The sequence below is a fragment of the Lactuca virosa genome, chromosome 5 (genome assembly GCF_052849685.1).
Source record: "Lactuca virosa cultivar CGN04683 chromosome 5, Lactuca_virosa_CGN04683_v6, whole genome shotgun sequence".
Classification (NCBI taxonomy): domain Eukaryota; kingdom Viridiplantae; phylum Streptophyta; class Magnoliopsida; order Asterales; family Asteraceae; genus Lactuca; species Lactuca virosa.
The window spans coordinates 325,636,938-325,709,026 of NC_136430.1; positions in this window are offsets into that span (position 1 = coordinate 325,636,938).

The following is a 72,089-nucleotide window of genomic DNA, read 5'->3' on the forward strand; positions in this document are numbered from 1 at the left end:
TGCCTAAGGAATCTGTTGGGTTTTTAATTCAAAAATCTAGTTTCACAAACGGTAAATACGGAAACGGAAGCTTTAAAATTGTTGAATAAACTAAAATTATTTTACCCATCAAGGATCATTTTGCAAGTCTTAGAAATATAAAAAAAACAACCATAGAGAGAAAAGTGTTACAACCTTTGAAGACTTTGATTCTCATTTAAGATTGGAAGTTGATGAAGTATGGCATGAAACTTCAAGGTAGAAGTTCTCTAGAGATATCCACCAACAATAAATCAACTTGATATGTAACATCCCATTTATTAAATAAATAAATGGATAAAAAATTAATAAACGAATAGTAGCCCTAAATCCGTAGTAAGTTATGAGTATTAGTCATAAGGAGCTAAATGACATAATTTCTGGCAATTGGGATCTTTATTGTAATATTTGGACTTGAATTGTAATAAATTATGGGAAGCAAGGGCTAAAGAGTAAATGGGGGATTTAGATGGTAATGATTAGAGAAGGAAGGTATGGATATTTCATAATTGAGATTTTAGGGATTAAAAGTGTAAAGCCGGATTGGTTTCGTAAAGATTTTCAGAAGGCAGGGGGGGTTTTTGGTAGATATTGGACTTAAATTGAAAGGATTTTGGAATGCTGAGAGCTGAATGGTAATATATGGATTGAAGTTGATAATATTTTGTAGAGGAGGGGCTATTTGGTTAAATCTGGATTTAAATTGAAAGGAAAAGAGAGGGAGGGGCTGAAAGCGTCAATATGGACAAATGTTTGAGACTGGATGGGTGTATATAACCCGTCACCTTTGTCCGTAACCCTAACCCTAAGAAATTCTTTCAGCTGCTGCTTGGAGTACACCAATCGCCACCACCCCTTTTCTCTCGTTTCCGACCAGCAAAGATCACCGACGACATCTACTACGACCGGAGATACCGAGACCGACGAGGGATAGCGAGCGGCCTTCGGATGTTGTCGGGTTCTCATCTTCAGCCGGCGCTATGATGCTTCTGTTGAAGACGAAGCCACAGTTGGCCATGTGGCTGTCGTTGTTGCTGTTCCGATCGTTCCTCTTTTTTCCCTTTCTTTCTACTGACGCATCACCGCTACTACTCTCATCGCCGACGAAGGTGAGAGTTCGAGCCGATACTTTGGTTGTGGGGAGACTGGTCGGACTTGCTGCTATTGGGTCTCGTTGTTGTCGTCGCTGCCATGCGGCTGTTTTGCCGTGAGCTGTTGCCAATCGCCATGACCTCCGTATGCCACCGTGAAGGACGACTGTGTTTAGATTTCGAGCTAAGGAGGGTGTGTGTGTGATTCTGCTACTAGTGTGCGTACCGTACGTGGGTTTGCTTGGCCGGACTTCACGAGAAAAGCCACCACCACCACCGTGAGGTGGTGGCTATCACCTCTAACCACCGCCTGCCGCCACAAGGGTGGCTGAGCGTGTGTGTGTGTGTGTTATATTGCGTGTGTGTTTCTTTCGGTTATTATGTTGTACAATGTATCGTTCTGGCCGGATTATTCAAGGAAACAACCCGTCACCACCACCGTGAGGTGGTGGCTGCCACCTCACGCCGCCATTCTGCCGCCACCAGCTGCTACCTTGGGTGGTTATGTGCATTTGTGTGTGTGATTGTTATTTGGGATGCTTGAACATATTTTAGTCTAAAATCATAACCACCACCACGAGGTGGTGGCTGCCGCCGTGAGTCGTCGTTGACTACCACTAGCCGAGGTGGTAGTGGGTGGTGCCCGACTTAATTAACATTAATTAAGCTAAAAACATAACCAATGGACTGATTGACACGCAATTGGGTTGGAAACCCTAATTTTGGATTTGTTAGTCTTGACATTGTCGGGACCTGCATTTTGGACCATTGGATTGGAATTATGAATTAAGCCCGATCACATTGAATGATTGACCTAGTAGAATGATGGACTTAATGGATTATGTCCTTGATGGGTTAAGTGTTTCTATTTAACACTAATCGTCATTTTATGTGAAAACCCTAATTGTGTTGGGTTTTGAGTTGGGCCTTTCTATTGGGCCTAGATGTTTGGATTCTTGATGGGCCAACTTATAACAAGTATATGGACTAAGGAATTTGTATCGGCTTTAGGGTAAGGCCCATGTGAAGGGTTTGGACCCAATTTGGAAAATTGGGCCATACGTTGGGCTTTGGTTTATTGTTTGACTTTTGGGCCTTTGGAGTGTGAGTTTGGGCTTTGGATTTGAATCAAGCTATGTTGGGGGTAAAGTAGCCTTTTTACACCAAGTATGGACTTATGGTTATGTATTGGAATCAAATTATTAATTGGGTGTTGATTTGATGTTGACAGTTCGGGAATCTGTCATCCAACAGCTAGAGTTTTGTCCGCGAGACTGAAACAGTGTGAGGTGAGTTACCTTCCCGGTAGAAATGGGTCTAAGGTAGCAAGGCATGGCCCACTAGTAGGAGTATGTAGTTAGATAATTGTCTTGGTGATAATTATCTGGTATGCCACTATCTGTTATGATTTATGTGCTAGTATGCTATGGTATTATGTGATAGTGGTAGGGGTGAAATGATGGGTTTTGAGCATCCTAACAACCTTAAGGTGCACATACAACGCTAAATGTTTTGGATCTATGTTTTCTCTAATTATACATGCAATTTGATTTTCCAAATTATTACCCTAACTCACATACAAAACATGGGTACTTGTATAACAAAACTAGTTAGATGACATACCTTTTCTTGTAGCTTGTTTCCTTGGACCTTTAAGATCCTAACACCCTAAATGTGATGCCTCAAATGCTTCACACACCACCACCAATAATGGAGGACTTGAGAGAGGACTACTTGCACTCAAAACCGGCTATGCTCTTCCAAAGATCACTAGTGGCCGATTTCATGTGCTAAGGGGCTCCTTTTGTATTGTGGCAAGGATTAGGGTTACATCCATGTAAACCCTAATATGCATGACCTTTCATCTTACCTAGGCTCCATGGGTTTAAACCTCCAGGGATTATCCATGGACTACCATGTTGGTTTAGCCCAACCTAAATAACCATAGGCCCACACTATAAGAATCATTGATTTACTAAATCAACCCCTTACATTTAATTTGTCTCTTTTGACCACTAAATAAATTCCAAATTAATTCTTGATCAATACTAATTAAATAATATGATTTCATATCAATATATTAGAACTTATAATATATTAATAAATCATAAATAACCTCTTCTCAAAACTCCATCCTTACAAATGTTCTGGTGACATGCAACCCAAATGGACCATGCTACTCTCGGGTCAAGTACATACCAATTATAATTATGGACTTAGACACCTTATCTAACAGTTTCCCACTTGGATAAGTCTAATAACTGTAGCTGCAAGTATGACCTAAAACACCGACTAGCAATCGTAGCTTTTAAAAGCCTCTGTCGAACTGTGACGCGCCATTTTAGATAAGTGATCATATAATCCCTTGTTCTCAAGATATCAGCCGGATAAATACATGGAACAACGTCATACTTATTGTCCAACAGTTGTTTCCCGATTTCCGATTTGTTTGACATAGAACTTAATCGAACACATCAATTTAGTTCTGACCGGGTCCGACACATGTGTCAAAACAAAATCATCGAGGGGCCCAAGATATCGCTTTTAATCCTCCAAGGACTAAAAAGAACAGAAAAACTTTGACTCATATGCTTGTACTAACTACTTGTTAAATTGTACACAACATCACGTTTTATAGCATCAAGTTACTAATGCGGTTTCGTGCTATCAATGTACAACCAACTCATAGTCAACAACTCATATCTCTTAGTTTGAAGACTTATATGATATTATCGTCTCACAATCACTCGAGATAAATTCCATGAAGTGATACAAGTGAGCGTGGGTTTAATCCAATTGTCAGACCTTATAAGCACTCATGAATGCTGTAGCAATCCTTTGCTATGTCTAATACAATTCTGACAATCTACAAGCCAAATTCATGACAGTCTTGCCTCAATACCTACTTCCAAAGTTTCATGACTGTGGATAGTTTGAATAATATAATTATTCTGGAATTCAAAACATGCAAAGTGAAACAATAAATGATTGACACCAGATAGTAACATTACTTATAAATAAAAAACACCTTTTATTTAATCATCAAATGTCAATTACATTTCAACTATTACACGTTTCAAAACTATCTAATCATTAAAACTAATATCGTCCTTCAGCCCGATGCACCTCGCATGCTGTAAGTGCTTAACCCTACTCAGTCCCTTCGTGAGGGGATCTGCTGGGTTCTCCTCTGACGATACCCTCTTTGCTACGAGGAGTCCTTCTTCTATTTGATGTCTTATGAAGTGATATTTTCTGTTGATGTGCCTGGATCTGCCATGATCCCTTGGTTCCTTGGCTAAGGCACCTGCACTCTCGCTATCACAGAAAATCTACATAGGATCCTTTATAGCTGGTACAACTCCAAGGTCTCCGATGAAGTTCTTAAAACATATTGCATCCTTCGCCACCTCGTTTGCTGCTATGTACTCTGATTCGCAAGTTGAATCAACTACTGTCTCCTGGTTGGAACTTGTCCAAGTTATTGCTCCTCCATTCACGGTAAATACCCAACCCGACTGAGAGCGGAAATTATCTTTTTCGGTCTGAAAGCTGGCGTCACTCTACCCCGTTACTCTCAAGTAATCACTCCCACCGAGGGTAAGGACCCAGTCCTTAGTCCTCCACAGCTACTTGAGAATGTTCTTTACCGCAGTCCAATGAGCTTTACCAGGATTCCCTTGATATCTGCTGACCATGCTCAAAGCAAAGGCCACATCAAGGAGAGTACAAGTCATAGCATCCATGACCGAGCCAACAGCGGAAGCATATGGTACTCGACTCATTTCAACTATCTCAGCCTCTTTACTCAGACTCTGAGTTTTACTCAGTTTGGCATTGCTCTGGATCGGTAAGTGACCTTTCTTGGAATCCATCATGCTGAATCTTTTCGACACTTTTTCCAAGTAGGTACTTTGACTAAGTCCAATTAGTCTCTTACTACTGTCTCTCAATATCCTTATCCCCAGAATATAGGCAGCTTCTCTGAGGTCCTTCATAGCGAAACACTTCCCAAGCCAGGACTTAACCTCCTACAAAGTTGGGATGTCATTTCATATGAGTAGTATGTCATCCACATACAACACCAGAAAGCTAACTATGCTCCCACTAGCCTTGACATATACACATGACTCATCCTCACTTCTCGAAAAGCCAAACTCTTTGACTTTTTCTCATCGAAACAAAGATTCCATCTGTGAGATGCTTGTTTCAATCCATAAATGGATTTCTCAAGCTTACACACTCTATTAGGGTACTTTTCATTGACAAAACCCTTTTGCTGACTCATGTAAACATCCTTAGCCAACTTTCCATTAAGGAAAGCGGTTTTGACATCCATTTGCCATATTTCATAATCATGAAATGGAACTATGGCTAGCATAACCCTAATAGACTTAATCTTTGCTACTGGCAAGAAGGTATCATCATAGTCAACTCTCGGAGCTTGAGTAAAGCCCTTCACAAACAGTCGCGCCCTATAAGTGTGTACCTTCCCATCCATTTCGGTCTTCTTTTTGAAGATCCATTTGCACCCGACTGTCTTACGACCCCATACATTGTCAACAAAGTTCCAAACTTGATTGTCATACATGGACTGAATCTCGCTGTCCATCGACTCTTTCCATTTAGCAGACTCGGGGCCTGCCATGGCTTCCTTGTAATTGTTAGGTTCATCCAAATTTACCAGTGTGCTATCACTGATAAATGTATCACCCTCAGATGTTATATGGAAACCATATAACACTGGTGGAATACTAACTCTATTGGAATGCCTCAGAGGTATGGACTCGTCAACTGGATCAACATGAGTTTCCTCCTCAGGTTAATTGCTAGTGTTTGAGGTTCCTTCACCGCTTGACTATTGAAGCTCTTCAAGGTTAATTTTTCTCCCACTGTCTCCTTAGCCTATGAGATCTCTCTCGCGAAAGACTCCTCTCCTCGCAACGAAGACAACATTGTCACTCGGTCTGTAGAAGAGATAACCAAAGGATTTCTATGGGTAGCCGATGAAAATACACCGCTCACTACGAGGTTCGAGCTTATCGTAAGTCTCACGCCTCACGAAAATCTCACAACCCCAAACCTTGATGTGTGCTAACTAGGGAACCTTCCTTGTCCACATCTCGTGAGGTGTTTTGGCAACCTTTTTAGTTGGGACTAGATTAAGGATGTGGGTGGCAGTCTCTAAGGCATACCCCCAGAATGAGATAGGTAACGAAGCTCGACTCATCATGGAACGAACCATGTCCAACAAGGTTCGATTGCGCCTCTCAGCCACACCATTAAGCTGTGGTGTCCTAGGTGGCGTCAACTGTGAAACAATTCCACATTCCTTAAGATAGTCTAGGAACTCGATACTAAGATACTCACCACCCCGATCGGACCGGCGCATCTTTATCTTCCTGCCCAGTTGATTCTCCACTTCTTGTTTAAACTATTTGAATTTTTCAAAGGTTTCTGACTTATGCTTGATTAAGTAGACATAGCCATATCTACTGTAATCATCAGTAAAAGTCACATAGAAGAGGTTAGTATCCCTTGTGGCGGTTCTGAAGGGCCCACACACATCGGTGTGTATGAGATCAAACAGACCTTCACCATTTCACAAGTACCAGTGAAGGGTGACTTGGTCATCTTTCCAAGTAAACAAGATTCGCAAGTGTCATCCGACCTTAAGTCGAATGACTCCAAGACTCCAGCCTTTTGGAGTTGGCCTATGCGCTTCTTGTTGACATGTCCAAGACGACAATGCCACAAGCATGACTTATCTAATTCATTGGAAGAATCAATGTGCAACACATTATTTCCTAAGTTGTCTACAACCATCACAGTTTCATATACACCATTACAAGGTAATGCTTTAAAATAAAAAAAACCATTATAAAAAGCATTAATAGAACCAGTTTCATTATCAAATGAAAAACTAAAACCTTGTTTGTACAAACCATGAAAGGAAATAAAATTTGTCGCCATTTCAGACGAGTAGAAACATAACCCACTACTCAGCAATAAAGAATAAACTCCAATCTTGGTGACATGTGAAACCTTCCTATTCCCTATGATCAAGTTCATCTTCCTGTGCTCCACATCCTTACGTCTTTTTAGTCTCTGCAAATCAAAACAAATGTGAATTCCACAACCTGTATCAAGGACCCAAGAACAAGAATGTGATGAGTTATTAGATAGAATAGTATAAATACCTGCATGGGTGGGTTTAAACTTCCACTCCGTCACATCCTGCAAGTATTTGGGGCAGCTTCGCTTCCAGTGCCCTTTATCATGACAATAGAAATACTTTGCTTCCTTAGGAATGGAAGAGGGAGCAGCAGAACCAGCCTTGGTCCCACTTGAAGAGGATCCATCAATAGACTTTCCCTTGCGACTCTTGGAGGGATCTTTCCTCTTCTTCCCCTTCCTTTGTCCAATTGCCAGAACAGGGGCGGTGGTAGGAGTAGTAACAACCGATTTACCTTTGAGACTACTTTCAACAATCCTCAACAGCCCTTGTAGTTTGCTAAGTGTGACCTCCTCCTTGTTCATATGATAGGTCATGCAGAACTGATCATAACATGAAGGTAAGGAGTGTAGAATAATATCTATAGCCATCTCCTTATCAAAGTTCAGATTCAACTTCAGCAAACGGTCTACAAACCTTTGCATTTTCTGCAAGTGGGCCGTGATGGGTTCACTATCCTTCATCTGGGTTTTTATCATGGAAGAGATGATTTCATACCTCTTTTGACGAGCACTCTGATGGTATCTTTCCATCAGGTCTTGGTGCATCTCAAAAGGGTAGAAGTCCTCATAGGACTTTTGGAGTTCAGTTGTTATGGTGGCCCACATGATACAAGACAGATTGGTGGCATCCTTCTCATGAGTCCTAAACTCAGCGATCTCCTCAGGAGTAGAAGAAGACTCATCGATTTCCTTAAATTCCTTGTCTAGGACATATTACTTGTCCTCATAACGAGTAACCATCCTGATGTTCCTAATCCAGTCATTAAAATTAGTGCCATCAAAGATGACTCTCCCACACAAGTTCATGAGAGAGAAGGAGCTAGTAGGGTTTGAGCCAGAAGCAGTGTTGGAAGACATCTGAAAAGAAAGAAAGACAAAGTTTAGATTAGATAAGAGTCCTTAATATAACACCCAAATGAAATATTAAGTCTAGGATCTAACACAATATTTTACAATTTGGAAGAGGGATGCCGTAATCCAACTTGCAAAATATTTGAAGGTAGGTAAATGACAATTTACCAATTTCCACCATGAAAAACGAAATAGATTATTAAGTTTTAATTGGATTAAAATTCTTAGATTCCTTTGAGATTCATTGAAAATTTTAATGGCATGTTCAAATATCGATTATGCCCTTCAGGTTTGTGATTGGGATACCGAGGATCACAAACAAGGTGTGAATAACCATGCAAATTAACTTGGTACACTTGATGTCATTTATCACCTAATCGATGTGCCGATTAACCACACACGCTCCACCGATCTATGACAAACATCAAGCTACCCTTTGCCATCCTTACTATTCAATATTAGTGTGCCGGTTAACCACACACGCTCTACTAACGACTTGGTAAGGTGCAAAGTTAAATTTCATGGATTAGCATCAAATTCACATTTTCCTAAAGTAACTAAGATTGGGAATTTAATAAAAGTTTAGTTACTTTGTAAATAACATTATACTTTTAACGAGGATTAGTGTCCTATCCTACCCGTTCGACTAACGACCCTCCACCGGTCAAGGAAGCGGTGGGTGAGAGTAGACACCCATTAAACTGCCATTTTATAGGTAGTAACCTTATACCCCCTTATAGACCGGCTTCGTGAATAAGGCCTACTAACGGTAAGACTGACTTGTGTTATACATATATATAATTATTAAACTTATAATATTATAATAGTATAAGGGTTGAATTTTAAACTTTTAAAATTCTAGGGTTTGGAATTAAAGTATTCTTAAGTGTGACTTTACAAATTCCAAAACTTGAGGGCAAGTTTTGACACTATTCAAAACTTTTCATTTCCATAACTTATGAGTTTAATGACTTTTAAAGAAAAGACTTTTGGTTTTCCATAACTTGAGGACAAGTTATGGAGTCCATTAAAACATTTAGATCATTATTTAAATTAACATAATAATCAAATAATACATACATGATCTAGTTAAACTCATAAGAACAAGATAATTCATATCATCAATCTTCAAGAAACTAGCCTAATCATATAAACAAATAAAAATCTTGAAATTATGACAATTATCTTTTAATTAGACAAGAATGATCATTACCATATCAAAAAACAGATTTCATGGTTCAAAAAACAGTTTGGGGTAATGATCCTAATCCAATTTGGCCAAAAAACTCGAAATTCTACACACAGGGGCATCACCACGTCGTGGTAACTATTGCCACGTTGTGATGGGCATGCAGAAACGAAATTGGTAGATTTTCCAGCTTTGAAAATAACACAATGCAACAATATAACAGAAAACAATCATAGGCTCTGATACCGCTGATGGGTTTTGAGCATCCTAACAACCTTAAGGTGCACATACAACCGTAAATGCTTTGGATCTATGTTTTCTCTAATTATACATGCAATTTGATTTTCCAAAGGATTACCCTAACTAGCAAACAATACATGGGTACTTGTATAACAAAACTAGTTAGATGGCATACCCTTTCTTGTAGCTTGTTTCCTTGGACCTTTAAGATCCTAGCACCCTAAATGTGATGCCTCCAATTCTTCACACACCACCACCAACAGTGGAGGACTTCAGAGAGGATTACTTGCACTCAAAATCGGCTCTGCTCTTCCAAAGATCGCTAGTGGCCGATTTCATGTGCTAAGGGGCTCCTTTTATACTGTGGCAAAGATTAGGGTTACATCCATGTAAACCCTAATGTGCATGACCTTTCATCTTACCTAGGCTCCATGGGTTTAAACGTACATGGACTATCCATGGACTACCATGTTGGTTTAGCCCAACCTAAATAATCATAGGCCCACACTATAAGAATCATTGATTTACTAAATCAAGCCCTTACATTTAATTAGTCTCTTTTGATCACTAAATTAATTCCAAATTAATTCTTGATCAATACTAATTAAATAATATGATTTCAAATTAATATATTAGAACTTATAATATATTAATAAATCATAAATAACCTCTTCTCAAAAGTCCATCCTTACAAATGTTCTGGTGACATGCAACCCAAATGGATCATGCTACTCTCAGGTCAAGTACATACCAATTATAGTTATGGACTTAGACACCTTATCCAACATGAAATAGACCACGTATCCGGTCAATAAGACCGAAGGGGTAGGTCAGGCACCTAGATATGCCTGGCAGTATGATTATGTATGCTATTATGTGGTAGTGGTAGGGGTGAAATAGTCCCCGTAACCGGTTTCAAGAGACCGAAGGGGTAGGCCAACACCCTGATATGCTAGGCGGTTACTGGTTGAAAGACACCGAAGGGGTAGGCTAGCACCCTGATATGTTAGCCAACATATTATTGTATGGTATGTGGTATGATTTGGGTACTCACTAATCTTCGTGCTTACGGTTTTCAGTTTTGGTTTCAGGTACTTATTCTTCAAAAGGAAAGGAGCCGGCATGATCGCATCGCATCACACTATGATTTTCTGCATATGAGATCTTTAGGAGTTGCACTCTGATAATATTTTATATGACATGTTTTGGTTAATTAACATACTTGTTTTGATATGGGTTGGTACTAATGATGTTTTAGACTACTGGTTTTTATAGTTACTTATTCAAAAATGAATTTTTTTGGCTTTAAATTTTGGGATGTTACAAGTTGGTATAGAGCCTTCGTTTGAGGGATTCGGACACACCTTCGGGGGTGTCTGAACTCAAATCGAGGGTTTGAAAGATTTTTACAAGAAAAATAAAATTTTCTAAAATTAAAAATAAGGGTTTTGAGTAAAGAACAAGGTGTGTGATGCGTGCAATCAGCCGAGCTCAAGTAAGTTTTCCCCAAGATACCCATACATGTTATATGATATGATTATGAGAACTGCATGCTAGATTAGGGCTAAGGATCTAGGAAGGATGCCTTATATGCCTGTTGGATGTGTATGAGAATTGCATGCTAGATAAGGGCTAAGGATCTAGGAATGATGCCTTGTATGCCTACTGTATGTGTTTATTGAACTACATGCTAGTACTGATTAGTCAGTGATATGATGGCCTGATTAGGATATGCTTGGTTTTGGGTACTCAATGCTCGAATGCTGCTTGCTTTGTGATTTTAGGAGTTTTAGTTATCTCTAATTAACTAGTAAACGAATACGTTAAGTTACATATTACGAGGACTAAATAATTTCAAAAGGTTAGGTCTAGCCCTATTTCGTAGCTCTTGTCTGAGTCCAACCGTTGTAGGGTAGGACCTCTCATTCGAAGAATTATCTGGTCTTAGTGATATGTGATGGTATTCGCGACCTAGTTAGGGAGAGGTAGCAGGAACTTCTTATGGAACTGATGGCGGAGAGTGTGTCGGAGATTACCCTAGGGTAAGCCTAGGATGAGATTAGTGGTTGGAGCGGCATTAGTGAAAGGGATTTGGTGGAGTCAAGGCAATTCTTGAGGAAAGTACGGATAGATGTGGAAGGTAGTATGTCCCCGTACTACTGAAAGCAGAGGATTCGTACTCGATTCAAGAAGGGCTGCGAAAAGACCAGGAAACTTATAGCGCGTGTGTAATCCCTCGATATTGGATGAGTATTCGAATGGTTGTTATGGTATGTTTCTAGCATGGTGATGCTACGTGGTAGACCAGATAGCGGTTCGCGTGCAGGCAAGGGATCAAGCTCAGACTCTAGACTCGGACAGCTCAATTATCAGATGAGGGAGTTTATTCCAGCTGAGGTTATGCGCAATATCATTGACTAGACTCCTGTGATCTTCGGTACGGTCAAGGAGGGCATTTTAGCGGTCCTTGATGAGAGGATGAGCGCATTTCGCTCTGAGGTGATGACTATGATAGGGACGCACACGATAACGTTTCGGGAGTTCCGAGCTTGTGGAGCTCCAGACTATCATGGGGTTGGGGACCCCATTCTCAGCAAGAGGTGGTTTGTGGATATGGCTAACGCGTTCATGACGAGTCTCTGCCCCAAGGAGGCGAAGGTCAGATATGCTTCCTGCCTGTTGAAGGACCAGGCACGTGATTGGTGGGAAGAGATTGGTAGTGAGTTGGGTGATGATGCGGTTGATGCTGTGTCATGGGATGATTTTTTTACTGGGTTTCTAGCAGAGTTTTCTCTGGCAATTGAGGTGCAACAGTTGGCGAGAAGGTTTCTGGGTCTCCGCCAGACTACTGAGATTGTGGCAGAGGTCACTTCTAAGTCTCGGGAGAGGTATTTGTCGGTACCACAGTATGCAACAGATGAGTAGATGAAGAAAGTGAGGAATCATGATATGTTGCGGATGATATCAGGGTGCGATACCGTAAATGATATGACTTCTAGATCCCGTAAGTGGGAGATAGATTTGGATCACATTGGTAAGAGAGGGTCAGATCCGGTGCAGACATTGGAGGGTCCCAGGAAGAGACCCAATATTTCTAACCATCGCATGAAATTCCAGCAGGGCTGGAACCTGTGCAGCACGTGAGGGAAACTGCACGAGGGAACTTGTCGTTACAGAGGTTTGAACTGCTACAAGTGTGTCAGGTTTCATCATGTTAGCAGGGATTGTCCTTAGCGGGCAATCCCGTTATGTTTCCTCTGCGATCAGGTGGGCCACAAGGAGTCCGACTGTCCGATGTTAAAGGGAGGAGCAGTGAGTGCGCCTGCTTTGGCTACTTTGAGGATCATGGATGGGCGAGAGGGGAGGGCAGGAGCCCAACATAAAGGAGTCGGGCTTTGCCGTGTCAGACAAAGGAGGTCAGGACTCCAGCAGGTGGCATTACGGGGATGTTATATGTTGCTTTCTTCATGTTTTATCAGTATGTATGTTATTCTCGAATCTTGCGTCGTTTGGGGTAAATGTATATTTGAGTTATTTCTCTACTTATTTTTGGGATTATATTTTCAAGAGATGTCATATGCCAATTGCATACCATGAATTATTAGGGGTTAGTAAAAGCTTGTTTCCCTCTTTGAGGATTGGGAGTGTTCAGTGTTATCCTGGGTTATGGTCGAAGTCGGCTTAGGGGTATTATGTGGAAGGTTTGTGGTTAGCTTCATCGAGCTAGTACTCCTGTATTGATGGGCTATAGTGGTTTCATCATCTGTTCGGGTATGATCAGTGGTGGCCTATGGGAGAACTTACGGGTTCTAGCACTACCGTTGCTAGGAGGGGGCGGTAGCAGAAAGATACTGGTATTAGTCGCATGGGTTGTTTGACCATTGGATGCTCCAAGGGAATTGTATTTCACATGGGTTGTGTTCGATTAGAGTTCAGTGGTTCTGCAAGGATTCGTCAGAAAGAGTAAAGGTTAAGGCTTCTAGTCGCCAGCATGGGAACTCAAGGAGTTGGTATAGTGTCATGAGAGGTGGATTGAGGTATCAGACTGAACCAAATTTCAGGAGTACTCTTCAAGATTTCAGAGGATGGGCGATGTTAGGGTTTGACTATTATTTGATCACTAGCATTGGTAAGCGCAGGTTGTCAACAGTTGGATTTTAGAGGGTAAGAAGGATTGGGAATCCTTCAATTCTCATGTTCCGTGAAGACTTAGTCGAATCTAAGTGGGGGAGAATCGATCATGTATTCAGGAGCAGAAATAGGTGTGAATCTAGGATGAGTTTCGCATCCCCTCTAGGGAGGAAGGCGGTCGAGTGGCTGTCTAGATTGAGGATTGAGTGATTTGAGAGTTCAGAAAACTTTCCAACATTTGGTTCGCGCCTTTTTCTTGGCAACGGAAAGCAGGCTTCGGGGACTCAGGTTGGGATTCCAATCATTTTTTAAGTTCGGTTGGGAGTGGTACAAGCGCGTGTTAGAATCTGGATGGTGTTCGGATAAATAGATTAGCCGTAAGGCAGTGGGCGGCGGATGTGGTAGCATGGAAGTGTTATAAGACTTCAATGAACCTGTGACTTGCTCACGGATTTCTTTAGACGGTTTAGGCCAATGTGGATTGTTTTCAAAATTGTGGGAGGGCCACAACATGTTTGGAATCACAGATTGATAGGTCATGAGAGACCGGGTATGAGGTAAGACTACAGTTGGTTCCGTAGCGTTCAGCTTAGCACCGGGTTTGGTGCTGATAGGGTTCGGGTAGCTATTGTCGGCCGAAGTTTTCTTTCGGAAGTCACGTAGGGTGACTGTGAGGATGTTCTCTGGCTCAGTAGCCGGGCAGGGACCCGATATTTCAGATGACTGGAAGACTAATTGAGACTAGGGAGATCTCGGTGGATTGTAGGAAGCATCCAGGAGGCAACAAGCTATTTCAGACAGTTCCAGTGTTTCGAAGTCAGTCTTAGGTCCAAAGTGGTATGAAGTTCCGAAGTCAGTCTGTGGTCAGAAATGAAGTTGGAGTCCGAAGTAGTGAAGAATGTTCAAAGTGAAGATGTTCCGAGATAATGAATCCCTCTGCATTTATTAGTATTGTTGTTTTGCTTGATGTAACAATGCATAGGACCTAGTTTATTTTGTCAAAATGGATAATCAGAGTGTCAGAAGTTACTATTTTATCCGGTCCTGTGTATGTAATTTGGTTTGTACGATGTAACCCTTTCACATATATAAGGTGTGTTTAATGACAAGAATAAATGACAGATTGTTGCTCCAAAGATATTTATATTTGAATTTACTTCATTTGCACCTTTCTCTCAAATCAAGTTCTTTCAAGCATTCTTGTTGTTCATTTATTGTCTTTCCTTTGATTATACTCATTACTCCATATTTAATACTTGAAGTACTTTGTTGATTCTAATATTCAGTCTCGACTGGTCTTACCAGAATTGAGTGGAACATTTAATAAGAATCAGACATTGATCTTAAGCATTAACTCTCAAGGTTGGAGTTTTTAAGCCTTGTCCATGCGTAATCAGATCCTTGTTCTCACAATTGGTATCAAAGCTTTAGTGGTTGTGCTTTGAATCCATAAGAACAGATTATAATTGATTCGAGATTACCTTGGTATTTCGATCATTTCTGTGTTCAGGATAAAAGTTCTTCTATATACCACTTTTGCTCAAGATATCTTAACTTCAATGGCTGCTTCTAATTCTCAACAAATGTATTCAATGCAAATAGCGAATACCGTGGGTTGCCCTACTCGTGCCTCACTGCTAGTTGTTGAAGAGTATGATCATTGGAAAGTCATAATGGAAAGATTTTTACTTGGAAAAGAAAAAGGTAAAGCTATCTGGAGATCCGTTAAAGAGGGTCCTCATGTTCCAGTTCGAACAATTGTTAGAGATGCTGCTACAACTCTCATGGGACACAATGAACATCGTCAAGCACCTCTCATTGTTGATGACATCGAAAAGCTACATGCAGATTAAGTTGCCTTTTCCGAAATGGTGTTTGGTGTTCCACCTTCTCTTTTGAGCACGTCAAACTGTGCAAATCTGCTAAAGAGATTTGGGACACTCTTCAAGACTTGTTCGAGGGATCAGTGAATATGAAGGATAATCGTCTAACCTCCGTTGTCAACGATTTCGATACATTCACTACAACTCCTGGTGAATCTGTTGGCTCGGCCTCCAACAGATACCGAATCGTCGTCAACAACATGACAAATCATGGGATAGTCCAAACCCCACTTGAATACCACCTCAAGTTCATTAACATCCTCGAAAAGGGCTGGGGAAACGTCAAATCATGTCTTCAGAGTAATGGATCTCTGAAAAAGCTGAAGCTCTACCAACTGTTCGATGAGCTTCAAGGTCATGAATCAAATGTTGCACAAACCTTACGAGAACTCATAGGAGGTCCTTTAGCCCTTGTTAGTTCTTATGATCCTCAGATTTCGAACCTCACTATCTCGGAACCCTTCACTGCTATTGTTCCATATATCCCTCCTGTTCAACCCTCACCTCCAACCATCCCTGCTCCCATTAACAGCCACTACCAACTGAATGTTGACCTTGAACTTGAAGAAATGGATTTCGAACTTTGCTTTCAACAAGAGTTTGCTTTGCTTTCCATGAGATACAATCGTCCTTTTAACAAGCCATATCACAGCCGTTTCCAGGCTCCTCACCAAAATAACACTCAATCATTCAAAAAACATTCAGAAAACCCACCAGCTTACAAACCTAACCTTCTCACACCAAATTACACCTTGGAATCTTCACAGACTCGGAAGTCAGACAAACCGAAGATTGTATGTCACAAATGTGGTCATGCAAATCACTTTCCCAAAAACTGCTTAGCTGAAGTTACACAAAAACCCAAAATCAAGGATTCTGGTTACTATGGACGTCGAGCTCAAGAAATGGTAGAAAGTGAAAAGGCCTTTGTTACAATTGTATCAAGAGATGTGGAAGGATATTGGTCTTCTGGAGATGATGATGATGTGAGTACTGAAAGGAACATGTGCTTTATGTCTAGACAAACAATTTCATGTGATGGAGGCTACTGGTTGTCTGGATCAGAAGGTGACTATGAAGATGCTGAACCAAACTACTGCTACATGGCTACCAACGATCCACCAGGTAGAAGCATCGTTCAACAGGTAAAACTTATGATTATTGATAATAACTTTGATTGGTCTCTTTGTGAACCGTGAAATTCCCATTTTCACGGCCAGAAAAGACCGATTTGTTTATGCTTTATTTTCAAATCAGGGTAACTTTTTAAGAAAAGTGTTGCAGAATTTGTTCCCAAAAAAAAAATGATAAATATGTTATCAAAGCATTTCCGATGAAATGTATTTTGTTCTTTTTAAAACTTTGGGATGTCATCGTCAATACAGAAACATAATCATAAACAGAACTTACATTCATTTACACTAGTGATCTACATCTCTTTAATCTCTCGGTGTAGTGTAGCTTTATATCGACACTTGTGATACAAATAAACTAAATGGGTCAGGTTTGGAAACCTAGTAAGTACATATGGTTTTCAACCCATAATAATAAAATTATTATGTTTTATCATCAAACAATTAACCCAATTACCCATCCCCATTATCTTCTTTATTTCGTAAGGATCTACCCTAAGAATCATCTATCACTCATTCCTAAGGATTTTCCTAAGGAATAGGCACGAAGTCCATCGTCGCCGGGGGGGGGGGGGGGTGAAACAAATTGGTGTGAGAAGTGCAAGAAGAAGCACTTCGGAAAATGTGATGGAGAAGTGACGTGCTATAAGTGTGGTAGGACCGATCACTATTCCAGAGATTGTACATTCGACAACAAGAAGTGCCAAGGACAAGGGCATTCCACATGATCCTCGACGAAGCAGAAAACAACCCGAGGAATCGAGGATGAGACTTCATATCCAAAGATCGAGTTATGTAGTAGCTGTGTGGATAATATCATATGATGTAGCCTATTAGAGGCATAGTCTAGGGTGAACTTGAACACCTATGTAATCGTTTCAAGGAATAATATAAAACCTTCCTTTTGTTATCTAGTGTGTCAAGTTGTTATGTGATTTTCTTGTATGGAGACTTGGGTGAACTGCGAGACAATACCTGGGACGAGTATGAGTAGGTGTGAATGGTAGTAGAGGCCTATACTACCGGAAGCACAGGACTCACACTTGGATCAGGGAAAGTCACAAGGTTACCAAGAAGCTAGTAATTGATTTCGTTTTATTCAAGTATGTCGTTACCATTGTTTCGGTAATGATTAAGAATATTATTGTTGTTTCGACCCTAGTGGTCATATCAAATTGAGTCCGACTAAGATGAGTATGTTACATGGTTCAGAGGACCAAGTCCGATGTAGCATCTGACTTAAGCTAGAAGATTGAAGTAAAAGACAATCAAAGCGATCGGTAGAGGTATTATGATAGTTGCTTGTAGCTAGAAATGCTACCATTTAAGATATGATTAGAACATGAAGGAAGGTACAGTCTGTTCTGGAATTTAACTCTAAAAGACCTGAGTCGAAACAATGCATCACACGATGAGAGGTCATTAGAACATGACCCATCGGTCTATAATGATAATCGAAGGAAGAAACTTATCTCAAGTTTGTTAAAGGAGGAGTCTACAGTAAAGATTAAGATCGTGACATGAAGATCATGATTGGAAGTCTAACATGAGATAGAGAGCGGGTCCAAGATCGAGCACCGCTTGCAGTCAGGAAGTCTTAAAGTTAAATACTCGTTCAAAGTTACGGTTACTACTTAGGATGAAGAGATAACGTATGGAGTCATTATACTACCCTTTTTCGTTGATGATTCCGGGACGTAATCATCCTAAGGGGGAGATAATTGTAACGCCCGTAGATCCGGGCTAGTCAATTTAGAGACAATGAGCATCAAAAATGAGTTTTTGATGGAAGATTATTTAAAAGGATTAATCTCAACCAAATTGTAGAATATGTCTCAAGGGTTCCGTACATATAAAGAACGCCGAAATCTGAGTTATAACGAAAAAGTTATGACCCGTCGAAGTTTCGCGACGGAACGGACGCGACACCAGGAAGCGTAAATAGTGAATTTACGATAGAGCGAGTTTTAGCCTTAGTGATCTAAACGAAAGTCGTAGAATATGTTAAACCGAGAGCGTCCATGAAAAGAATGCCCAAATCTAACTTCGTATGAGGAAGTTATGATTTTTCGAAGTTTCGGCTTAGGAGTGTACAACCCGGAATTCGAATATTAGATCGAGCGGTATTTAGCCGACACAACCTAAACGAGAATCGAAGATCTCGTTAATAGCAGCGTAACGAGAAAAAGACAGACAAAAACGGACGTCAGATGAAGAAGTTATGGATTTTTAACGGACCAATCCTGTCCCGGCCTGTTAATAATATAACTTTTAAAATAAAGTCAAAATTAGCCGACGAAGTCTAAACGAAAGTGGTAGAGTACGTTCCCGCCTACGTGTGGATATAAAGAACGTCCAAAAACGGAGCTCGTATGCGAGAGTTATGATTTTTAGAAGTCGGGAAGCAAAATTGCGAAGCTGTTACGAGACCGATGACGTGGCTCAATCTGGGCCGTCCGATGCTGATCACGGACACACTTCGGATTTGGACACCTGGCTCGAAAACGTTGCGCGTACGAAACGAAGGCCCAACGTCCGAGGAACGCCTCGCGTCTGAAGGAAACGCTGCACGTAGGGAAGTCTTCTGTGGTTCCGAGAGGGTCCACGTCGCTCCATCAGAAGAGTGCCACCTGTTGTACGACCGAAGCTACGCCCCGCGTAGAGAAAGGGAACGCAGCGTGTACCTGCGAGGCCTCGGACCTATAAATAGAGGTGCGAGGGCAGCCAGGATTTTCACACCAAAACTCATTCCTTCTCTCACTACTTTCTCTCTCTAGGGTTTTTAACCCCCCCTAAAGCCTAGGTGAACCCCTAGCATTCGAAGGAAGCCCCGAGGCTCCCGGAGTCCCGAGAAAAAGAGTCTTTCGGTTCGGAAACGCTGCTCCAAGCGAAGCCCGATTTTCGAAAAAAACCCGCTGTAAGTGAGCTACGCCTACGCTATTTTTAATATAGCATTTATTTAATTATAGTAATGTTATTAGGGCCTCGTAATAATTATTTGGGCTATTATTATGAGTTATATAGTGTTGTTTAACGCTTATATAATAATAATAATAGCTAGACTATTAATTAGTCTCGGTGAATATTGAGCTAAACCCTAGTGGTAAATATACTAGGTTTTGTCGAGGGAAATTGTTTTAAGAAGTAACGAAGCGCTATCCGAATTTAGAATCACCACCTTATCAGGTGAGTGCATAGTTACTTTCATCTTACACATAGATATTAAGTATTTTATATAAATTACGTGCTATGTGTGCATATTATCTGAATACTTGTTGTCTATGTTGGATGAATGATTTTATACATGTTTTAAATGATTCAAACTGTATATTTATTTTATATCTACAAATATGTTGGGATAAAACATGGGTAGATGAAATAGTTGGTGTGTGATGAAATAAAATGATGAGAGATAGGTGATGATAGGAAGGTGATGATAATTAGGTGAGGATAGATAGGCGATGATGAATCGGTGATGTAGGATGAAAGATACCATAACCTTGTCCGACAATGTGGAGATGTAGTCATCTACCATAGTATAGATGGCAACCACAGACTATTTTAGACAACCCCGTGGAAACACTAGTAGGCTAATAACCCGTAGATGATGAATTACGAGTTCAGGCGATGTTGTAACTGTGTATTCATGTGATGGTACTCTAACCCTTACTATGAATTACGAGTTCAGGCGATGTTGTAACTACATATTCATGCGATGATACTCCAACCCTTACTAAGCGCGTATTGAGGGGGTAATCCCCGAATCATTACTGTCTTTGCGTTGTAGGAAATGATCCTTAGGATAAGTCCTTAGGAACGAACATATAAGGAAATGTGATGTAAATTGATGAGATGTAAATACGATAAAGGAGACGACCCTTAAGATAATTCTCTAGGGAATATTAAATGAAGAAAATGGGGATGGGCAATCGGGTTAATTGTTTGACATGTATTATGTGAAGAAACAAATTAACTATATTATTGTGGGTTAAAAACCCTATGTACTCACCAGGTTTCCCAACCTGACCCACTCAAGGTTATTTGTATCACAGGTGTCGATATGAAACAACTTTACACTGAGAGATTTAAAAGAGATGTAGATCGCTAGTGTAAATGAATGTAAGTTCTGTTTATGCTTATGTTTCTGTATTGACGATGACATCCCAAGGTTTTGAAAATGAATAAAAATACATTTCTTTGGAAATGCTTTGATAATGTATTTATCATGTTTTTTTTTTCTGGGAACAAATTCCGCAACATTTTTATTAAAAGAGGTATTCTGATTTTTATAAAGCATAAACAAAATCGGTCTTTTTTGGCCGTGAAAATGGGGATGTCATAATATAACAGGCACTAAATCCATAGTTTCCAGGGTTCATCCAACAGGCGCTAAGTCCATAGCTGCCAGGGTTTATCTCATTTATCGACAATATTATTTGTGGGAGTCCACCCACAATACATGTCAATGGGTTTTAGAGTACACCGGGTGAACATATCGTTCACAACACCTACAGATAGTGAGCCTACTAGTGTTCCACCGAACTATGTAGAATAGTCTCTGGTTGTAATCCATACTCTACTAGATGACAGGTCCAACGCTTGGGTAAAGGCTTCTCTCATTTATCACCTCTCACCCTCATCTCATGATCTATATCATTTTTTCATCTCATCCTCCAACTCATTTTTTATCACACACCAAATATTTCATCTACCCATGTTTACCCAACATATTTGTAGATATAAAATACATATACAGTTCAGATCTGAGGAAAAAGTTAAGATTTGAAAAGAAAATACATATACGGTTCAGATCTAAAGAAAAAGTTTAGATCTAAAAAGAAAATACATATACGTCTCAGATCTGAAGAAAAAGGTTTAGATCTGAAAGGCAAAGTTTAAATCTTTCATCCAGTATAGATCTCAAGGTATAAAATACATATACAGTTTAGATCAGAAAAACAAAGTTTAATTCTTTCATCCAGCACAGATCTCAAGTAAACGGATAATATGCACACATAGCACGTAATTTATATAAAATACTTCATATGTATGTGTAAGATGAAAGTAACTATGAACTCACTTGTTAAGGTGGTGATTCCAACTTGAACAGCGCTTTGCTTCTTAAAAATATGATTTCCTTTGACGAAACTGGGAGGTTTACTTGAAAACCGGGCTCTGCGGGGCCAGGGTTTCCGATCCGGAAAACTCATTTTCTCGGAGCCTTCGGACGCTCTGGGGCTTTCTTCTAGTGCTAGGGAGGTTCTCTAGAATTTAGAGGGGCTTAGGGAGGCTAGAGAGTAGAGAGTAGAGAGAGTAAGTGTGGTTCAAATGTGTGAGAAATGAGGCTGCACCTCGCACCCTTTTATAGCCGAGAGGCTGCTGACTACGCGGGGCGCTCCTGCGAGGTACGCAGCGTGTTCCTCGGTATGCATGGCATACCCTCGTACACAGGGCGCTCGTACAGGCACGTTTCCGAAGTCTGGTGGGTCGTTGTGGCCATCTCCGGAGCCTAGTCTTAGTGAACGCGGGGCGTTCCTCTCGTAGCCTCAAATTTTGCTATCCCGACTTAAAAAATTCATAACATTCGCATACGAGATCCGTTTTCGACGTTCATTATATCCACGCGTATGTGGGACCGTACTCTACAACTTTTGTTTAGACTCTGTCGACTAATTTTGATTCTATTTTTAAACTTATATTTTTAGCAGGCCGAGACAGAAAAAGTCTGTTAAAAATTCGTAACTTCTTCATCCGACGCCCGTTTTTGTCTATCTTTTTACCATTGAGCTACTATTAACGAGACCTTTGATTATTGTTTAGGTTGTGTCGGCCGAAAACCGTTCGATCTACTATTCGAACTCCAGGTTGTGTACTGTTAATCTGAAACTTGGAAAAATCACAACTTCCTCATACGAAGTCAGATTTGGGCGTTCTTTTTATGTACGCTCTCATTTTAACAAACATTACGACTTTCATTTAGATCGCTAAGGATAAAAAGCACTTTATTGTAAACTCACTTTTTACGTCACACAGTGTCGTGCCGGTTTTGTCGTGAAACTTCGACAGACCATAACTTCTTCGTTATAAATCGGATTTCAGCGTTCTTTATATGCCCGGAATCCTTGTCACGACCACTACAACTTTCTTCATAGATATTGGGGTTATCTAACATTTTATTTTTGATGCTTATTTTCATTCTTAATTTATTATATTTTCATAAACAAGTATATACGATAAAAATTCACTTAATATTCAAGTAATTTCTCTTTCTTACTTCACCTTGACTATTGCATCGTTATACTAATGCGTAGCCCAGAAACACGGGCATTACACGAACCATATCTAACCCAGATTCAATCAGATAGGAACATCATTTACAAAACCTATGAGTCAGCCATAAAATCCAGTGAGAAGATGGAGAGTGAATAAGTCATCTTAGATTACGTTTCGAGGAGACGAAGTTAAAAATAGAGTCTTTAGAACGAGAGCTTGTAATGTCAAAAGATGAATGTATCATTCTTAAAGACAAATGTGAAATCACTTATTCTGAAAGAAATATTTTAATTTCTGACAACAAACGTCTTAATGCTAAAATAGATGATTTGCATAATTCCATTGACATTCTTGAAGCAAATGAATGGATGACTCACAATTTTCGTCATCCTTGGTCAAAAGCTCCTGGTCTTGGAACCGAGTTTCCGAAACCTATTGCTCGTCCCTTGAAGGAGTTGCAAAACATAACTTTTATGGAAGACATTCCGAATCACAAACATTCGGACACCCCTGTCTCGCCTTTGTCACCCCTTCATCAAGAAAAACCGTGATCAACTTACAAAGTTCCAACCCAAAGCTGATAAAGCTATCTTTCTTGGATACTCTGCAAAATTAAAGGCTTATCGAGTTCTAAATCGGCGAACTCGTGTTCTTGAAGAAAGCTTTGATGTCACCTTTGATGACAATTTCGTTCGGAATTCTGGCCCAACCCATGTCACAAATCACATCATGGAGTCCGATGCTCCAGCGCCAGGATGTCCGAACTAGAAAATGATATTTGAAGTTGATTTGAAACCTTGTTCGGACCTTCAGAAACAACTCTTGATTCGGAATCTTGAACAAGAAAAACCTCATCACCCGAAGCTCTAGTTTCTCTAAATGTTTCAGGTCCAAAACTGAGTTTTCCTCCATTTGATTCCGAACCATTTCAACCGTCTCAGGTTGAGGGGGAGAATGGTCAACCTTCCCTTGAATCAAATGTGGATGGATTCCAAGATGCAGCTGCTGATTTTCACTTCAATCATATCAACAACGATGATGATGCAAATTACTTCGATTTCCCACCTGAAGACGATGTCAAACTATCCGGTTCAGAAGTTCAGGGGGAGAATCATCCACAAGTTCAAACTATTGAGGGGGAGCAACACAACCCCATTGTTGATATAGGATCCTCTGTTACACAAGAGCTTCCAAGATTACATGTTTGGACTAAGGATCATCCTCCGAACCAAGTTATTGGAAATCCAAACGCTGGTATACAAACTCGTTCTGCCACAAGTGTTCAAAATGAATGTAATTTCTCGACATTTATCTCAATGGTTGAACCCAAATCCATCAAAGAAGCATTAAAACATGCTGATTGGATTACATCCATGCAAGAAGAATTGGCAGAATTCGATAGAAATGAAGTATGGACTCTCGTCCCTCCTCCTCAGAATCATCCCATTGTTGGTACTAAATGGGTGTTTCGCAACAAGCTAGAGGACGGAAGATTCATTATTCGGAATAAAACAAGATTGGTGGCCAAAGGATTCACACAGATCGAAGGACTTGACTACGATGAGACCTTGCTCCTGTTGCTCGTCTTGAAGCCATCAGAATCTTCCTTGTTTATGCTTCTCACAAAGGCTTTAAGGTTTACTAGATGGATGTCAAAAGTGCATTTCTCAATGGTGAACTTGATACTGAAGTGTATATCCAACATCCCCCCGGTTTTGTCAATCTCTCATATCCGAACTACTGCTACAAACTCCGAAAAGCTGTTTATGGCCTCAAGCAAGCTCCTCGCGCCTGGTACGAGACTCTTATCGACTTTCTCAAGCGTTTAGTTTTTCAAAGAGGTATTCTTGATCCTACTATGTTCTAAACGTCAATTGGAAAACATCTCATGCTTGTCCAAATTTATGTTGACGACATCATTTTTGGATCCACCGATTCATCAATAGTTGCTGACTTTGCTAAGTTAGTTGTTAGTCGATTCCAAATGAGTATGAATCGTGAACTAAGCTTCTTCGTAGGTCTCCAAGTTAAACAGACCAACAGAGAAATCTTTATTCACCATTAAAAGTACATCTCCGAACTTCTCAAGAAATATTCAATGGACACCTGTGGCTCGGCAAAGGTACCTATGGGTTTCGGACGCAAGATCTTTTCAGACCCATCAGGTGTTGCTATTGATGAAAAGAAGTATAGAGGAATGATTGGAGCACTACTCTATCTTACAGCAATTCGTCCGGACATCATTTTTTCAACATGTTTGTGTTCCAGATTTCAAGTCAATGATGTCTCATCTCTTGGCCGTTAAGCAAATATTCCGATACCTCAAAGGTAGAAAGAATCTCGTAATCTGGTACCTAGCAAATGAGAGTTTCCTCCTAGAAGCATATTCCGATTCGAACTATGGTGGTCTTCAACTGGATAGAAAAAGCACATATGGTGGTTGTCAATTTCTAGGTGATCTATTGGTCAGCTGGTCATCTAAGAAGCAAAACTGTATTGCACTTTCAACAGCTGAAGCGGAATACATTTCTGCTGCTAGCTGCACATCTCCAGTTCTTTTGATGAAATCACAGCTCTTGGATTATGGTTACCAGTTTCAGCAAATCCAAATTTATTGTGATTCTCAAAGTGCCATTGCAATTTCTCACAATCCAATTCAGCACTCTATGACGAAGCACATCGACATACGATACCATTTCATTAAAGATCATGTCTTAAATGGTTTTCTCAACAAAATGGGTATGATGATGCCTGATCCTGAGTTCTTTAAAGAGGTATGTACTCTATAATGGTAACATCAGAAAGTAATTTAGTTACGGAATCAAATTTTCTCTCATCTTAGAACTATTGCCTCTCAGAATAAATAGGTTCATTTTATGTGTCTTTTTATTTAACCACATTTTCTAGTTTTAAGTTGTACAACTCATTTCATCATATAATGTCCATGACCAATATAGTCACATTGGTATCAATATCACTTCGGAACTTAATTCATAAGATCATCCCGAAATTCAAGTCTAGAACGATATTGAATTCTCATCCTTTGTCCGAGATCAGATTCTTCTTATCTCGGAGCTTTTCATGAATTTTCAAGAATTTTCACTCCAGATTTCTGACTCTGGAATCTTTTTAAAAATTTTACACTGGATTTTTGACGCCGGAATCATCAAATTCACTCCGAACTTTAGGGCTCACGTGTTTCATTCCGGAACCTATCTCGAACCTTTCTCGTGTTCCAAACCTACCAATCCCACAACGTCTTCTTCACACAACATTTGAGCATATCAAGATCAAAAATGATGTTCTTTATACGAAGATCACAGGTAATCACATCGTACATGTCCACAAATCCATGTTTCTCAAGGCGATTGGAATAGAAGAAAACCCTTCCGAATTCAAGGTATAAAAAACCACAATATAAAAATTCCAACTGTTTCTCACTTACATCGCTTATGGTCAAGAATACAAAGTAAATAAGTTCAAGAAATCATCCATCTCAAGCCTTTGGACCGTCCTGATGCACTTCATTATTAGGGGTCTATTCGACAAACATGGAGGTACAAATACTCTTAGTAAAGATTGGTTGTACGTGGTTTATAGCATCTTCTCCGGAAAGAGCAACACTGTGGATCTTCCTGAAGTCTTATGGCAAGATTTTTGGAAGTTTTCCATCAAAAGGAAGCCCAACGAGATTTCAAGCCCTAGATTTAGGTCCCTGACGATCCAACAATTGTACCGTGAAAGGTCCGAACCAATTCTTGTGGATATGATTCCGAGAGAGGTATTTGGTTCTTTCAAAACTGTTAGACATTATCGTATTCCGGACCAAACTTCCTTTGGATCTATTAGATGATTATCGGAACATATGATGGCCATCTTACCTTCCAGATCAACCCATTTGAAACATCATATGGAGACCTAGATTGTGTATAGCCCAACACAATCTACACCAGTCCCCGTTGATCCCACTCCGGAAGTGGCTAAGTCTGTTCCTTTAGGCGGTAAGAAGAATAAATCTGCCAAGAGAAAATCCTCTCCCTCAAATTCAAAAGCCAAAAAGAGAACCAAAGTCGGTTCCTCCTCTCAACAGGTAGGAGCCAAAGACATTCAGGCTGACTCTGGCCATCCTATTACCCCACCTACCCACTCTTCCGAAGTACCCTTCGAAGTTTCAAAAACACAAGAACACACACACACACATGGAGTCTCCACATAATCCACCCTCACCTTCCCAACAAGGTGTTGCTGGTGTTGAACAAAGTTCCTTGCCCCTTGGAACAAACCCACGAGTCTCTTTGGAAATCCCAATTCTTTCTACATAAGCACAATCCGTGATTCCCGTTTCAAACTCCAAGCATTCCAAGGATGGAGTTGTCCCTCCAACCTTAGGTGCCACAACTGGTCTGATACACGGTAAGGGTACCGAACGACCAGGGGCTAATGATCCCTTGTGGTAAGATTATGTTGACAGTGCTCATACAAGGCATCCGGAACTCACTAGGTCTCAAGTTGAAGCAACTCTCATCTCGATGAGGAACAAGGTCATTCAAAGCAATTTTCCCTTCGGTTCCCCTACTGATGATATCACAGATTTGGAGTTCGCTTCCGAAGAAACATAAAACACTCATCCTCATGTTGATATGCATTCCGATCCAAATGAAGAACTTTCCGATGAAGTGATATTCGATGATGAAGGTGCTTCCATTACGGCTCCTCAGTTGTTCTCTTCGTTTCCTTTTCCTTCAAATCCATCCTCACCAAGGCCAAATTTTGATTTTGGACTTTCATCCTCCTCTTCCGAGCCAGTTGACAAGGAAATCAACATTGGTGATCAAGCTCACACACATTTCAGAACCGAAACAGAATCTACTCCTCACCAGGAAGATAAGCCAGCCAATGCAACTCAGGTTGATCCCTCCGTTCCTCCAGAGAGCCAAGATGATGACAAAAACAAGTCCCAGACTTCCACTTCGGACACAGGATCACCTGCTGGAAACTACGTTGATCCTTTTGCACTCTTGGAACTCCGAGACAATGTCTCTGACACCATGAAAAAGGTTGATGCCATAGAAACCTCTGTGGCCGGACTAAATAGAAAGATTGATGAAAAGGTTTCCGGACTGGATTCCAAGCTTGATTCAATCCTCCAATCCTTTTCCGAAAACAACAAGTCCAGACCCACTGTTACTGAAAGAGAAGCTCAGCTTGATCAGCTTATCTCTCTATGCCTCAAGCATACTATCGAAGAAGTTGAACACAAATATTATGCCTCTGTTGATCACTATCTCAACACAATGACCAAAATGTTCAACGTTCATGATGATTTGGTTAGTGCCACCAACGACCTCATCATAAAAACTCATGTTCTTCATGAGAAACAGATTCAGAGGTTTGATAATGAGATCTGAAAAAAAGATGAGATGAATCTGATCATCCAACAAGTTCTTCTAAAGCTTCTTAGGGCATGCTGGAACATCGTGGATGTTCCGAACCACAAATTGGATGATATGCTTACCATTCTCTCAGCCCTCTTTGATCATCTCAAAGCTCAGGCTCCCACAGCTGATGCTTATGACGCTCTGACTCTTCAGATGAATCAGAGTTTTCAAAAGGTGTTCAACCGCTTATATGAACTTAAGGCTTCTACGATGCTTGCACCGGTTGCAGGATCCTCCGTTGCAAGAGGGGGAGAAGGACCTAGCTGGAGAAATCACCCTTGGAAACCTGTCACGGAGTTCAGACTCTGAGATAAAAAATCTGATGCTTCCTTACAAATCCTTTCAGGTTTCCTAGGAGGTAATGATGATGACAGTGATGATGATGATGATGATGATGATGATGATGATGAAGACATGTGCATTACGAATGCCATCATAGGGCTTCCAGCCCCGAAAAAATTTCCAGCCAAGGTGCTCTCCGAGGAAGAGCAAAGGATTTGGTCAGCAATATCATGGTCATCAACTATGGCCGACGTACTTCATAAAAGCCAAGAAATGGCTAAGGCTAAAACCCAACTAGCGGTTGACGCCTTCCGGGCCACAACATCAATGTTGCCTCCGATTCCTTCTCCAAAAATCACTCCTATTGATGAATGCTCTCCACTCCAGAAGCAGGATGATATTCCGAAAAAGCCCCTCCCTTCCTCTCCTCCGAAATTCTTCGATGACGAGAACTTGCAATACATCCTCTCCACCCTCCAAAAACAGAAAGACAAGGGAAATAAGCCTATTTTAGACTTCTCTTAATCTGCTCCTCTCTTGAAAGAAAGAAGTTGTTGGTCCCAGGAAGAGATCGATCAAGCACTTGAGGAAAACATACAGATCCAATCCTTCAAAGATGATAATCCTCATACGATGCTAGAGATCTCTCCTCTTTGCAGAGATGGAATTTTGAAAGATGTAGACATAGTGCCCTTCATGTACTATGATCTTCCCAACCAAGACTCGGACCATATCGATTTGCCTCTCTCTACTTACAACAAGTTCTACATAAAGTTCGCTCCTCTCCATCCAGAAGATGATCCACAAATGATCATCCGGACTGAACGTGAAAGATTGAAGACCTTTTATTCCAAGAATGCACTTCCTCAAAAAAAAAGTCTGGTCTCTGAAAAGGATCACCAAAATTTCCAAATTCGGAAGAAAAATCTTGACAAAGTTCGAACTCAATAGTGTACTGTTCAGATACCACATCTTCTGGAACAAAACAACTCAGAAAACCAACACTGACGTTGATTTCCCTACAATCAACCCAAATGATATTCTGACAATTGCTGCCTATTTTAGAAGTCATCAAGTTGACGATCTCAACATAGGAGCTTATCACGCTGCTTTGAGCTTCCTCAAAGATTTCGTTGCTGAATTCTGCCGGTGCGATATTGAATTGGCCCATCTATTCGGAACAGAAAAATACTTGGCCAAAATTGACTTCAAGCTGCCAGAAGCAGAGATATTGGCAGAAGACCCATTGATGAACCAGTGCTTGGATTTGTCTATCTTTAAAGAAAAACAAGCAAGAAGGACTTCTATCGAGTCCTTGACAATCACTTGGTTCTTACCAAGGCCCTTCGGCAGTTTATTAGTTGAGCATCAATGTACGACACACCAGAGCATGTGAAGGCAAATTTCATAAGTTGGCTGCAGTGGTACATCGAAGTCAGAGAATGGTTGTATAGAGCTTATGTGTTCATCAAGAAAGATTTGAACTAAGCTGACTGGATTGCTAAGTTCACTTAGGGGGAGATTGTTGGAACCTGATAGTGAACCTCTGGCAATCTCTAACCTTTGGATGTTCCGAAGTCAGTCTTAGGTCCAAAGTGGTATGAAGTTCCGATGTCAGTCTGTGGTCAGAAATGAAGTTGGAGTCCGGAGTAGTGAAGAATGTTCAAAGTGAAGATGTTCCGAGATAATGAATCCGTCTGCATTCATTACTCCTGTCGTTTTGCTTGATGTAACAGTACATAGGACTTAGTTTATTTTGTCAAAATGGATAATCAGAGTGTCAGAAGTAACTCTTTTATTCGGTCATGTGTATGTAATTTGGTTTGTACGATGTAACCCTTTCACCTATATAAGGTGTCTTTAATGACAAGAATAAATGACGGATTGTTTCTCCAAAGATAGTTATATTTGAATTTACTTCACTTGCACCTTTCTCTCAAATCAAGTTCTTTCAAACATTCTTCTTGTTCATTTATTTTCTTTACTTTGATTATACTCATTACTCCATATTTAATACTTGAAGTACTTTATTGATTCTCGTATTTAGTCTCGACCGGTCTTGCCAGACTTGACTGGAACATTTAATCAGAAGCAGACATGGATCTTGAGCATTAACTTAAGGCTTGAGTTTTCAAGCATTGTCCCTGTGCAATCAGATCCTTGTTCTCATAATCCCCAAGAAATTCTTTCAGCCGCCACCTGGAATACACAAGACACTATCACCCCTTTTCTCTCATTTTCCGACCAGCAAAGATCACCGACGACATCTACTATGACCGGAGATACCGAGACTGACGAGGGATAATAAGCGACCTTCGGATGCTATCGGGTTCTCATCTTCAGCCGCCGCTGCGCCGCTTCTATTGAAAACGGAGCCACAGTTGGTCATATGGTTGTCGTTGTTGTTGTTGTTCTGATCGTTCCTCTTTCTTCCCTTTGTTTCTACTGACGCATCACCGCCACTACTCTCATCGCCGGCGAAGGCGAGAATTCGAGCCGATACAGTGGTCGTGGGGAGACCGGTCGAACTTGCTGCTGTTGGGTCTCATCGTTGCCGTCGCCGCCATGCGTCTGTTTCTCCGTGAGCTTCTGCCAATTGCCATGACCGTCGTATGCCACTGTGAAGGACGACTGTGTTCAGATTCCGAGCTAAGGCGGGTGTGTGTGTGCTTCTACTACTAGTGTGCATACCGTACCTGTGTTTGCTTGGCAGAAATTCACGAGAAAAGCCACCACCACCACCGTAAGGTGGTGGCTATCACCTCCGACCACTGCCTACCGCCACAAGAAATTCACGAGAAAAGCCACTGGCTGAGTGTGTGTGTGTGTGTGTTATATTGCACGTCTGTTTCTTTCGGATATTATGTTGTATAATGTATCGTTTTGGCCAGATTATTCAAGGATACAACCCGTCACCACCACCGTGAGGTGGTAGCTGCCACCTCACGCCGGCATTCTGCCGCCACCAGAGCCACCTTGGGTGGCTGTGTTCATTTGTTTGTGTCATTGTTAATTGGGATGCTTGAACATATTTTAGTCGAAAATCATAACCACCACCACAAGGTGGTGGCCACCGCCGTGAGTTGCCATTGACCACCACTACCCGAGGTGGTAGTGGGTGGTTCTTGACTTAATTAACATTAATTAACCTAAAAACTTAACCAATGGACTGATTGGCATGCGATTGGGTTGGAAACCCAAATTAGGGTTTAGAAAACCCTAATTTGGATTCGTTAGTCTTGAAATTGTCGGGACCTGCATTTTGGACCATTGGATTGGAATTATGAATTAAGCCCAATCACATTGAATGATTGACCTAGTAGAATGCTGGACTTAATGACTTAAGTCCATAATAGGTTAAGTGTTTCTAATTAACATTAATCGTCTTTTTATGTGAAAACCCTAATTGTATTGGTTTTTGAGTTGGGCCTAGATGTTTGGATTCTTAATGGGCCAACTAATAACAAGTATATGGACTAAGGAATTTGGATGGGCTTTAGGGTAAGGCTCATGTGAAGGGTTTGGACACAATTTGGAAAATTGGGCCATATGTTGGGCTTTGGTTTATTGTTTGACTTTTGGGCCTTTGGAGTGTGAGTTTGGGCTTTAGATCTGAATCAAGCGAGGTTGGGGGTAAAGTAGCCTTTTTACCCCAAGTATGGACTTATGGTTATATGTTGGAACCCAATTATTAATTGGGTGTAGTTTTGATGTTGACAGTTCGGGAATCTATCATCCAACAGCTAGAGTTTTATCCGTGCGACTTCAGCAGTGTGAGGTGAGTAACCTTCTCGGTAGTAGTGGGTCTAAGGTGTGATAACCCGAAATTTCTATATTGTACTTTCAGTCAATTCAATCAAAGACAAACTTGTTTCTGCTACTTTTAGCATTGTTTAAAGTCTGTTTGGGTGTTCTAAGCCTAGTGTATTCAAGAATCGAGTGTTAGGAAGTATCAGCTTGAGTTCATTATGCCTTAATCAAACTCTTAACTCATTAAGAGGAGTTTATGGTCAAACCTTCATGTTTGGGCCGTAAACTCATGTCAAGGCCTTAAATCCATGCTATATGCATGAGTTTACACCCTTTTCTTTCATTTCTTCCATTCCTAGTTAAGAACACCCAAGATTCTCTCTAAAGTATCATAAGATCTTCACTTTGATATTCCAAAAATGTAAGAATTCTTTCACTTGAATTGTTGTTACATCTCCTTATCTAGTGATTATACATGATTTCATCCATGAAATCATTCCATTTTACTAGATTTTCAAGTGTTCTTCATTTCACCAAGAACACCAAGAACACACACTAGTGTTTTTGGACTTTAATCACCCTATCAAGCTTCTATATTGTAAGTACTCTCTTCTAAGCTTACTATATACACGAAATACTTAAAGAACACTTAGGAATCATCCATTTAACAAGAACAAAGGGAGATTACGGCCAAGGCAATCTCCCTTGGCCGTAAACCCATATAATGAAGCTTATGTTGACTTTAAACACTTTTAAAGGCTTCTAAACCTTTAAGTACCTTCCTTTGTGTAACACTTACTAGTTATACTACTTGAAAACATCAAGAAATCATGAACAAAAGGTGTTTACGGCCAAGGCAATCTCCTTGGGCCGTAAACCCTAATTAAGGGTGTAAATGAACCCTAAACTTCTTACTAAGCCTTTGAACTAAGTCTAGAACACCCCAAAGAAGAACATAGGACATTAAAACACAAAATGGTACAACATACTATGAGTTTACGACCGTAAACTCATAGGGCTGTAAACCCTAGGCCGTAAACTCATATAAGACTTACCATGTTGGCCATAAACTCATTACAATGGCCATACACCCTTAGTATGCAATCATATGTGATTGTAGTACTTAAATCCTAGTGTTTCCTAGTCTAATAAGGTGTTACCTTTCATGATTAGTTGTTTAAACACTAATTATAAACATATATGTGTCATTATAGGTTCAATAGGATCAGTGTGTGCTCAAGTCATTACTTGACACTTAGCATCCTACACCAATCTTACATTTGAGTAACTTACAAAAGGTGAGTTCATACCCCCACATTTTCATAGTTTTTACTGTTTTAAGGGGGGGGGGGGGAATACAAGTATAACACAAAGATATTGTGTTATAACAAATGATTTCAAATGGAATACAGTTATCCAAAACAAATGGTTTTAAATATCTTATCAAATCAAGTGGTTTTAAGTGGTTATTTCAAAAAGACATCCAGTCACCAAAATGGATTTCCAAATATGAAACTTCTTTTAAATGTTTTATAAACTTATATTTTCCCCAAAAATCATACTAGTATACATATATTTATATAAATAAGGTTTAAAAGACTTAGGACTGACAGCCCACTTTGGTTCCTTTTCCTTGTTTGGATGTGGGATCACAAGTATCCGTTGTTTGTCCAAATGTCATTTGAATTTTAGTTATATATATATATATATATATATATATATATATATATATATATATATATATATATATATATATATTTGTATATGTATACAAGTATAAAAGTTTATTCAATTAGATTCAATTACCCTTTGTACATGTTGAGCAATGGATCCCATACATGAATACTCGTTATCAAATCAGAAAGTACATATAAATTATAATAGGTATAATTTACACAGAACATTAATTCATGATAGTAGTATACTAGAGTACACTGTTTTACAAAAACAAAGGTTTAATTTAAAACTATTCAAGTGTATTCATTCATTCAAATACATGTTAAGAATACTAATTAAAGGATATACTATCAGTCATTTATTTTAGAATGATTGGGTTTTCATAACAGTTATATATGTAACGTTATATGCTTTTATGAGTCAAGTAGTTCGGTTTGTTTAATTCATTTTAAACTATACAGTAAAGTCCTGATATTATAACCAGAGTCTCCAGCAGGGGATCGAAACAATGTGTATAGATCTATATTGGGATTAACACTCCCGCACTCGGACTGCTAGCTACAGTCAGGCATACACGCCTGTGAGTGACAATTGCTATCATCAACTTTCAGTGCATACATAGCGTTGGGTCAGGCCATCTAGTTAGTATGGTTATAATAACTCATTAAAAGATATTAACAATACGTTAGTGTATAATTACTAAACTTAAGTACATTTTCAAAGTACTAGTTTACAAGATACAGTTTACAAGATATAGTTTACAGTATACAGTTGACAAGATACAAGTTTACATAAAGATTACAAGTACAGAACATTGGTTTACAAACAGAACAATTTTATGCATATACAACTACTTTTCATATACAATAGAAAATATTGGATTTTCTGGAAACAGTTTACATATTCAAGAAACAGAAAACACTCATACAAAACATAAATACTTATGCACTCACTCACCTTTATGTTGATACTCTTTTTTCAAGATGGAGGAGTTTATGTTGATACTCTTTTTTCAAGATGGAGGAGTTTCTTGTATTCTTAGGGAACCCGTAGACAGGTACAGCCGAGCTTTTGAAGATGGAGGAGTTTATGTTTTGTCTTTAACTTTTGTACAACTTTTTGGTTTCAGTATACAATTTGAAACACATGTAAATATTTATACTTTTTAATACAGTGGTTGTTTGTACTATGATTGCTATATTACATGTGTTGTGATACTACAAATGATGTACTCCACCCCCGGACGTTTCCGCCGTCTGGTTTGGGGGTGTGACAGATTGGTATCAGAGCATTGTTTATAGTGAACTTAGTATATCAATCCATAAAAGATATACAAACTATAAATACATTTGGGTCTAAGAGCTTTGAGTACAAGTATACTTTTAAAAATTTAAGTATTTTTACAAGAAGTATACTAACACTCATACCTACAAGTACAGTATCATAGTCATAAAAACTTAAAAGTATTTGGATGTTGAACATTACAGTCAAACCTGGACAGTTATGTAATCATATTTGGGATTAATATAGCCTGATCTACTATATTGATTTGAAATATGACCAACATGTGTTTGGGAGTGATAGTGGTGTTGTGGCATGTCTAAAATGTACCATACATACTCAGAAGAACTTTAGAACAGAACATAAAGATTAAAATACCATAGGGGTATTTTAGGCACTATATACTAATAACAAACATGTGAAAACAATAGAACAAATTAAGGGTAGAATTATAAATATTAAGGGTATATTACAATTATATATAATTAAAATTATATAGACTTAGAATATGTGATTTAGCTTCATTTCCTGTTCCTTATTTGGTTGTGGATTTAGAGCCGGGTCATTTAATCAAAGGTCGAATATAACCAAGTTATATATAATTAATATGCACTTTATAGTTAATTGTAAAATCTAGAACAAGTTGTACTTAGTACATTATTTGTTAATTATAGGACTTTCTTGTAGAAACTTATCGTTACTAACTATATTCTATATCTCTTATCCCTATTCTCGCTTAGATAACAATGGCTGGAATTCACATACCTGGAAACCCGTATTTCCCGAACCAAGAACAAGATGTAGAACCAGAAGAAAATCACGAGATTCCCTTAGACGATGACTTTGCTGAGAATTTCCTTGAAGATAACAATTCTAGATCTGAAGCCTATAATCCACCACCAATTGCTCAGAATCCTAACCCTCGTCCAGATTTCCAAGGTCCGACACCTATGTGGGTAGAAAGCTTGGAAACATGGAGTCAAGAATAGAATCAACCAATGCCTTACAATGGAGACAGAAGTTTCTACAACTTAAGCGAAGGAGGTTCGGCAGACAGAGTCCTGCCAATTATAGTTAGTAGAATTGCTTGAAATTAAATTCAGGGTAGAACAGCCATCAACCGAATCGGAGAAGTTGTTGCCAATATGAGACTTAATACAGTCAGTATTAATCGTCTTGAGCATATTCGTGAGAGAGATACAAGAGACAATGAATCTCTATTGCAAGCATTAGCTAAAACTCGAGCTGAAGTCATAGAACTTCGAGCACGCCTGACAGTGTATGAAAGGCATTTGCTTGCTATGGAGCGTCAAATGGCTGAGTTGAGGGTTCATCCAAATGATACTCGTCGTCATTAGGAAGTATTCTACTCGTTTCCTATTCACTTTTCTGGTTATAGTTAAGTCTATGGATAAGTTTTGGTGTTATTTTTCAGGGTTTTTTAGTAAGACCACGAAAATTCTATTTTCGATAGGTCTTTTTGATGTCGATGTTTTTCTCAGAATTTGGTGTATTGTAGACCTGTTTAGGGTCAAGTTTTCCAGACTTATGTATTCAATATACCAATTTAATCGACATGCATTTACATACTCTTGAAAAATAACCATTTACTTTCATATTATTCAGTTACAAGTTGTACTTGTCATAAACTTCTATTTCCAATTCATTCCAAGATTCATGTCGAACTATCTGTTTTAGTTCAGAGATATCAGAATTCATATTCACTCTTGATATCTTATCATCATTGTATCTTTTGTCTTGTATAGAAAAAGATGCCTCCTCGTAGGAATCCAAGGCGTCGTAATACTGATGAACCACCGGTACCACCTCCGCCACCACCTCCTCAATTTGACCCCGATATGTTCCAAGCGGCGGTCACGGAAGCTGTAAATGCTGGTATGGTTCAGATTAATCCTTCTGGTGCTAGTGGGTCTAGAGCTGGTACAAATCCTACTAACCATGGTGAAGGTCATGGGCATTCGCGAGAGTGCACTTATAAGGAGTTTTATAATGCCAAACCCAGGACCTTTAATGGAACTGGTGGCGTCATGGCATTAAGGCAATGGATAGAAAAGACGATAGCAATTTTTGAAATTTGCTCCTGTCCTGAAAACAGCAAAGTCAAGTTCGCTGCTTGTACTTTTTTTGAAAGCGCTTTGACGTGATGGAATGGTCACGTTAAGTCACTTACTCTAGTAGTTGCTAATTCGATCAGCTGGGAGAACTTCAAAGCTATGATTATGTGAGAATATTGTCCGCGAGGCGAAGTTCAGAAACTTGAGCAGGAACTCTGGGGTATTTCAATGTTTGGTTCTGATATATCAACTTATACTAGTAGATTTTGTGATCTGGCAATTCTGTGCCCGGAAATGGTTGCTCTTGAGAGCAAGAAGATAAAGAGATATATTTGGGGACTGTCGCCCCAAATTCAGTCAAGTGTGTTAGCTTCAAGGCCTGTTACTTTTGACAGTGCGAAAGAGTTGGCACAATCTCTCATTGATCACGGAACCCATCAACACTCGATGGTTGCTACATCAGAACAACCAAAGGGAAACAACAACAACAACAATAACAACAACAACAACAAGAAGGGTCAGAACAAGAGAAAGGGCAAGTTTTCACAGGATTCCTCAAAGAAACAACAACTGGCTGCAGTCAACGTTGCAACTGTACCTACTGTTGTTCCTGTTAATCCAGCACCAACTAAGCCATATGCTGGTAATCTCCCAAAGTGCAACAAGTGCAATTTTCACCATAATGGAAATTGCAAGGAAATGCAGTGTCGTAACTGTAACTGGAAAGGGCATACTGCCCGATTCTGTAGAGCACCACCCCAACCACTTAACCAAGTACCTGCAGCTGGAGTTGGTCAAGCATGCTACAATTGTGGTGAAGTAGGACATTTCAAGAGAGATTGTCCTAAGCCTGGGAATGCTGGTGGAGTCAGGAGAATATTAGCCTTGGGCCAAGAAGAAGCTGTGGCAAATCCCGCAGTAGTTACGGGTACGTTTCTTCTCAACGACACTTATGCATGCATTCTATTTGATTGTGGTGCTGAGAAGAGCTTCGTGAGCCATAATTTCAAACACTTGCTAAAACAAAACTCTCAACCATTAAAAGAAACCTTCACGGTTGAAATGGCTAATGGGAAATCTGAATCCACCAACGACATATACATAGGATGTACTCTTACTTTGAATAAATATTCGTTTCCTATTGACCTTATGCCGATCTCTATCAAGAGTTTCGACGTCATAATAGGTATGGATTGGTTGTGTCCTAACCGTGCCGACATCCTATGTTATGAAAAAGCCATTCGTCTGAAATTACCAACTAATGAAACACTTGTTATTTACGGCGACAAACCTGGAACGAATCTCCAAATCATTTCTTGCGTCAAGGCACAGAAGTACCTTCGCAAAGAGTATTATGCTTTCTTAGCTCATGTTGTAGACAAAAAGCAAGAAGTGAAAGATATCGCGAAAGTTCCTAAAGTCTGTAACTTTCTCGACGTTTTTCCCGATGATCTTCCAGGAGTACCTCCCGAAAGACAAGTCGAATTCCGAATCGACTTAATTCCAGGGGCTACCCCTGTAGCCAAGTCTCCCTACCATCTTGCACCCTCATAATTGCAGGAATTATCCAACCAACTTAACGAACTTCTAATTAAAGGTTTCATAAGACCAAGCTTCTCGCCCTAGGGAGCACCGGTTTTATTCGTAAAGAAGAAGGATGGATCATTCCGTATGTGCAAAGACTACCGCGAGCTGAATAAACTTACCATTAAGAATCGATACCCTCTGCCTTGCATTGACGATCTGTTCGACCAACTTCAAGGTGCGAGCTATTTCTCAAAAATAGACTTAATATCCGGGTATCACCAGTTACGAATTTTAGAGGATGACATTCCCAAAAGCGCGTTCAGAACTCGTTATGGTCATTATGAATTCGTAGTGATGCCATTCGGATTAACGAATGCATCTGCTGTGTTCATGGATTTAATGAACAGAGTGTGTCGTCCATTCTTGGACAAATTCGTTATAGTCGTCATTGACGACATTCTTATTTATTCAAGAAGTGAAGAGGAACATGGCCAACATCTTCATCAAGTATTGCAAACTCTCAGAACAGAGAAACTTTATGCGAAGTTTTCAAAATGTGAATTTTGGATAGAAAGGTTGAATTTCTAGGTCACGTGGTCAATTCTGAAGGAATACACGTCGATCCTTCCAAAATTAAGGCTATTGAAAGCTGGTCAGCACCCAAAACACCTACATGAATCCGTCAATTCTTAGGTCTTGCTGGCTATTATCGCAGATTCATTCAGAATTTCTCTAGAATAGCTAAACCTCTTACCACCTTGACGCAAAAAGGTGTAAATTTTAGCTGGGGAGAAAAGCAAGAAACAACGTTCCAAATGCTGAAGCGAGCTTTGTGTAGTGCACCGATTCTGTCCCTTCCCGAAGGAACAGAGGATTTTGTAGTGTACTGCAATGCTTCTAATCAAGGACTTGAATGTGTTCTTATGCAAAGAGGAAAGGTGATATCTTATGCCTCAAGACAACTAAAGACACATGAAGTCAACTATTCAACACATGACCTTGAACTAGGAGCAGTAGTATTTGCTCTGAAGATCTGGAGACATTACTTATATGGCACGAAATGCACAGTATTCACGGACCATAAAAGTCTCCAGCATATCTTCAATCAGAAAGAGATGAACATGAGACAACGACGATGGGTAGAACTACTGAACGATTACGATTGTCAAATTCTTTATCACCCTGGTAAAGCTAACGTTGTAGCTGACGCCCTTAGCAGAAAAGAATACTCGAGACACCGAGTAAAGTCGTTGACCATGACAATCCATTCACATCTGTCCACGCAGATCAGAGAGGCTCAATTAGAGGCCTTAAAACCTGAAAAAGTGACAGGTGAATCATTGAGAGGAATGGATAAAAACTTCAAAGTCAGGGATGATGGAGTTTATTGTTTCATGAATCGAATCTGGACACCTAAGTTTGGTGGTTACAGAGATGTATTCATGAATGAAGCTCACAAAACATGATACTCTATTCATCCAGGTTCAGACAAGATGTATCTGGACCTTAAGAAACTGTACTGGTGGCCTAACATGAAGGTAGAATACCAGAAACCTTCAGGTTTATTGCAACAACCTAAAATACCAGAATGGAAGTGGGAGCGGATTACAATGGACTTCGTAACCATGCTACCCAATACATCGGGTGGTTATGATACTATTTGGGTAATCGTCGATAGATTAACCAAGTCTGCGCACTTCTTACCGATCAGAGAAACCGACAAGATGGAAAAGCTAACAAGAACTTACCTCAAAGAAATCGTTAGAGTGCATGGTGTTCCAATATCTATTATTTCTGACCAAGATAGTAGATTCACTTCCCATTTCTGGCAATCTTTACAAAAATATTTAGGAACTAGGCTGGACATGAGTACAGCCTACCATCCTCAGACTGACGGACAAAGTGAGAGGATGATTCAAACATTAGAAGATATGTTACGAGCTTGCGTGATAGACTTTGGTAAGGCATGGGATACTCATTTACCCCTTGTCGAATTCTCGTATAATAATAGCTATCACACTAGCATAAAGGCTGCTGCTTTCGAAGCTCTCTATGGCTGTAAGTGCAGATCTCCTCTGTGCTGGGCTGAAGTGGGCGATACGCAGTTAGCTAGAAGTCAAGTTCCTGACAATACCCTCACTGGTCCGGAAATCATCCGTGAAACCACAGAGAAAATCGTACAAATTCGAGAACGACTTAAAGCTTCCCGAGATAGACAGAAAAGCTACGCCGACAAAAGAAGAAAACCTTTGGAGTTTCAGGTTGGTGACCGCGTCATGTTGAAGGTCTCACCTTGGAAGGGCATAAATCCTATTTACAAACTCCGACTACCTCAAGAATTAAGTAACATACATCCTGTTTTCCACGTCTCGAACTTGAAAAAGTGTCTGTCCGACGAGACTCTTGTTATTCCATTCGGCGAGATCGAGATCGACGAGAGCCTCAACTTCGTGGAAGAACCTTTAGAAATCATGGGCCGAGAGGTCAAGCAAACGAAACAAAGCTGTATCCCGATAGTGAAGGTTCGCTGGAACGCCAAAAGAGGACCTGGATTCACTTGGGAACGCGAGGATCAAATGAAACTGAAATATCCTCATCTTTTCGTTTAGTTATTTGTAACTACTTATTTGCTTAAACTCTAATTTCGGGACAAAATTCTCTCTAACGGGGGGATAATGTGATAACCCAAAATTTCTATCTTGTACTTTCAGTCAATTCAATCAAAGACAAACTTGTTTCTGCTACTTTTAGCATTGTTTAGAGTCTGTTTGGGTGTTCTAAGCCTAGTGTATTCAAGAATCGAGTGTTAGGAAGTATCAGCTTGAGTCCATTGTGCCTTAATCAAACTCTTAACTCATTAAGAGGAGTTTACGGCCAAACCTTCATGTTTGGGCCGTAAACTCATGTCAAGGCCGTAAACCCATGCTATATGGATGAGTTTACACCCTTTTCTTTCATTTCTTCCATTCCTAGTCAAGAACACCCAAGATTCTCTCTCAAGTATCATAAGATCTTCACTTTGATCTTCCAAAAATGTAAGAATTCTTTCACTTGAATTGTTGTTACATCTCCTTATCTCGTGATTATACATGATTTCATCCATGAAATCATTCCATTTTGCTAGATTTTCAAGTGTTCTTCATTTCACCAAGAACACCAAGAAGACACACTAGTGTTTTTGGACTTTAATCACCCAATCAAGCTTCTATATTGTAAGTACTCTCTTCTAAGCTTACTATATACACAAAATACTTAAAGAACACTTAGGAATCGTCCATTTAACAAGAAAAAAGGGAGTTTACGGCCAAGGCAATCTCCCTTGGCCGTAAACCCATATAATGAAGCATATGTTGACTTTAAACACTTTTAAAGGCTTCTAAACCTTTAAGTACCTTCCTTTGTGTAACACTTACTAGTTATACTACTTGAAAACATCAAGAAATCATGAAAAAAAGGTGTTTACGGCCTAGGAAATCTCCTTGGGCCGTAAACCCTAATTAAGGGTGTAAATGAACCCTAAACTTCTTACTAAGCCTTGGAACTAAGTCTAGAACACCCCAAAGAAGAACATAGGACATTAAAACACAAAATGGTACAACATACTATGAGTTTACGGCCGTAAACTCATAGGGCTGTAAACCCTAGGCCGTAAACTCATATAAGACTTACCATGTTGGCCATAAACTCATTACAATGGCCATACACCCTTAGTATGCAATCATATGTGATTGTAGTACTTAAATCCTAGTGTTTCCTAGTCTAATAAGGTGTTACCTTTCATGATTAGTTGTTTAAACACTAATTATAAACATATATGTGTCATTATAGGTTCAATAGGATCAGTGTGTGCTCAAGTCATCACTTGACACTTAGCATCCTACACCAATCTTACATTTGAGTAACTTACAAAAGGTGAGTTCATACCCCCACATTTTCATAGTTTTTACTGTTTTAAGGGGGGGGGGGGGGAGGGAATACAAGTATAACACAAAGATATTGTGTTATAACAAATGATTTCAAATGGAATACAGTTATCCAAAACAAATGGTTTTAAATATCTTATCAAATCAAGTGGTTTTAAGTGGTTATTTCAAAAAGACATCAAGTCACCAAAATGGATTTCCAAATATGAAACTTCTTTTAAATGTTTTATAAACTTATATTCCCCAAAAATCATACTAGTATACAAATATTTATATAAATAAGGTTTAAAAGACTTAGGACTGACAACCCACTTTGGTTCCTTTTCCTTGTTTGGATGTGGGATCACAAGTATCCGTTGTTTGTCCAAATGTCATTTGAATTTTAGTTATGTATATATTTGTATATGTATAAAAGTATAAAAGTTTATTCAATTAGATTCAATTATCCTTTGTACATGTTGAGCAATGGATCCCATACATGAATACTCGTTATCAAATTAGAAAGTACATATAAATTATAATAGGTATAATTTACACAGAACATTAATTCATGATAGTAGTATACTAGAGTACACTGTTTTACAAAAACAAAGGTTTAATTTAAAACTATTCAAGTGTATTCATTCATTCAAATACATGTTAAGAATACTAATTAAAGGATATACTATCAGTCATTTATTTTAGAATGATTGGGTTTTCATAACAGTTATACATGTAACGTTATATGCTTTTATGAGTCAAGTAGTTCGGTTTGTTTAATTCATTTTAAACTATACAGTAAAGTCCTGATATTATAACCAGAGTCTCCGGCAGGGGATCGAAACAATGTGTGTATAGATCTATATTGGGATTAACACTCCCGCACTCGGACTGCTAGCTACAGTCAGGCATACACGCCTGTGAGTGACAATTGTTATCATCAACTTTCAGTGCATACATAGCGTTGGGTCAGGCCATCTAGTTAGTATGGTTATAATAACTCATTAAAAGATATTAACAATACGTTAGTGTATAATTACTAAACTTAAGTACATTTTCAAAGTACTAGTTTACAAGATACAGTTTACAAGATACAATTTACAGTATACAGTTGACAAGATACAAGTTTACATAAAGATTACAAGTACATAACATTGGTTTACAAACAGAACAGTTTTATACATATACAACTACTTTTCATATAAAACAGAAAATATAGGATTTTCTGGAAACAATTTACATATTCAAGAAACAGAAAACACTCATACAAAACATAAATACTTATGCACTCACTCAACTTTATGTTGATACTCTCTTTTCAAATTACTTGTATTCTCAGGGAACCCGTAGACAGGTACACCTTGAAGATGGAGCAGTTTATGTTTTGTCTTTAACTTTTGTACAACTTTTTGGTTTTAGTATACAATTTGAAACACATGTAAATATTTATACTTTTTAATACAGTGGTTGTTTGTACTATGATTGCTATATTACATGTGTTGTGATACTACAAATGAAGTCCTCCACCCCAGGACGTTTCCGCCGTCTGGTTTGGGGGTGTGACATAAGGCACCAAGGTCGGCCCACTAGTAGGAGTATGTAGTTAGATAATTGTCTTTGTGATAATTATCTGGTATGCCACTATCTGTTATCATATATGTGCTAGTATGATATGGTATTATGTGATAGTGTAAGGGGTGAAATAGTCCCCGTATCCGGTTAATAAGACCGAAGGGGTAGATCAGGCACCCGGATATGCCTGACAGTATGATTATGTATGCTATTATGTTGTAGTGGTAGTGGGTGAAATAGTCGCCGTAACCAGTTGCAAAAGACCGAAGGGGTAGGCCAGCACCCTGATATGCTAGGCGGTTACCGGTTGAAAGAGACCGAAGGGGTAGGCCAGCACCCTGATATGTTAGGCGGTTACCGATTGAAAGAGACCGAAAGGGTAGGCCAGCACCCTGATATGCAAGGCAGCATGTTATTATATGGTATGTGGTATGATGGGGGAACTCACTAAGCTTTGTGCTTACGGTTTTCAGTTTTCGTTTCAGGTACTTATTCTTCAAAAGGAAAGGAGCCGACATGATCGCAACGCATCACACTGTGATTTTCCACATACGAGATCTTTGGGAGTTGTACTCTGATAATATTTTGTATGACATGTTTTGGTTAATTAACATACTAGTTTTGATATGGGTTGGTACTAATGATGTTTCAGACTACTAGTTTTTATAATGACTTATTTAAAAATGAATTTTCTTGGCTTTAAATTTTAGGATGTTACAAGTTGGTATCAGAGCCTTGGTTTGAGGGATTCGGACACACCTTCGGGGGTGTATGGACTCAAATCAAGGGTTTTAATGATTTCTACAAGAAAAATAAATTTTTCTAAAATTAAAAAAAAGGTTTTGAATCAAGAACAAGGTGTGTGATGCGTGCAATCTGTCGAGCTCAAGTAAGTTTTCCCCAAGATACCCATACATGTTATATGATATGATTATGAGAACATCATGCTAGATTAGGGCTAAGGATCTAGGAAGGATGCCTTATATGCCTGTTGTATGTGTATGAGAACTGCATGCTAGATTAGGGCTAAGGATATAGGAAGGATTCCTTGTATGCCTACTGTATGTGCTTATTGAACTGCATGCTAGCACTGATTAGTCAGTGATATTATGGACCTATAGAATCAAATTCTTATAAATAATATTTTTTCATCAAGTTGTTGTTAGTGTGACCCTATAAGATCATATTTTATTAGCAATATCATTATATAATGACTCTTGGGCATACATGATATTTCAATCTCCCACTTGAACAAGACTCATCATAAATTGATATAGACAGTGGTGAATGTCTAGCAACAATTCATTGCCCCCAATAACACATGAAGAAGAATTCCATTCATCAACATCCAATTCCCAAAATCCTCAAGCTTCAATTGATGTATTAAGGTAAGTTTATCAGTTATCCCTTTGTTATAGACATCCTGTTGAACATGAGACTTGGATCGCAATCAATCTCATTTGGAGTTCAACTTTGGGTAACGTGTGTTAGATGTCTAACTCTCAACACATAAGAGGAACAAATCCCATCTTGACTACATAAGCCTCTTGCATAGTTCACACCATACCTGAAAATGGCTTTTATAAATGCCCGGTTAAGGATCAGCATTTAACCATATCAAAGCACAACATTCCCTATACTTAAGTCCCACCATGCATTTCATGTGTTAAGGACACGAAGATAGTACCTTTAATCAAGTATCACTCACAACTGTGATCTATGAGTTGACCTTGATGCGAGTCTGCTCAATACTAGTTCTCTAACAAGTACATAAGAAACTTGGTTACAACCACTTGCCTACTTTCAACTAGTGAGATTCAACCAATCCAATTCATATTAGTCTTACTTCATAATTGCTCCCACAATCATGACCGACTATGAACTTTTCAAATAATAAAAACTCATGGATTAAACATGTTAATATAGAACACAACAAGTATTAATGTGATAATCATATCCCAGTATATCAAAACATTATTTAATATTTGTTGTTACAATGTTCCAATATCCAAATACTAAATTCAAATCAAAATCCCATTTCTAGAATAATAAAAGTCTTATGGATGAAGTGTGACCACTCATACTTAGCTTAAAAGGAAAGACCTTATTTAGTGGGTTCGACTAAATTTAATTTGTATGAGTTTCGCGAATGCTATCATCTCTATATTTGACTTTTACTCTAGGTATAGTTAAATATCTTGGAGAATATGATTGGTGTTCTTTCGCGACATAGAGTCTCTTAGCTTGATTAAGTGAACCCTCGAAGTCATAAAGATTTCTATGTGATCCTTGAATGGAAGAAATCAAAATAGTTTTTCAATAAACTCATTCATCCAATCATATTTGACTTCAACTTTAAAAGTTATGTATTCTTACTTTGTAGTAGATTGTGTCATTATGTTTTTCTTGGACCTCATTACAACTAAACTTACTCTTCATTCAACGATGAATTCATAATCCAATTATAATTCATAATTATCTATATTTATTTAGAAATCAAAATCATATGTAGCTCTTTACATTAAGATTTTGTCTAAACTAATTATCTCATATACATTCTCTTAACTCTTGTTAAGTATTCTTAGAATATTCTCACAGTTATCTAGTGACTTAGCCATGTATTCAATATTGTATCTCATGATATGGAATAAATGACGGATTCATTTGCCAAACAAACAAAATATAAATCATTTCATCTAGCTCAAACCTATGTGCTAGGTCCTTTGAGACAGACTCAAAAGGGTATCATGTAACAATGCAAAGAATCATCCAAAGGAATCTTGTATCTTGACCTTATTCAAGATATTGTTAATTCATGCAAAAGAGTTTAAAACTTTCAACATTCATATTTATCAATTTCTATAGATTTTACATTCCAAGAATGTATATTGTCATTCCTAAGTCTTTCATTTTAGAAATACTTTCCGAGTCAAGGTGAAAACGACCTTGCATAGTCGGAATGTTATTTCAAATGATTAAATATGTCTCGTTCATATAATATTAGGAATATCACTATCCTCCCACTAGTTCTTAGTAAACACACATGTTCCTTTCATTTTGATATAAAAGCATACCTTGTATCTTTATTTTAAAATGACTATTCGAACCTTGAGATGTTTGATTTATATCCACAAGTGGATCTTAAGCCTTACACATTTGGTTAGGATAACATGGATTAAGAAAACCTCCAGGCTAAGCTATATAGATATCTTCTAGTAGATGTCTATTAAGAAAAGCGGTCTTTCTTGAAATGTATTTGATATATCTCATATTAAGAATATGAAGTTATAGTAAATAATATCCTTGTTGATTTAGTCATACCTACTTGTGAAAAGGTTTGATCATAGTCGATGTCATGAGTATGATAAAGACCATAGTAAATGACATGAGTATGAGAAAATCCTTATATAACAAGTATTACTATATGTATATATATATATATATATATATATATATATATATATTCTTTCTAGAAGAATATCTTACTCCTTCTAGCCTTGCTATAGGGAGGAAGATTAATCAAGCCAATACTTGATTATTAAACATGGATTACATCTCAATGTTCATGACTCTAAGTCATTTGTTAGATCCAAGATTTGATATAACATTTTGACAGTTGATAGTTTAACTACAAACCATCAAGAACTCATCAATGAGAGATTCCACATTTCTCAAGTCATAGATGATTTCTACCATTATGGTGAACAATTTGTGTTTATGAATATGTATTATTCATGTTTAACAATTTTTTGTTAAAACTAGTGCCAATAATTGTTACATCAGGCTATGGTTCTTGAACTACTTCAACTTCCATGTGCCTTCCACTTGCTTTGTCATTAGAAGCTTGCTTTCTGCTAACTCAGCTTTCAGAGGAATAAAGGAACTTATTCTTGGTGGATTTGTATATAATAATCTAAATGACCTTTTTAGAATATTCTACAATTATGTAATTAGTTGGTGTTTGTACTCTAGATACAATTAATAGTGATTGAAGTATACTCCCAAAAAGGTTAAAAGGAGGACATTTAAACCGATTAGAAAGTAAACTATATCAAGTAAAGTTTAATTCACCTTTATCATCACGAAGGCTTTAGATGGTATTACTAGGTTGTATCTTGTGCTTAATCATAACATTCATTAGAAAGGAAGTCATACACCAAGGTGTATAGTTCCTCAATAATTATTTTCTCTACACTTTAGTGAAAATATTATTAGGAATCTTTTATATATAAATAAGATTCACATATGTCTAATAAACTACATTATTTACCTTCAAAGATCCATTTCTTGTAATTGGAATATGTGTATTTCATTTATATAATAAAGATAACAATATCATAGATAATTTTGATTTAAGACAACTTTAAGTCAAAAGTTCTTGTATATATAACTTAATTTGATTTATTAAAATATTGATATTTACTTTATAATTCTATTAAGAGATCTAGTCTCATAAATAGAAGTTAATCATTTCAGAATATAAATATTATCGTTATGAAAAACGATCAAGTAAATAATCAAACATTTTAATAAAATAACCGAGACATATATTTAGACATGCTAAATTTAAAACATACATTGTTCCAAAACAAATATTGTTTTACAATACAAGTATATTATGTTCCAAGCATAAATAATAAACTAAACTTCGAGAGTGTAGTTCCAACTTGCTTGTGCTCAGCTAGTTAGTCTTCTGTAAATATCTGCAATCAAGTTACAAATATTAGATTAACATTTAAGTACCAAGTACTTGAGTGTTACATGAAAAGTATGAATTCTATCAAGTAGATACCTGAAGTACTAGTCTCTTCCAGACTTTCTTTCCAGATAAGAGGAGCAACTCCTCTTCTAGTGTCCAGTTTCTTTACAAAAGAAACAAGATCCATCTATGTGGGCCTTATTGGATTTATTGGGTTTAAAGGTGTCCACTCCATAAAACATGGGCCTATTAGATCACACAAGGTGACTCTATTAGCCTTGCACTATTCCTATAAATATCATTGTATTTATTGGAATATTGCTTAACCTGTTATATCATTAGATAAATATCTAAAATTATCCAAGCCTTTCTGGAAGTCAGGAATTACTATTCCTAGTATGATGTTAGAAGCATCTTGAGCATCACAGTGATGTCTTTCCTAGGTATCTTATTCAGGTCTATTGCTTAAACCAAGTTGTTTTAGGACCAGGACCTTTAAGTGTATACAATTTCACACTTCTCTCGAGATTGTCTCTCAAGACATGAACCCATTCATTGAAGTTGTATCTATTGAATGTTATTGTTTTATTAAGTCATTTAAAAAAAATGACAATTCATGGTTATGATAGTGGATTATATATCCACAAAATTTTAACAAAATTCATTTAGTATTTTCAATATTTAATCTTTAATAATGAATACCCTTTTAGTTTCTAAAAACATTAATTATCAAAGTCTAGGATCCAAGTAGCAAAACGAATAAATGGTTATGTATCCTTTATTCCATCCATTTGAATTTAACTCGGTAGATATCGATTATCAATTATATCTTACCATATAATTCCTAGATTTATGGGAACGCTAATAACAAATTTAATTAGACATGTTTGATCTCATCTATGCCTCATAACTCTCTTGCTTAGGTATCCTTTATCATAAGAGATTTCCGATCAAATCATCCAATTTGAACAACTTGTGTAATTGGCCTATAACTTTGTTATAAAAATCGCGAAAACACACTGACCATCAAAAAATAACATTAAGCGGTTAGGTATCCTTTATCCCACTAGTGCATACAAGAGACGTGTGATTGTTCTTTAAAAAGGGCTTGCATAGATTTGAGGTTTGTAAGGGGTCTTTGATGTTTTTATAATTCTAGTTTAAAAAACATATTATATCATGGTTACTGCATGCATTCAATAAACCATGGTATACTTTAAAAAATCTTATTTAATGTAAAATCACATTTTTAACAATGTTCTACATATAAAACCTGGTTTTACATAATTGACGTGATCAAAGTTTTAAATTAATAACTAGTATTAAGTATATTGTTTGAGAGCTTTAGAACATTTGGAAACCTTTTAATAAAACTCTCTTTTATAAAATAAGGTTTGGAGTTTGATAAGTTTATAAATCTCAATTTTAAACTTATATAATTTTAATCCCGAAATTTTACCGGTTACTAGTTTTAACGATAAAGCTTGTTTATTTTAAAACGATTTTTAGCATCTTATGTTAAAAGGTAAATTTCATTTATACCAAACTCTGTGTGATGTTTATTTATGTTAAAAATATTATTTATCATTTGAAAACTAGTTTATCAACCATAATATAATAATAACATACATATAAAACAACACAAACATGCATAACAATTATAACATATGTGCATAAACCAAGTCATAAACTAGTAATAATTTTGTAAGCCATCATAAAATTATCAAGTCCATTCCTAAAGGCACATAAGGGACCTTTATCTTGTAAAGTCTTCATGTTCTCCCACTTGCTTCAACACCTTGTATAAAGTTTATAAAAATAATTTTACTAAGTTTGAGAAACTTTAATAAAATCAAGTTTATAAACTTTTGATCTTCAAAATGGCCGCCATCTTCATTCTTGTTACATTTTTATAAAAATAAACTATTTCTAAAACTAATCTATTACTTACAAAAATTAACAAAAGAAAACTATCTATTTAATTATTACATACCATATGAATAAATAAATAATTGCAACCATTTTAAATAAATCAACACATGCAACAACACAAAGGTCCCTGACTAGTTTATGCACATTATACATATTTTTATACTCAAAATTATATAAAAGAACTCTTTGTTTTTCTAAGACAACGTTTATGACAAAAAAGATGGATGTAAACTTTTGGTAAAAAAATAACAATTATAAACATTTTAAAGTTGTCATAGATAATATGCATGAATTTTCTTGCAAAAAGAAAACCATCCATGTTTTACAAAGACAAAGATTTCATCAACTTAACAAAAAATCTAACTAATTTTGCAAAAATCGCTCTGATATCAATTGTTGGGTTTTTATTTAAAAATCCGGTTTCACAAACGGTAAAAACGGCAAGGGAAACTTTAAAATTTTTGAATAAACTAAAACTATTTTACCCACCAAAGTTCATTTTGCAAGAATTAGAAAGATAAAAAAAACAACCATAGAAAGAAAAGTGTTACAACCTTTAAAGACTTTGATTCTCATGGGAGATTGGAAGTTGATGAAGTATGACATGAAACTTCAGTGTAGAATTTCCCTAGAGATATCCACCAACAATAAATCAACTTGATAAGAGTTGGTAAGTTTTTAGACTTGTTACAACACCACGACCATTCCTAGGCATATGCTAATCACCTCTCGAATAGATATAGTTGATCAGACTATATTCATCCCGGACCTAATTATATATCCCAAGGCCTACTCGTGTTGTTCAACAATCATAATACTTTTGTTTTGTTCCCATTATAATACTAATCTAGTATGTATGTATGTATACTTTTATAAAATTATTAATGTATTCTAAAAGTATAACTCTTGGTTAGAGTATTTTTTATCCCATTGTGTTTATAGTTGTATATCTTTTATGGGTTGATATACTTAGTTCACTATAAACAATGCTCTGATACCAATCTGTCACACCCCCAAACCTGAATGACGGAAACGTTCGGGGGTGGATGACGTCATGTACAGTATCATCACAATGAGTAATAGTAAAACAAGCAACACCATCGATAGTATTGAAAATATAGTTATTACATTTGTTTTCTTAGAATTGTTTGTATGCCACCAAAATGTATAGCAAAATAAAAGATAAGTCTTGCATATGCTTCGTCTTCTCAAAAACCCGTGTGAGTGTACCTGTCTACTGGTTCCCTGAGAAGACAAGTTATTTTGAAAAGACAGTATCAATATTTAAGTTGGTGAGTTCATAAGCATTTAGTATTAGAAATCTGTCTTTGTTTCATGAAAGTGTTAGTGTGTTTCTCCAGAAAATCCAATATTTTCTATACAAAATGAAATGCAGTCTTAGGCCTTAAGACCAAAATTTTTGTATGTTATTGTACTCTGAAGTAGTATAAGTGTATGTTTTCCACAAATGTATGTTTTCTTTGCTAGAAAATAATGTATTGCACTTGTATGAACTCTGTTGTGTATTAGTGCTGGAAAATAATGATAGGTAGTTCTATTACTTAAAATAAAACCACTGAAGTAGTGTTTGTTTTGTAAACAAAAATGTTTCGTTAATGTTTAATGTGAGTGATATTATAACCATACTGAACTGAATAGTGGCCTACACGTCGTTCTTCAAGCGTCAGAATGTTATGACATTTGTCACCCCCAGACCTGCCGGTCCAACTGTAGCTAACAGTCGAGGTGCGGGATTGTGACACCCAAATTTTTGCAAAAATTTTAAACTTTTAAAACGCATCTTAAATTAAATTAAAACAGCTGAAATAGTCATAACATAATCCATCAACTTAATAATCATATAAAATAAGTGCGGAAGTAATAATAATAATAAGGTCTCAACAAAAATAACTAGTAGCGATGTCCCGGTGCTCCATGTCAAGCCTTAGCCTCTTTAATCTTAATACCTGAAAAGTTATAAGGGAAACCGTAAGCACAAAGCTTAGTGAATTCAAACACAGACATTGTACTAACATTCATATTTACTAACCCTAATCCATTTTCCAATTATAATTATATGATAAGGGCAAAGAACGAATCAATGCCTATAATACAAGAAGGACTTGTAGGTTTGAACCGCACCGGGAAGATCCCGTATCATTTGGCCCTAATCACCGCACCTCACGATGAGTATAACGTTGGTGATCTTACCTACCCACCGCACCGGTAAATCCGTGTCCTTTGGTGGTGTCCCCATATCCATAATTAGTTACATACAGTGCACATGTACGAATTAAAACATTGGTTATATAGCATGACTTTATAATAAATTCAAATAATCACACACGAGCTAACTAACAAACGCAAACATCAATACAACGGTGTGAGAGAACTCACCTTGAGTGACTAGTTAGGATAGCTAACAATCAAATAATGCTACCAAGCTTGAGCAAACTTCAAAACCTTACCTAAGAAGGACTAAAGGTTAGAAAGGAGAAGTAATGAAGCTATGAGTTGAGAAAAGAGTAATCACAGCAAGGTCTCCAAAACAGACCTGCTGTTCAAAACGAATTTACTCCAAAATCTAAAACCGAAACATAGCTTTAACTAAATTTTATAGGAAACTATGATTGCTCAGGATTCCAGAACTATAAAGAACTCCTTCTAACTCCAAAATATGAATTAAATATGAATTTTACAAAATGGTGTATCACTTCTGTCTCCAACAATACAGCCAAGTGATGTTGGCCAATTCTACCCAACTTGTGAGTAGAATTCGTCCAAACCAAAATTCAGAGAAGTAAAGAACATACAAATGAAAGTCTCAGAGTTGGAATTGAATGAAAAGCATCTCCCAAACTCCAGATATAAAATTCACATTGTGGACAATCACAGCACTAGCAAAAGCTGGTGACTGCCCACTGATCTGGAGTGTGGATCCATTCTAACCAATTTATAATTTGAAATAACACCCCATCTGCTCCAGATCTTAAATTCATAATATCAGGAACATATAGAAACTTGGAATCACTCTGGATCCTTTTCCAAGCCTTAGAAATGATGAAAACAAAATGACATATCAGAACAGACCTGGATTAGACCTAACAACAAAGATGCCATTCTTTACCATAGATAAAGTCCTTATCAGTGAGGTTGGCCTGCTTAAGAACGTTAGCCAACTCAATTTGTGAACTTTGGGAACTGGTTTGGGGTCCGTTTGAGTTCTAGAACTCAAGATATGAGTTTTACAAAATGACTACAGATCTGATGGAAAACAGAATCGTAGCCACCCATGATTCCTTTTTGGCTTATCCATCCCTCTCCCTTTGAAACACATTTTAAGATGTGTTCATCATCCCAATTTAGTCCCCATGATCATGGTGGTACTAAAAAGGGTTAGGTATCATTAGGATTTTATTTTGCCACAAGATTGTAATAATAATCAACATGAAAATAAACATAAAGCACATAAAATCACCATTCTTTCTTTTAGGGTTTCCATGATCTTTTGCAACATGTAATCGCCTAGATCCATCATTCACCATATATGGGGTGAAGATAGGATCTTCAGATGATGTATAACATACAATTCTTTGCAAATAACAAAAGAGATACAAATCAAATAAGAAGGAGAAGAAGTGAAGATGAAATCATAAAACTAGAACAAGGTTATGAATCAAGTTGTAAGAAATGATAAGGAGGTTCATACCAATATGAATCAAGGCTGGAAATGAACAAGAATTAAGCTCCAAACAACAGCCCCTTGGCTGCTCTTGATCCCAAAGAGAGAGAGAAGGACGATGTGAGAGAGAGAGAGAGTAGGGTTTAGAGTGTTTTTCTTGTGTGTGTTCCAAATGACTCAATTAACACATTAAGTACTATTTACTAGATGGACTTTATAAATAGGCCCATAGCCCATGGACTTCAATAAAAGGAGTTTACAAGATGATCAAAAGAGTCCAATAACATAAGAAATCGGACCTTGGTTGAATAAATTAACCCAAGGTTACAAGAATAATTAAATTAAAATAACCAAACGTACCGAGAAAAACCGGGGCGTTACAACTCTCCCCCACTAAGAACAGACTTCGTCCTCGAAGTCAACGCCTAGAAACAGATCCGGATAATGAGCCCGCATCTCGTGTTCTGGTTCCCAAGTCCATTCCGAACCCTTCCTATGTTTCCAGTGCACCTTAACCAGGTTTATAGTCTTGTTGCGGAGAGCTTTCGTCTTTCGTTCTAAAATAGCGATTGGTTTCTCAACATAATTGAGACGCTCGTCAATCTATATGTCCTCCAGTGGTATCACATCGGTCTCGTCAACCACGCATTTTCGTAACTGAGACATGTGGAACGTATTATGAATTAGACTAAGCTCGTCAGGCAGCTCTAAACGGTAAGCCACCTTTCCCACACAGGCTATGACCTTGTAGGGTCCAATGAATCAGGGTCCGAGCTTTCCCCTCTTTCGAAATCGAATCACACCTTTCCAGGGGGAGACTTTGAGCAACACATAATCTCCCACCTGGAGCTCAAGATTGGAGCGTCTTTTGTCGGCATAACTTTTCTGACGACTCCTCGCTGTGACCAAATGATCCCGAATCACTTGGATTTTCTCCGTAGTCCGTAGCACGATATCGGTACTCCCAAGTACCCTCTGCCCAACCTCGCCCCAACAAACGGGCGTCCTGCACTTCCTCCCGTACAAGGCTTCATACGGAGGCATTTTAATGCTCGAGTGATAGCTGTTGTTATAAGAAAACTCAGCTAGATGTAGATGGTCATCCCAACTACCACCAAAATCAATCGCACATGCCCTAAGCATGTCCTCCAAGGTCTGAATCGTCCGCTCACTCTGCCAGTCTGTCTGCGGATGGAAGGCGGTGCTAAAATGTAATCGTGTGCCCAACTCCTCTTGAAACTTCCTCCAGAACTGAGAAGTAAATCGGGTGTCCCGATCGGAGACGATAGAAACGGGCACCCCATGTAATGAGACAATCTCCCGAACAAAGATCTCGGCTAATTTCTCTGCCGATGAGCTCTCCTTTATGGCCAGAAAGTGAGCACTCTTAGTCAAACGATCAACAATCACCCATATCGTATCGGCTCCTCGGGCAGTTCTAGGAAGTTTTGTAATGAAGTCCATGGTTAGATGCTCCCATTTCCATTTAGGAATCTCCAATGGTTGCAACTTCCCATGCGGTTTCTGGTGTTCCGCCTTGACCTTCCGACAGGTCATACATTCTTCCACAAATCGAGCCACATCATTCTTCATTCCATGCCACCAGTAAGCCTCCTGAAGGTCCCGGTACATTTTAGTAGCACCAGGATGGATAGAAAATTTTGACTTATGAGACTCATCCATTAGGGTTTTCCAATTTCCCCCGGTATATGGAACCCAAACCCTACCGTAGCGAGTCAGCAAACCCCGCCCGTCTCGTTCCATCTTAGGCAACTCTTTCCCAATCTTCTCACGCCTGATTTTTCCTCCAGTATTGCCGTCTTTTGGGCGTCCCGGATCAGATCTAACAAAGACGACACCATCGTGATCCGAAGACACTTAGCTCGAATCGGTTCGGCAGATTGTTTACGATTCAGAGCATCAGCTACCACATTAGCTTTACCGGGGTGGTAGTGAATTTCACAATCATAATCTTTTACCACATCCAACCATCTGATCCGCCTCATGTTCAAATCCCGCTGCTCGAACAAATATTTCAGACTCTTATGGTCAGTGTATATGATAAACTTCACTCCATAGAGATAGTGTCTCCAAATCTTAAGAGCGAAAACAACAGCCCCAAGCTCCAAATCATGAGTGGGGTAGTTTCGTTCGTGGGGTTTCAGCTGTCGGGAGGCATATGCTATCACCCTATCTCGTTGCATTAACACGACACCAAGACCCTGAAGCGATGCATCACAGTAAACCACCATATCCTCAACCCCATCAGGTAAGGCCAAAATCGGAGCATCACACAATCGTTTCCTCAACTCATCAAACGCCAACTGCTGCTCCGGGCCCCAAACGAATTTCACTGATTTCTTGGTCAATCGGGTGAGTGGCAAGGCGATTTTAGAGAAATTTTCAATGAACCTCTGGTAATAACCGGCTAAACCCAAGAAACTGCGAATTTCAGAAGGTGTTTTTGGAATATTCCATTGTTTAACCGCATCAACCTTGGCTTGATCGACCTTAATACCGTGTTTGTTTACCACATGCCCCAAGAACTGAACTTCTTCCAACCAAAATTCACATTTTGAGAATCTAGCATAAAGCCTTTCTCTTGCCATAGTTTCCAGAATCTCCCGAAGGTGTTGCTCATGCTCCTCTTTGCTCTTAGAATAGACCAAGATATCATCTATGAACACTATGACCGAACGGTCAAGCATCGGGCTACACACCCGGTTCATGAGATCCATAACGCTGCGGGTGCATTGATGAGCCAAAAAGGCATCACCACGAACTCAAAGTGCCCATAACGAGTACGGAATGCTGTTTTCTCAATGTCTTCTTCACGAACCCGCATCTGATGGTAACCGGAACGTAAATCAATCTTGGAAAACCAAGACGCTCCCTGAAGCTGATCGAAAAGATCGTCAATACGTGGCAACGGGTACCTATTCTTTATCGTGCACTTGTTTAGCTCCCTATAATCAATACACATTCGCTGGGATCCATCTTTCTTCTTCACAAAGAGAACAGGAGCACCCCAAGGCGAGCAGTTTGGCCGTATAAACCCTTTATCACTTAGTTCTTGAAGTTGATCTTGGAGCTCTTTCATTTCAGGTGGTGCCAAGCGGTAAGGAGATTTCGCTACCAGAGTCGCACCTGGCACCAAATCAATGCGAAACTCCACTTGCCGAGTAGGTGGCAAGCCAGGGAGTTCCTCCGGAAAGACATCGCTGAAGTCGAAAACGATAGGAACGTCGTCTAGTGCTATAGCAGAAGAACAAGAAGCCATGGCCAGGCGGGGAATGTCCCCCTGAATAATAAGTTCTCCACCTCTAGGGTTTCGAGTACGAACTTGCTTCTTACGACAGTGGATTTCCGCATCAAACACATCAAGCCAATCCATGCCTACGATAACGCAGAGCTCTCGCATCGCAATAGGGATAAGGTCAATGGGGAATTCAACTCCAGAAAACTCGAGAGTGCAACCCCGATAAACATCGGTGACATAAATAGTGCGGTTGTCGGCAACTTCGACAACCATTGGGCGAGCCAATTTTCCGATACTACGCCCCAAACGATTAATAAACGTGCGAGATACAAAAGAATGGGTAGCACCGCTATCAAACATAACAACAGCGGGCTCGGAATCTAGCAAATAAGTTCCTGATTCACCACATACAATCATGTAAACAATTCTAACTACCATTTATTAAATAATGCAAGGGTGGAGAGAAAGGAAAAAAAAAGAAATTTACCTGCCACTGTCGCGGTAATCACCGGCTCATCCGCAGTCATCTGGTGAGCACGACCTCGTGTCACCATAGTGGGTCCCTTAGAAGACGATGCAATTGCAGGATTTGTACCCCCGTCTCCTTTACCAGCCTTCAACTTTGGGCATTCGGGCTTCTTGTGTCCCGTCTCGTTGCAGTGATAGCAGACGGGAGCAGCAGAAGTAATCTGAGGAACTGCACTAGCAGGGGGAGCCCTACAATTCTTCCAATGATGCCCTGGCTTTTTGCAGTTGTAGCATATCAACGGATTTTTCTCGCCCTGACCTGAAGATGGCCTGTACTCATACCTTGACTTACCACCCTGCTTTTGCTTTTTCTGGGCATCTCCAGATGTCTTGGAAGAGGTGTCATTGGCCTTCCTCTTGGACTGGGTCTGCAACTCGATTTCCCTCCTCCTTGCTGCATCCATGATCGCGGATAAAGTCGGGAACTCCTGCATGCTAACGAATACCTGAATCTCAGTACGTAGAATGGCAGTGTATCGGCTGACCAACCAGGCCTCGTTCCCAGCAAACGAGGGACAAAAAGATAGCATCTCCAAGAACTTGGCGTTCAGGTCGCTAACGGACTCGGTAGTCTGCTGTAAGGCCATGAACTCTTGCTGTATCCGCTGCTGCTCCACCTTAGGCACATATTGTGCCTCGAACCTCTCCACAAATTGGGCCCAAGACATGGCCCTCACTTCTTCTTCGTTTAATAGAGCGGTGATGGTGTTCCACCATGTCTTTCCCCTTTTCCGCAGTTGATTCATGGCGATCACAACTTTGTACTGGTCCGGACACCCAACAGTCATGAAGGCGCCCTCAACATCTGACACCCAGTGCTTAGCAGCAACTGGGTCGGATTCACCGTTCCAAAGAGGAGGGCTACACTTGCTGAACTTCTCGAAGTAGTATGCCGAATCCCGAACGGGCGGAGCCGGTAACGCTCCCCCGGGAATAGCTGCGAGGCGCTCATCCAGAAGAGCACCAACTTGGTTGATTATGTCATTGGTCACACCCGAGATTAGTTCATTGAAAGCGTTATTGAATTCCTTAGCGACAATCTCCCTAACTTGCTCCATTTGGAGCTGATTAAGTCGAGCAGGCGGAGCCATTTGTATCCGTAGAAGGAGGAAAATATTTAGAACTAATTCAGCCTAGATATTTCTAGAAGGACGAAACACTCAGCTTGCCGAAAATTTCTCAACCTTTCCCCGACCCGAAACCGGCACCGATGTTTCAAATAGTAGGGACCCTTCTACTACCTTCCACACAAGTTCCAATTTCGCATTCGCGTCTAGTTTCAAAATTTCCAGCTCGCTCTAGCCGTTAATTTTACAACTCTGTCACATGTTAACACTAAATAAGTGTGTAATCTAACATTTTAAGACTAGTAGAATCCAATTCATAGTCAACAATTTAACATAAACATTTAACATAAGAAATAAGGCTTACTTGGCTGGCCGACTGGCACACCGCGACATCTTCCACTACTAGTCTTCAGAAAGTTTGAAAAATCTTTTAAAAAGGAAAATAAACTCTTATAGAGCCTCAAATTTGAGTCTAGAACATCCACAAGAATGCCTAGTTCCCTCAAACTGTGGCTCTGATACCAACTTGTGACACCCAAATTTTTGCAAAAATTTTAAACTTTTAAAACGCATCTTAAATTAAATTAAAACAACTAAAATAGTCATAACATAATCCATCAACTTAATAATCATATAAAATAAGTGCGGAAGTAATAATAATAATAAGGTCCCAACAAAAATAACTAGTAGCGATGTCCCGGTGCTCCATGTCAAGCCTTAGCCTCTTTAATCTTAACACCTGAAAAGTTATAAGGGAAACCGTAAGCACAAAGCTTAGTGAATTCAAACACAGACATTGTACTAACATTCATATTTACTAACCCTAATCCATTTTCCATTTATAGTTATATGATAAGGGCAAAGAACGAATCAATGCCTATAATACAAGAAGGACTTGTAGGTTTGAACCGCACCGGGAAGATCCCGTATCATTTGGCCCTAATCACCGCACCTCACGATGAGTATAACATTGGTGATCTTACCTACCCACCGCACCGGTAAATCCGTATCCTTTGGTGGTGTCTCCATATCCATAATTAGTTACATACAGTGCACATGTACGAATTAAAACAATGGTTATATAGCATGCCTTTATAATAAATTCAAATAATCACACACGAGCTAACTAGCAAACGCAAACATCAATACAACGGTGTGAGAGAACTCACCTTGAGTGAGTAGTAAGGATAGCTAACAATCAAATAATGCTACCAAGCTTGAGCAAACTTCAAAACCTTACCTAAGAAGGACTAAAGGTTAGAAAGGAGAAGTAATGAAGCTATGAGTTGAGAAAAGAGTAATCACAGCAAGGTCTCCAAAACAGACCTGCTGTTCAAAACGGATTTACTCCAAAATCTAAAACAGAAACATAGCTTTAACTAAATTTTATAGGAAACTATGATTGGTCAGGATTCCAGAACTATAAAGAATTCCTTCTAACTCCAAAAGATGAATTAAATATGAATTTTACAAAATGGTGTATCACTTCTGTCTCCAACAATACAGCCAAGTGATGTTGGCCAATTCTACCCAACTTGTGAGTAGAATTCGTCCAAACCAAAATTCAGAGAAGTAAAGGACATACAAATGAAAGTCTCATAGTTGGAATTGAATGAAAAGCATCTCCCAAACTCCAGATATAAAATTCACATTGTGGACAATCACAGGACTAGCAAAAGCTGGTCACTGCCCACTGATCTGGAGTGTGGATCCATTCTAACCAATTTATAATTTGAAATAACACCCCATCTGCTCCAGATCTTAAATTCATAATATCAGGCACATAATGACATATCAGAACATACCCGGATCAGACCTAACAGCAAAGATGCTATTCTTTCCCATAGATAAAGTCCTTATCAGTGAGGTTGGCCTGCTTAAGAAAGTTAGCCAACTGAATTTGTGAACTGGTTTGGGGTCTGTTTGAGTTCTAGAACTCAAGATATGAGTTTTACAAAATGACCACAGATCTGATGGAAAACAGAATCGTAGCCACCCGTGATTCCTTTTTGGCTTATCCATCCCTCTCCCTTTGAAACACATTTTAAGATGTGTTCATCATCCCAATTTAGTCCCCATGGTCATGGTGGTACTAAAAAGGGTTAAGTATCATTAGGATTTCATTTTGCCACAAGATTGTAATAATAATCAACATGAAAATGAACATAAAGCACATAAAATCACCATTCTCCCTTTTAGGGTTTCCATGATCTTTTGCAACATGTAATACCCTAGATCCATCATTCACCATATATGGGGTGAAGATAGGATCTTGAGATGATGTATAACATACAATTCTTTGCAAATAACAAAAGAGATACAAATCAAATAAGAAGGAGAAGAAGTGAAGATGAAATCATAAAACTAGAACAAGGTTATGAATCAAGTTGTAAGAAATGATAAGGAGGTTCATACCAATATGAATCAAGGCTGGAAATGAATAAGAATTAAGCTCAAAACAACAGCCCCTTGGCTGCTCTTGATCCCAAAGAGAGAGAGAAGGACGATGTGAGAGAGAGAGAGAGAGAGTAGGGTTTAGAGTGTTTTTCTTGTGTGTGTTCCAAATGACTCAATTAACACATTAAGTACTATTTACTAGATGGACTTTGCAAATAGGCCCATAGCCCATGGACTTCAATAAAAGGAGTTTACAAGATGATCAAAAGAGTCCAATAACATAAGAAATCAGACCATGGTTGAATAAATTAACCCAAGGTTACAAGAATAATTAAATTAAAATAACCAAACGTACCGAGAAAAACCGGGGCGTTACAGTGATTATCTGACCCGCATAAATCTATACACAAATTCACGCTCTCCCTCCAGAAGACTCTGGTTATAAATTAGGACTTATATCATGTACTCTAGTAGGTACCATGAAGTAGTGGCTCACATTCTAGAATTAACTTGTTTGCGTATGGTGTGTATATGTTCTCTTGTTCTTGTAATTGAAAAGTATACTCGTAGTGAAAAGTAATTATACTCATGTAATTATTCGTGTGATGTATCTTTGAACTAGAAAATAGTGTGAGTTAATCCATAAACTATACCTATTATAGCTTATAAGTTGTTATGTTTGTACTGAAATGATTAAGGAAATACCCCTTTGCTCGACATGTTACAAAAGAGTTAATAATTGTTATTGAAATAAGTTTTAAACTTATATATATATATATATATATATATATATATATATATATATATATATATATATATATATATATATGTTGCATGTATAATTGTACTTTAAAAGACAGTCAGACCAAAATTCCTATCCTAAGCCCACAACCAAACAAGGAACAGGAGTTAAGGCAGAAACACTGGTACTAAGCATGTTAAATCATAATTATATATATATATATATATATATATATATATATATATATATATATATATATATATATATATATATATATATATGAATATAGTCTGATATAAAGGATAGTTTAAGTAGTTAAAAAGCAGTTTAAAATGATTTGATAAGTTTATAAAAACATTAAATATCTTGAAATGATTTGTAACCGTATTTACGTATTAACACAAATAGTTTGTGTTTGGCTTGTATTCTCCCCCTGAAAGCATTTGAAAATTGTAAAACATAGAGGTACGAACTCACCTTATATGAGAGTTTCAAGTGAAGATACGATGTAGTAGTAACGATCTTCTAGTTTAGAACCCGTGCGAGAAGTCGTATCCTAAATAATAATTATACCCGATACAAAACTTGAGTTAACAAGTTAACAATCTAAGGGATAAATCACACTAGGATTATGTAAAAAACACTTATAAAAAGTGTTAGAATCAACCGAAAATAGGGTTTTTGGTTACCTAGGCGTTTTCGGTTGCTTGATGATTCGAAGAGTGTTCTTGGTGTTCTTGGTGATATCAAGGAGATTAAGGCGTTTTCGGTTGGAACAAAGGTGATTGGATGATGATTTCGAAAGATATGAAGAACACTTGATGAATTCGGTATGATCCTATGAAGATTCAAGTGGTTTTCGTATGATACTTGAGAGAGAATGTGAGGTTCTCCATTGTGTTCTTGAGAGGGAAAAAGGATGTTTTCGGCCAACAAGTGTAAGAATGAAGTATTGTTTTCGGACCACATATGTATATGAACGAAAATATGATGGGACACCTTCGTTGGGACACAAAAACACACCTTTAATCATGTGAAATGGATAGAATTTGGACTGATTTCGGTCAGGAACTCATTCCCAAGAAAACAGTTTTCGGCCGAGAACAGTTTGCGGCCTCGCACGTTTGTTGCCTCACACGTTTGCGGTCAGGAGAGAGTTTGCGGCCGAAAAGGGTTTTTGGTGCGAGGAGAATGGCCAGATGCGAGGGTTTGCTGCCTTGACCGAAATCTCGTTTTCGGTCCGAGACTAGTGGTTTTCGGGACTTCTCGGATTTCAACGAAAAGGCATTTTTGATTTCCTTTACAATTACACATAATTACTTAATTATAATTATGATTAACTCAAATGGTTTCTAATATTTTGACCTTGCTTGACCTTCATTGACTTTTGTTGCCCTGAAATAACCGGTTGTCACATCATCCCCCCGTTAAAGGGAATTTCGTCTCGAAATTAAGTCTAAAGTGATACACATGAACTAGGGAAAAAGATGTGGGTATTTTTTTCATTTGATCTTCCTACTCCCAAGTGAATTCAGGTCCCCGCTTTGCATTCCAGCGAACCTTCACTGTGGGTATACGGATTTGTTTGGTTCTCTTGACTTCCCTATCTAGGATTTCTACTGGTTCTTCCATGAAGTTGAGGCTCTCGTTTACCTCTATTTCCTCGAGTGGGATCATAAGAGTCTCGTCGGATAGACAGTTCTTTACATTAGACACGTGGAAGGTAGGGTGTACGTTGTTAAGTTCTTGTGGTAGTTTGAGTTTGTAAGGTACTGGGTCGATTCTAGCGATGATTTTGAAAGGCCCAATGTTTCAGTTTGCCAAGCTTTCCGAAGCGTATCATGCCCTTCGAGGGTGAGACTTTCAATAGCACGCAGTCACCAACCTGGAATTCCAAGGGTTTTCGTCTTTTGTCTGTGTAGCTCTTCTGTCTGTCCCTAGAGGCTTTCATTCTTTCTCGAATTTGAACAATTTTCTCAGTCGTTTCCCTGATGATTTCTGGACCAGTGAGAGTGCTGTCAGGGACTTTCCCTTTAGCTAGTTGCGTATCACCCACTTCAGCCCAGCATAGAGGTCATCTACACTTCCAGCCATAAAAGGGCTTCGAATGCGGCAACCTTGATACTGGTATGGTAGCTGTTATTGTATGAGAATTCGACCAATGGCAAATGGGTATCCCATGCTTTACCAAAGTCGATCACACAAGCTCTAAGTATGTCTTCTAATGTTTGAATCGTTCTCTCACTTTGCCCATCGCTTTGTGGATAGTAGGTTGTACTCATGTCCAGCCTAGTTCCTAGGGATTTTTGTAGTGTCTGTCAGAACCTTCAGGTGAATCTACTGTCTCTATCAGAGATAATAGATATGGGCACACCATGTAGTCGTACGATCTCTCTAATGTGTGTTCTGGTCAGTTTCTCCATTTTGTTAATCACTTTAATTGGTAGGAACTGTGCGAATTTGGTTAACCTGTCAACGATCACCCAAATGGTATCGAGACCACCCATCGTCTTTGGTAACTTGGTTATGAAATCCATTGTAATCCTCTCCCACTTCCACTCAAGTATTTCCGGTTGCTGTAGTATACCTGAGGGCTTTTGGTATTCTACCTTAACCTTGGCACAAGTCAGACACTTGCCCACAAAGGTAGCAATCTCTGCTTTCATGTTTGGCCACCAATATAACTTCTTGAGGTCCAGATACATCTTGCCTGAACCTGGATGAACGAAGTATCTTGTCTTGTGAGCTTCGTTCATGACAACGTCTCTGAATTCACTAAACTTCAGTGTCCAGATCCAGTTCATGAGATAATGAACTCTATCACCCTTGATTTCTAAGTTCTTGTCCATTCCCCTAAAATCTTCACCTGTCACATTTTCAGATTTCAAGGATTCCTGCTGAGCCTCTTTAATTTGTGTAGACAGATGTGAATGGATGGTCATGGTCAATGCTTTGACACTATGACCTGACTACTCTTTTCGACTAAGGGAATCAACTACTACATTGGCTTTGCCGGGATGATAACGAATTTCACATTCGTAGTCATTTAGTAGTTCTACCCATCGTCGTTCTCTCATGTTGAGCTCTTTCTGGTCGAATTTGGGTTGAAGGCTTTTGTGGTCTGTGAAAATAGTGCTCTTTGTACCATACAGGTAGTGTCTCGAGATCTTCAGAGAAAATACTACCGCTCCAAGCTCAAGATCGTGAGTAGTGTAGTTGACTTTGTGTCTCTTAATCTGTCTTGAGGCATAGGCGATAACCTTTCCCCATTGCATAATAACACAACCTAGCCTTTGATTGGATGCATCACAGTACACTACGAAATCTTCTAGAAAAAACAATATCGGTGCGCTGCATAGGGCTTGTTTTAGCGTTTGGAACGCATTTTCTTGTTTCTCTTCCCAGCTGTAAGTCACACCCTTTTGAGTTAGGGTGGTAAGTGGTTTAGCGATTCTAGAGAAGTTCTGTATGAACCTGCGATAGTAGCCAGAAGGGCCTAAGAATTGATGGATCTCCGTAGGCGTTCATGGTGCTGACCAGTTCTCGATTGCTTTGATTTTGGAAGGGTCCATGTGAATTCCCTCTTCGCTGACCACGTGCCCGAGAAATTCTACTCTCCGAATCCAAAATTCGCACTTTGAGAACTTCGCATAAAGTTTTTCTGCTTGTAATGTTTCCAAGACATGTCGTAAGTGCTGACTATGTTCCTCCTTACTGCGTGAGTAGATAAGTATTTCATTTATAAATACTATCACAAATTTATCTAAGTAAGGACAGCACACCCTGTTAATTAAATCCATAAACATTGCGGGTGCATTGGTTAGTCCAAAGGGCATCACTACAAACTCATAGTGACCATAACGAGTTCGGAAGGCTATTTTGGGAACATCTTCCTCTAGAACTCGTAACTAGTGATACTCGGATCTTAAATCAATCTTTGAAAAGTAGCTTGCTCCTTGAAGTTGGTCGAACAAGTCGTTTATACGCGTTAGAGGGTATTGGTTCTTAATGGTTAGTTTGTTTAGCTCGCGGTAATCGATGCACATACGGAACGATCCATCCTTTTTCTTCATGAACAAAACTGGTGCTCCCCAGGGTGAGAAGCTCGGTCTGATGAATCCTTTGCTGAGCAGTTCATTTAGTTGAATGGATAGTTCCTACATCTCTGCTGGTGCTAGATGGTAAGGCGATTTGGCTACAGGGGTAGCTGCAGGGATTAAGTCGATTCTGAACTCGACTTAGCGTTTTGGTGGTACTCCAGGGAGATCTTCGGGAAAGCTGTCGGGAAAATCACAGACTTCAGGAATGCTCTTTATGTCTTTCACTTCCCGAGTCCCGTCTACCACGTGAGCTAAGAACGCATGGTATTCCTTTCATAAGTACTTCTAGGCTTGTATGCATGAGATGATTCGAAGGTTCGTGCCTGGTTTGTCGCAATAGACGACTAGGGTTTCACTATTCAGTAGACTAAGACGAACGACTTTCTCGTAACATAGGATGTCAGCACGATGGGGACTCAACCAATCCATGCCGATGATAATGTCAAAACTTTTTACTGAGAGAGGCATTAGGTCGATTTGGAAAGAATAGTTATATTACAGTGAGGGTGCATCCTATATATAAATCGTTAATGTTCTCAGTCTTTCCGTTAGCCATTTCTACAATAAACGTTTCCTTTAGTGTTTGTGGTTGTTGTTTAAGTAAGTGTTTAAATTTGTGGCTCACGAAACTCCTCTCCGCTCCACTATCAAAGCGTATGCATGCATAAGAGTTATCGAGGAGAAACGTACCCGTGACCACCGTTGGATCTGCCACAACTTCTTCATGACCTATTGCCAGAACTCTCCCAACTCCACCAACATTCCCTGCCCTTGGGCAGTTCCTTTTGAAGTGCCCAGTTTCACCGCACTCGTAGCAGGTATGGCTCACTCCAATACCAGGGACCTGGGTGATTGGTTTTGTCGGTGCCTTACAGAAACGGGCAGTGTGCCCTTTCCTATTACAGTTAACATAGTGCATCTCCCGGCAGGGTCCGTGATGATGGAAATTACACTTGATGCACTTTGGCAGGTTTCCAGCATATTGCTTTGCTGGGGCAGGGGTAGCAGGGGTTATTGCAGCATGAACAACCACTATCTGCTGTTTCTTGGCGGGGTTCTGTGCCTGTTGGTTCTTCTTTCTGTCCCAAAACTTTCTTTTGTGGTCGTTCTCCTTAGCTTGTCCGGGGACAGGGGTCGCTACGCATTGGCGGACTCCATGGTCAATGAGTCTCTGAACCAAGCGTTTGGTGCTATCGAATGTAGTAGGGTTTGAAGACAATAAATTCCCCTGAAATGGAGGTTACAGTCCCCAGATATACCTCTTAATCTTCTTACTTTCTATGGGAACCATCCCGGGACATAGAGATGCTAGGTCACTAAACCTAGTAGTGTAGGCTACTATGTCGGAGCCTGTCATGGTAAGGCTCCAAAGTTCCTCCTCCAGTTTCAGTACCTCGCCCCTCGCGCAATACTCCCCCGTCATCAGTGTTTTTAAATTCTCCCAGCCTAATGAGTTGGCCACTATGAGTGTAAGTGACTTGACATGGCCATTCCACCATGTGAGGGCCCTATCAGAGAAAGTGCAGGCAGCAAATTTCACTTTGCTCCTTTCAGGGCAGGAGAATATCTCGAAGATTGACTTCGTTTTCTCGAACCATTACGATAAAGCAATGATTCCTCTACTCCCATTAAAGTTCTTGGGTTTACAGTTGGTGAAATCCTTATAGGAACACTCCCTAGCGTGTCCGTGGCTATCTCATTGATGCGAGTTGGTATCGATTGCACCCCCACTGATGCCACTACCGTTGATTTGGGTCAGGGCTACTGCCACAACCGCGCTTACTGCAGCTTGGAAAACTACAGGATCGAATTGCGGTGGCGGCGGCGGAGTTGTAATTATTGGAGGACTGTTGTTGGAACGTCTATTTGATCTATGTGGCGACATCTTTTAGCTATAAAGTTTATAAAGATCAAAATGGTGGTAAGACTTCTTTTGTGATTATAAGTCGGATGCCTTTGAACTAATTTACACTAGTTCATCATGTGTTCTTTAAGGAGATTATAATAGAAGTCTACCACAAGTAATAACCTGCAGAGTAATAATATGAAATTGGATAGTAAATTTTCAAAGAAAATAAGATGCATGTCGATTCCATTGGTATATCAGATGCATAGAGTTCAGAAAATTTGACCTTGAAGTAGGTCTACAACCTACCAACTTAATTGGAAAACTTCGACAGCATACCGACCTATCGAAAAGTGAAATCTCGAGCTCGAATCATAAACATGGAAAATAACACTAGTGTATATACGTAGACTTAATCTATATCCATAAAAAGTGAGTAGAGTAAGCCTTACTTGCGAGGAGTGTGGTTTTGCTTCGTACTAGTTTCAGCCCTGGATTCAGCCAACTGGCGTTCTGTTTCAAACAAACGCCTTTCTAACATTACTTGGTGTTCTTGAAGTTTTCTAACCTCGGCTCTGTTTGTAGTTTGTTCCCTCTGCAGGATCTCGGTGTGATTCTGGTTTATCTCCTGGTCTTCGTTCAGGTGGCGGAGGCGAACTGTGTTGACTACAGTAGTTGCACCAACCTCCATGACTCGGTTGATGGCTGGTCTTGCTTGCTCATCGTTACGAGCAACTCGACGTACTTCTACTGGGAGGGCTCTGTCAGCTGAGCCTCCCTCATCAAGGTTGTAGAAGCTTCAGTCCCCATTATAGGGAAGATGTTGACCCTGTTCATGACTCCACCTCTCTAAGTTTACTGTCCATTGAGGTGTCGGGCCTCTGAAGTTCTCTCGGGGATTGGGATTTTAGGCAACTTGAGGTGGATCATAGACTTCTGGTTCCGAGTCGGAGTCTTCCTGAATTTCCTCTTCTTCCTCTTCCTCGAAGTCTTCTTCTATTGGAACCACAGGGTCGTCTTCCGGTACCTCTTCGAACCATCCTCCGTTTCCCTGATTGGGAAACTACGGGTCTCCCGGTAGATGATATCCAGCCATGATATCTATGCGAGAATAGAGGTGTAAGAGATATTAATAAATCTATAATTGGTGTTATCGTGTTATAAATACTCCTATAATATTTAAATTTATATTAAGTTCTAGTATTCCTTTGTAGTAATAGTTGGTAAGTTTTTAGACTTGTTACAACACCACGACCATTCCTAGGCATATACTAATCACCTCTCGAATAGATATAGTTGATAAGACTATATTCATCCCAGACCTGATTATATATCGTAAGGCCTACTCGTTCTGTTCAACAATCATAATACTTTCATTTTGTTCCTGTTATAATACTGATCTACTATGTATGTATGTATACTTTTATAAAAATATTAATGTATTCTAAAAGTATAACTCTTGGTCAAAATATTTTTTTTATCCCATTGTATTTATAGTTGTATATCTTTTATGGGTTGATATACTTAGTTCACTATAAACAATGCTCTGATACCAATCTGTCACACCCCCAAACCTGAACGACGGACACGTTCGGGGGCGGATGACATCATGTCTAGTATCATAACAATGAGTAATAGTAAAACAAGCAACAACATCAAGAGTATTGAAAATATAATTATTACATTTGTGTTCTTAGAATTGTTTGTATGTGAAGGGTCCAGTTAATGGTTTGGTCTAGGCTTTAATTGTAATAATTCAGTATGAGTCGTTAATGCATTTCTGTGGGTTGTTTAGCTGTTTACGGTCAGGAACTGAGTTTACGGCCGTAAACACGTTTACGGCCGTAAACCCAGTTTGCGGCCCAGACGGGTATATATAGTGGAGGTGTAGGTCTTTGTCTAGTTGTTGACGCCATAGTGTTTACAGTGGATTCCATCGAGTTGTACCTGACGTTTTTATGATATAAATGTGTGCAAGCTTGATTTCTTTTCTTCTTCTACTTCTATTGTGATTGTTTGTTGCTTGATCATTGGTAAAGATCCTTTTCAGGACCTTACAATTGGAATCAAAGCAAAAACCGGTGTCAAAGCTTCATTCAATCGAGTTTTGGGCTGCTTAAACTGACATTCTTATTGTTCGAGATTGGTTTTAGTGTTTTCGTGGTTAAAGGGACTGAATCTACTGCAAAAACGTGTTTTTGAAGACCTTCTGGGAGTTTACTGCCAACCGTAAACCCTGTTTACGGCTGTAAACTCAAGAACTTGAACAACCGTAAACTGTGAATCTTCATTAACCGTAAACTAAGCCTCAATAACCTTAAACGCTTAAACCGTAAACATCCAAACCATAATCATCCAAACTGTAAACCCAGTTTACGGTCGTAAACACCTCAACCGTAAACCCAGTTTACGGTCGTAAACACTTCAACCGTAAACCAAGTTTACGGTCGTAAACTCATTAACCGTAAACACAGTTTACGATTGTAATCTCATCATCATCAACCGTAAACTCTTTTGTGACTTTAATTTGCTTTAATTTCAAATGGAATCTCAAAGTCAAAATCATTTTCATGAACTTGATACTGTCATGGGCACTACTACGCGTATTCCAAGATTAATGTCTGCAGATGGTTTTCCTGAGTGGAAGTACAGAATTGAAAAAGATATTAAAATGAAGGATTTCAAAGTCTGGAGAAGGATTCTTAGAGGCCCTGTTAGAATCACTATGACAGTTGGAGGACAAGTGATTGACAAGGCTGTTGAAAACTACACAGATGAAGAGTTTGAAAAAGTGGAAGAACAGGAAAGGGCTTTAGCCACTCTAACCATGGCATTATCTCCTGATATTGCTCAAGGTTTCCGAGAGTACACTTCAGCTAAAGATTTGTGGGAAGCCCTAATTGAGGTATATGAGGGCAATGAAGATATGAAGGAGAGTCGCCAGGACATGTTGAGACAAAAGTTCAATATGTTCAACTACATTCCCGGAGAGACTCTTGAGTCTCAGCTGCAGCGGTTCACAACTCTCACCACTGACATGAACATATCTAGGATTTTCTTGACCAAGTCAGAAATTAACAAGAAGCTTCTGAATGCTCTTCCTAGATCATGGGACATGAATGTTGCTGTGATTAAGAAGACCAAGGATCTCAATCGCCTTCAAACTCTTGGCAAGCTTGATTTCTTTTCTTCTTCTACTTCTATTGTGATTGTTTTTTTTAATTCTCATGGCGATCATCAAAGCTTGTGATATTGATGACAAACAGAGAGAAATAAACCATGTGAA